The sequence below is a fragment of the Oncorhynchus mykiss genome, chromosome 5 (genome assembly GCF_013265735.2).
Source record: "Oncorhynchus mykiss isolate Arlee chromosome 5, USDA_OmykA_1.1, whole genome shotgun sequence".
Lineage (NCBI taxonomy): Eukaryota > Metazoa > Chordata > Actinopteri > Salmoniformes > Salmonidae > Oncorhynchus > Oncorhynchus mykiss.
This window is the reverse complement of record NC_048569.1, coordinates 1861268-1923672: the sequence shown is the minus strand read 5'-3', so window position 1 is coordinate 1923672 and position 62405 is coordinate 1861268. Positions and strand designations below refer to the sequence as shown.

Below are 62405 nucleotides of genomic sequence, written 5' to 3'. Positions count from 1 at the left end.
TCTATTACCAGACAGCTACCTCCTCCTCTATTACCAGACACGACACCTCCTACTCTATTACCAGACACGACACCTCCTCCTCTATTACCAGACACGCCACCTCCTCTATTACCAGACACGCCATCTCCTCTATTACCAGGCACGCCACCTCCTCCTCTATTACCAGACAGCTACCTCCTCCTCTATTACCAGACACGCCACCTCCTCCTCTATTACCAGACACGTCACCTCCTCCTCTATTACCAGACAGCTACCTCCTCCTCTATTACCAGACACGCCACCTCCTCCTCTATTACCAGACAGCTACCTCCTCCTCTATTACCAGACAGCTACCTCCTCCTCTATTACCAGACAGCTACCTCCTCCTCTATTACCAGACACGCCACCTCCTCCTCTATTACCAGACACGCCACCTCCTCCTCTATTACCAGACACGACACCTCCTCCTCTATTACCAGACACGCCACCTCCTCCTCTATTACCAGGCACGACACCTCCTCCTCTATTACCAGACACGCCACCTCCTCCTCTATTACAAGAAACGCCACCTCCTCCTCTATTACCAGACAGCCACCACCTCCTCTATTACCAGACACGCCACCTCCTCCTCTATTACCAGACACGCCACCTCCTCCTCTATTACCAGACAGCCACCTCCTCCTCTATTACCAGACAGGTACCTCCTCCTCTATTACCAGACACGCCACCTCCTCCTCTATTACCAGACACGCCACCTCCTCTATTACCAGACACGCCACCTCCTCCTCTATGACCAGACACGCCATCTCCTCTATTACCAGGCACGACAGCTACTCCTCTATTACCAGACACGCCACCTCCTCCTCTATTACCAGACACGCCACCTCCTCCTCTATTACCAGACACGCCACCTCCTCCTCTATTACCAGACACGCCTCCTTCTCTATTACCAGACACGCCACCTCCTCCTCTATTACCAGACAGCTACCTCCTCCTCTATTACCAGACAGGCCACCTCCTCCTCTATTACCAGAAACGCCACCTCCTCCTCTATTACCAGACACGCCACCTCCTCCTCTATTACCAGACACAACACCTCCTCCTCTATTACCAGACACGACACCTCCTCCTCTATTACCAGACACGCCACCTCCTCCTCTATTACCAGACACACCACCACCTCCTCTATTACCAGACACGCCACCTCCTCCTCTATTACCAGACAGCAACCTCCTCCTCTATTACCAGACACGCCACCTCCTCCTCTATTACCAGACAGCTACCTCCTCCTATATTACCAGACACGACACCTCCTACTCTATTACCAGACACGACACCTCCTCCTCTATTACCAGACACGCCACCTCCTCTATTACCAGACACGCCATCTCCTCTATTACCAGGCACGCCACCTCCTCCTCTATTACCAGACAGCTACCTCCTCCTCTATTACCAGACACGCCACCTCCTCCTCTATTACCAGACACGTCACCTCCTCCTCTATTACCAGACAGCTACCTCCTCCTCTATTACCAGACACGCCACCTCCTCCTCTATTACCAGACAGCTACCTCCTCCTCTATTACCAGACAGCTACCTCCTCCTCTATTACCAGACAGCTACCTCCTCCTCTATTACCAGACACGCCACCTCCTCCTCTATTACCAGACACGCCACCTCCTCCTCTATTACCAGACACGACACCTCCTCCTCTATTACCTGACACGCCACCTCCTCCTCTATTACCAGGCACGACACCTCCTCCTCTATTACCAGACACGCCACCTCCTCCTCTATTACAAGACACGCCACCTCCTCCTCTATTACCAGACAGCCACCACCTCCTCTATTACCAGACACGCCACCTCCTCCTCTATTACCAGACACGCCACCTCCTCCTCTATTACCAGACAGCCACCTCCTCCTCTATTACCAGACAGGTACCTCCTCCTCTATTACCAGACACGCCACCTCCTCCTCTATTACCAGACACGCCACCTCCTCTATTACCAGACACGCCACCTCCTCCTCTATGACCAGACACGCCATCTCCTCTATTACCAGGCACGACAGCTACTCCTCTATTACCAGACACGCCACCTCCTCCTCTATTACCAGACACGCCACCTCCTCCTCTATTACCAGACACGCCACCTCCTCCTCTATTACCAGACACGCCTCCTTCTCTATTACCAGACACGCCACCTCCTCCTCTATTACCAGACAGCTACCTCCTCCTCTATTACCAGACAGGCCACCTCCTCCTCTATTACCAGACATGCCTCCTCCTCTATTACCAGACACACCACCACCTCCTCTATTACCAGACACGCCACCTCCTCCTCTATTACCAGACACGCCACCTCCTCCTCTATTACCAGACAGCTACCTCCTCCTCTATTACCAGACACGACACCTCCTACTCTATTACCAGACACGACACCTCCTCCTCTATTACCAGACACGCCACCTCCTCTATTACCAGACACACCATCTCCTCTATTACCAGGCACGCCACCTCCTCTTCTATTACCAGACAGCTACCTCCTCCTCTATTACCAGACACGTCACCTCCTCCTCTGTTACCAGACAGCTACCTCCTGCTCTATTACCAGACACGCCACCTCCTCCTCTACTACCAGACACGACACCTCCTCCTCTATTACCAGACACGCCACCTCCTCCTCTATTACCAGACACGCCACCTCCTCCTCTATTACCAGACACTCCACCTCCTCCTCTATTACCAGACACGCCACCTCCTCCTCTATTACCAGACACGACACCTCCTCCTCTATTACCAGACAGCCACCCACTCCTCTATTACCAGACAGCTACCTCCTCCTCGATTACCAGACACGCCACCTCCTCCTCTATTACCAGACACGCCTCCTCCTCTATTACCAGGCACGACAGCTCCTCCTCTATTACCAGACACGCCACCTCCTCCTCTATTACCAGACACGCCACCTCCTCCTCTATTACCAGACAGCTACCTCCTCCTCTATTACCAGACACGACACCTCCTCCTCTATTACCAGACACGACACCTCCTCCTCTATCACCAGACACGACACCTCCTCCTCTATTACCATACACGCCACCTCCTCCTCTACTACCAGACACGACACCTCCTCCTCTATTACCAGACACGACACCTCCTCCTCTATTACCAGACACGCCACCTCCTCCTCTATTACCAGACACGCCACCTCCTCCTCTATTACCAAAGCAAATCCAGCAAACTTGACAACTGTGGGATTCATCGGCGTCAACACGGGCCAGTATCCCTGTGGAACGCTTTCGACACCATGCCCCAACTCAAAATTAGGAAGGTGTTTTTAGTGTTTTCTACACTCAAGATGGTGGCTAGCATGTATTTCTTTGATCAGTGTTTGTAGCTGAAAAGCGGATGTGTGGATTTGTGTCTCCTTTTACCTTTGTTTCATCTGGCTGTGAAAGGGAAAGGGGGTTACCTAGTCAGTTGTACAACTGAATGCATTCAAATGAGCGGTGCGGAGGGGCTGCCATATTTGACATCCACGTCTTCGGCGCCCAGGGAATAGGGGGTTAACTGCCTTACTCAGGGGCAGAAAGACAGATTTTTACCTTGTCAGCTCGGGGAGTCGATCCAGCAACCTTTCGGTTACTGGCCCGACGTTCTAACCACTAGGCTACCTGTTGCCCCAACACATTTGACAATAGGGCAAAATAGCACACAGCGTTTTTAAGGAGACATACAAAACAGGTCTACTGACCCTTCTGAGCTGTACTTTGACATACCTGGGCACCCTACTCTGCACTGGGGCCTGCACTGGGTCATTATCTGATCAAACATCTGCTACTGCTGCTTTCATCATTCCACATTATGCTTTGGGTCTTTTTGGACTACTTGGTTTATCCTACTTTGATTAACTCTTTTGAACTCTCTCGCGGCCCGGTGTAGAGCTTTCCTCCCTCCTGGCTATCCACCGGCCTGTTCTGGAAACTACATCCCTTCCAAGGTGCTTCTCTCCTGGCTATCATACTGGTAACACGGCCTCCGTTGCTGTTTTGATGGGCCCCAGCATTTAATCACATTCAGTAAGTCACCACTCTCTCCTTGCTGTTGTTATGCTGGCGAGTTGTGTGCCTTGGTTGTGTGTTATTGTGGGTCTGGCTGGTTTCTAGTCTGTGGTTGGGTTCTGGCTTGCTGCCTACAACTGTGGTAATCCTAGAAACTGTGTGATTCAATCTAACCAACTGTCACACTTTGACATTAAGCTAATTCCTTACCAAACTACTTTATATGTGTGGATTTTAAGAGACTTTTTCCCAAATGGCATTTACCACTTTCAGCCACCCGGGGAATCTGACTTTTTCCAGATTGGCAGCTACCACCATGCCAAGAGTGTGCAAAGCTGTCATCAAGGCAAAGGGTGGCTAATTTGAAGAATCTAAAATACATTTTTATTTATTTAACAATTTTTTGGTTACTACATGATTCCATATGTGTTATTTCATAGTTTTGATGTCTTCACTATTATTGTACAATGTAGAAAATAGTAAAAATAAAGAAAAAGCCTTGAATGAGTAAAAATACTGAGTATACCCACACACTGAACAAAAATATGCAACCACCTTAACCCTAACCATCACAATAACCTTAAATTAAAAAAAAAAATACTCAGCAATCTACACACAATACCCCATAATGACAAAGTGAAAGTCTATATAAGGTCACATAGTTGACAGTGCATGTCAGAGCAAAAACCAAGTAATGAGGTCGAAGGAATTGTCCATGGAGCAAGTCTGGGTCCAAAAGACTTGTTAACAGCTCCTACCCCAAGCCACAGACTCCTGAACAGATAATCAAATGGCTACCCGGACTATTTCCCCAGCCCACAATATTACGCTGCTGCTACTCTTTATTATCCATGCATAGTCACTTTACCTCTGCCTACAGTACATGTACATATTACCTCGACTAACCGGTGCCCCCGCACATTGACTCTGTACCGGTACCCCCTCCATATAACCTCGCTACTGTTCTTTTATTGTTCCTCCTTAATTATTTGTTATTTTTCAATTTTTCATATTTATTTTTGTAACTTATTTACTTCAATTTATTTGAGTAAATACTTTAACAATTATTTTCTTAAAACTGTATTGTTGGTTAAGGGCTTGTAAGTAAGCATGGTAAAACCTGTTACATTCGGTGCATGTGACAAATAATATTTGATTAGATTGTATTGAAGCACAGCTCTGGGGAAGGGTCCCATGTCCAGAAATCCTTATTCCGCATCTCCTCTTTGGGCTGCTCCTGCCTGTTGACACGCTGCTTGGTCCGTTTGTGGTGGGTGATTCTGTAACGGCTTTCTTCTATCTCCTCCTCGGACGAGGAGGTGTAGCACGGATCGGACCAAAATGCAGCGTGTAGATTGCGATCCATGTTTAATGAACGAACGTAAAACACGAAGCAATAACAAACACTACAAAACAAAGAACTTAACGAAAACCGAAACAGTCTATACTTGTGTAAACTAACACTGAGACAGGAACAACGACACATAGGACAATCACCCACGACAAACTCAAAGAATATGGCTGCCTAAATATGGTTCCCAATCAGAGACAACGATAAACACCTGCCTCTGATTGAGAACCACTCCAGACAGCCATAGACTTTGCTAGATCACCCCACTAGCTACAATCCCGATACATACACACCAAAACCCCAAGACAAAACACACCACAATACAAAAACCCCATGCCACACCCTGGCCTGACCCAATACATGAAGATAAACACAAAATACTTCGACCAGGGTGTGACAAATAATTTTTCCATTAATTGTTAAGACAGATTACTTCACTTAAAATTTACTGTATCACAATTCCAGTGGGTCAGAAGTTTACATACACTAAGTTGACTGTGCCTTAAAACAGTTTGGAAAAATTCCAGAAAATTATATAATGGCTTTAGAAGCTTCTGATAGGCTAATTGACATCAATTGAATCAAAATAAATCAGACAAGACCTCCCCAAAAAAATATAGACCTCCACAAGTCTAATTCATCCTTGGGAGCAATTTCCAAACGCCTGAAGGTACCATGTTCATCTGTACAAAAAATAATATGCCAGTATAAACACCATGGGACCACGCAGCCGTCATTCCGCTCAGGATGGAGATGCGTTCTGTCTCCTAGAGACGAATGTACGTTGGTGCGAAAAGTGCAAATCAATCCCAGAACAACAGCAAAGAACCTTGTGAAGATGCTGGAGGAAATGGGTACAAAAGTATCTATATCCACAGTAAAACGAGTCCTACATCAACATAACCTGAAAGGCTGCTCAGCAAGGAAGAAGCCACAGCTCCAAAACTGCCATGAAAAAGCCAGACTATGGTTTGCCACTGCACATGGTGACAAATATAGTACTTTTGGAGAAATGTCCTCTGGTCTGATGAAACAAAAATATAACTTTTTGGCCATAATGACCATCGTTTTGTTTGGAGGAAAAAGGTGGAGGCTTGCAAGCCGGAGAGCACCATCCCAACCGTGAAGCACGGGGGTGGTAGCATCATGTTCAGGAGGGACTGGTGCACTTCACAAAATAGATCACATCATGAGGAAAGAAATTATGTGGAAATATTGAAGCAACATCTCAAGACATCAGTCAGGAAGTTAAAGCTTTGTCGCAAATGTGTCTTCCGAATGGACAATGACCTCAAGCATACTTCCAAAGTTGTGGCAAAATGGCTTAAGGACAACAAAGTCAAGGTATTGGAGTGGCCATCACATAGCACTTTTTCAGCAGAACTGAAAAAGTGTGTGCGAACAAAAGACGGCCTACAAACCTAACCTGAGTTACACCAGCTCTGTCAGGAGAAATGGGCCAAATTTCACCCAATTTATTGTGGGAAGCTTGTGGAAGGCTACCCAAAACATTTGACCCAAGTTAAACAATTTAAAGGCAATGCTACCAAATTCTAATTGAGTGAATGTAAACCTTCTGGGAATGTGATGAAAGAAATACAATATGAAATTAATAGTTATCTTTTATTCTGACATTTAACATTGTTAAAATAAAGTGATGATACTAACTGACCTAAGACAGGGATTTTTTTTATGTCATTGTGGTATTGTGTGTGATGAGGAGGGAAAAAAACAATTTAATCAATTTTAGAATAAATCTATAAGGGGGAAAAAAGTCAAGGGGTCTGAATACTTTCCGAAGGCACTGTATAGACAGATCAAATCAATGATGACGCAGATAATAGGACAAATAATAATAGTCAATTAACAGGACACTCCAGTGAGAAAGTAAGAAATGAATGAGGACAATAATGAAACATTTAGAAAAACACAGGTAGCAATGGCTGCCCCTATGGGTGTTAGGAAGCTGCCATATTTTGCAGTTAATATGGCACAAAGGTGTTTTTCTCCCAGCAGATATAGGATTTTCTACTTTTCTGTTATGGTTTCAAAATGTTTGCATTTGTTGTCAATTTTGGGAAAGAAAATTGCTTGAGTCTGTATAGTTCTCGCACTTTAGGAGAAAATGCAGCCCCTTCTCGACCTGTCCTCCAGGACACCTACAACACCCGATGTCACAGGATGGCCATAAAGATCATCAAGGACAACAACCACCCGAGCCACTGCCTGTTCACCCCGCTATCATCCAGAAGGCGAGGTCAGTACAGGTGCATCAAAGCTGGGACCGAGAGACTTCTATTTCAAGGCCATCAGACTGTTAAACAGTCATCACTAACATTGAGTGGCTGCTGCCAACATACTGACTCAACTCCAGCCACTTTAATAATAGAAATTGATGTAAAAAATGTATCACTAGTCACTTTATACAATGCCACTTAATATAATGTTTACATACCCTACATTACTCATCTCATACTGTACTCGATACCATCTACTGCATCTTGCCTATGCCGTTCTGTACCATCACTCATTCACATATCTTTAAATATACTTTAACCCTTTACACTTGTGTGTATAAGGAAGTTGTGGAATTGTTAGTTAGATTACTCGTTGGATATTACGGCATTGTCGGAACTAGAAGCACAAGCATTTCGCTACACTCGCATTAACATCTGCTAACCGTGTGTATGTGACAAATAAAATTTGATTTGTCTCTGAGGGCAGTGTTCTCTCTGGGCCTCTACCTGTCTCTGAGGGCAGAGTGTCCCCTCTAGGCCTCGACCTGTCTCTGAGGGCAGAGTGTTCTCTCTGGGCAACCAGGTTTGCCTGTGACGTTCAGTCTACAGTATATAGCCACACTGTGCTCACTAAGTCTGTACCTTGTCAGTGTTTTCCTCAGTTCTATATCAGTCACAGTGGTCAGATAGTCTGTGTTACGCACGCCTCTATGAAGAGGGAACGCAACACCCTGCTATAACTAAACTCTCTGTGAAGTGAAAAAGGTATGGACTGTAGGTGCGAGTAAGAATGACAGACAGAATGTGGTACCGTTTTACAAGGACTTTATTCCTGTACACGGTAATATGGGGAAAAGGGGTTGGACGGAACCAAAGCAAAGAAAGTAAATCTCAAAGCCCCCCCCTCTCCTATCTTACCTGCCTACCCACTACTTACCTAATTTAGCACCACCTGGTGCCCTAACCAAAATACAGGGAGTGGTCCGCCCAGGTCTTACCTAGTGTGCCTAGACAGTGAATATACTACGGGTATATGTATGCCCGCGGGCCTCTTGCCTAAGCACTCCCAAGGTGCCTTCCCCTTCCCCCCTGGGAACAAATGAAACAGAATATTACACAATTTTACAAACAAACTAAGAAACAGAGGACATCAACTAAGCTCTACCTGAGCAACAAACTCACAGAACATACCCACTCTCAGCAATGAACTCCCAGCAAAATCAACCTCTAGCAAAAACTCTCTATCACAAACAATCGCTCAGCAATGACCTCAGCAATGACCTCAGCAATGACCTCAGCAATGACCTCAGCAATGACCTCAGCAAAATCTCTCTAGCAAAATCTCTCTAGCAAAATCTCTCTAGCAAAATCTCTCTAGCAAAATCTCTCTAGCAAAATCTCTCTAGCAAAATCTCTCTCTCCTGAACAGAACACTGGCTTTTATATAGCTTCAGAATGAATGTATAATTGGAGACAGCTGTGTCTTGACGAGGGGGCGTGGTCAGCTCTCCAATTAGCCCTGGAGTCGACCAATCAGCTGCTTGAGGGATTTCAGGAAGCCATTTCCTGAAATAAACACATGCAAATACACAAACTACAACACATAAACTGGGGAACGTAACAGTCTGCCACCATGTACTGTCTGTTTAGAGCCAAATAGCATTGAAGTTTACTTGGATTTGTTGTGGTGTCTTTCCAATATGTGATATTTTTTTTCTTTTTGCTTTGTGATTTGTTTGGGACAAATTTTCTGTGTGCTGAGGTTTTGTTGGGTTGGTAGGGGTTAGTGAACTGAGCTTCAGAACCAGCTGGCTGAGGGGATTACTATTTATTTTTATGGTCACCTCCTGGCAATTGAGGGCTTTGTGATGGTATGAGTGGGAGTCAGTTGTTTTTAAATTATTGTACAATTTGGTTACTTTTTGGGGGGTATTAATCAGAAGAGGGCCTAATTCTGCTCTGCATGCGTTGTTTGGACTTTTTCTCTGAAGAGGCTCTTACAGAATTTTCCTCTTTGTAGTTTTTATAGTATTTCCAGGATTTGACATTGTGTTGTTGGCGACTTCTTCTGTGGGTTTTAATGACGGACTGCAACCCAAAAAGGTGTATTGCCGCCACTAACTGAAAAGGTTGAAACCATAATGGGCAATTCCACATGCAGGGTTTCACTTGGGTTTCTGTCCCATTTGTCAAATTCTTGCTTTGTAATTGGATCCAACCCTTCAAATCAATCAAATGTACTTATAAAGCCCTTTTTACATCAGCCAATGTCACAAAGTGCTATACAAAAACACAGCCTAAAACCCCAAAAAGCAAGCAATGCAGTGGCTAGGAAACCCCCCTAGAAAGGCAGGAAGCTAGGAAGAAACCTAGAGAGGAACCAGGTTCTGATGGGGTGGCCAGTCCTCTTCTGGCTGTGCTGGGTGGGGATTATAACAGAACATGGCCAAGATGTTCAACAGTTTTTGGAAGACCAGCTTCAAATACTACTAATAATCACAGTGGTTGTAGAGGGTGTAACAGGTCAACACCTCAGGAGTAAATGTCAGTTGGCATTCATAGCCAAACATTAAGAGTTCGAGACAGCAGGTGCGGTAGAGAGAGAGTCGAAAACAGCAGGTCCGGGACAAGGTAGCATGTCCGGTGAACAGGTCAGGGTTCCATAGCCGCAGGCAAACTGGAGCAGCAGTATGACCAGGTAGACTGGGGACATCAAGGAGTTATCAGGCCAGGTAGTCCTGAGGCATGATCCCAGGGATCAGGTCCTCTGGGAGGGGAGGGATAGGTGGACTGGGGACATCAAGGAGTCATCAGGCCAGGTAGTCCTGAGGCATGATCCCAGGGCTCAGGTCCTCTGGGAGGGGAGGGATAGGTGGACTGGGGACATCAAGGAGTTATCAGGCCAGGTAGTCCTGAGGCATGATCCCAGGGCTCAGGTCCTCTGGGAGGGGAGGGATAGGTGGACTGGGGACAACAAGGAGTCATCAGGCCAGGTAGTCCTGAGGCGTGGAGCCAGGGCTCAGGTCCTCCGGGAGAGATAGAGAGAATTAGAGGGAGCATACTTCAATTCACACAGGACACCGGATAAGACAGGAGAAGTACTCCAGATATAACAGTCTGACCCTAGCCTCCCGACACAAACTAGTGCAGCATAAATACTGTGCAGCATAAATACTGGAGGCCGAGACAGGAGGGGTCGGGAGACACCTTGAACCATGTACGACGATACCCCCAGACAGTGCCAACCACGCAGGATTTAACCCCATCCACTTTTCCAAAGCACAGACCCTGACCCTACTACCCTGAGACAAGGCAGAGTATAGCTCACCCTTCACTGCCATATAGTGCTCTATTGATTAGAATATTTTGAACCAGATCCTAATTGGTACAATATGTTTAATTTAATAGATAGTTAAATGGCAGAGAAAGCCCTCCTTGGTTTGTCTTTCAGTTCATTCACAGCCAGGTTGGAATTCCCTGTGTAGCTCTTGTTTAGTCCCTATGTGTCTGTGTATTCTATATGAGTGGAGCCCAGTAAAAAGTACAGTTGGGTTAGGGGTTAGGGTTTACATACACCTTAGCCAAATACATTTGAACTTAGTTTTTCACAATTCCTGACATTTAATCCTAGTAAAAAATCCTTGTCTTAGGTCAGATAGATTCACCACTTTATTTTAAGAACGTGATGTCAGAATAATAGTAGAGAGAATTATTTATTTCAGCTTTTATTTCTTTCATCACATTCCCAGAAGGTCAGATGTTTACAGACACTCAATTAGTATTTGGTAGCATTGCCTTTAAATTGTTTAACTTGGGTCAAATGTTTCGAACTGTAGTCTGTTTTTTTTTTACGGCGGTTTTGGAGCAGTGGCTTCTTCCTTGCTCAGTGGCCTTTCAGGTTATGTCAATATAGGACTCGTTTTACTGTGGATATAGATACTTTTGTACTGGTTTCCTCCAGCATCTTTACAAGGCCCTTTGATATTATTCTGGGATTTATTTGCACATTTCGCACCAAAGTACGTACCAAAGTAAGTCGCCTTCCTGAGCAGTATGATGGCCATGGTGTTTATACTTGCATACTATTGTTTGTACAGATGAACGTGGTACCTTCAGGCATTTGGAAATTGCTCCCAAGGATGAACCAGACTTGTGGGGGTCTATAATTGTTTTTCTGAGGTCTTGGCTGATTTCTTTTGATTTTCCCATGATGTCAAGCAAAGAGACACTGAGTTTGAAGGTAGGCTTTGAAATACATCCACAGGTACACCTCCAATTGACTCAAATGATGTCAATTAGCCTATCAGAAGCTTCTAAAGCCATAGCATCATTTTCTGGAAAGGCACAGTCAACTTAGTGTATGTAAACTTCTGACCCACTGGAATTGTGATACAGTGAATTATAAGTGAAATAATCTGTCTGTAAAAAATTACTGGAAAGATTACTTGTGTTATGCAGAAAGTAGATGTCCTAACCGACTTGCCAAAACTACAGTTCGTTAACAAGAAATTTGTGGAGTGGTTGAAAAACTAGTTTTAATGACTCCAACCTAAGTGTATGTAAACTTCTGACTTCAACTGTAGATTGGTTTCTCTGACATCTGGACCTTTTATGGAATATTATAATGTTAGTCTTTTTGAGATTGACTGTCCGGGCCCAGGTTTGACAGACTGCAGACAAACTACTTGTTCCCTCTTCTGTGGGGGCAGCAGTACCAGGTCATCTGACTGCAGGAGACATTGGATTTCTGTGTCATTAAGAGTGAGATCGGGAGCTGTTGACTGCTCATGTTTTTTGGACAATTAATTTAGCTCATTTCATTCACAAAGTTCAGGTATGGAAAGCTCTTAGAGACTCATTTAGAAAGTAATCCCAGGTGAATGTAACATGTTTTGACTCATACAAATGTTAGAATTTTTCTTCCACTTTGACATTCATATGCATATTCATGTAGACTGTTGACAAAAAAGGGCAATTAGATCCATTTGAATCACACTTTTTAACAAGAAAATGTGGGGGAATAAGTAAAGGGGTGTGACTACTTTCTGAAGGCACTGTGTGAGAGACCAGCCCACCCTATTAAAAGAAAGATGGCCCAGCCCAATCTGCCCATGCAGACAGGTATACTATGCTGTATGAAATACTAATAAAGTTAAACATTTTTAGAGTGTAGGACCAAACGTTTAATTATCCCTGCATCAATTGACTGTTTCATCGTCATCACCACCACCATGACAGGCCAGTTCCTGTAGAGCCACATTCCAGAACATTCTCAGTTGAGGAAGTCATCTGGTGACCACATTCCTAGTCAGGCTGTTAGCTTCGAGGAAGCCATAACATAAAACCTATTGATATTACTCACAGTCAGTTAAATGCATCATCGTGATTGGTTCCTTTCTTATTAGGCTAAACTGCCAATATGTTATAACATAAGGAGATTGACACGAAAATGAAAAGGCGGGAAATATATATTTGTTTAATATAATGTGCGTGTATTTTCAAATATCATTAACTAGGATGATATAGCATACATATAGCATACTGAAGCCCAACATTTAGATACAAATATGAAATGAGAGTCGTATAATAGCCTATATCAAATTGGACGAGATTAGAAGCTGTCTAAAGCAGATGCAACAGGTGCTCTTTCAAAGTGAAACCACACCCAATTTATTATCACCGTACCACCTCCCCAGTTTCAGTCGGACAAGTTTTTAAGACAACACTCCAGACTGTCAACTTTAGTTTACTTAGACTGACTAGTGCTGCTGTATCACCTTAACAAGTTAGTAACAGCAGTCCAGAAGCCATGCCGAGCCACGCGGAGCAGTGGATCCGCACTTCGATGCGCACCCCGGGCATTTTTATCTTCGGAATGGTCCTTGCCCCTTGCGGCTGGATCCTAAACCTCACAGCGACAGTGGCTCCCAACTGGAGAACCATCAACACTATCGCCTTACTGCCGGTTGATACGTTCCTACAACAAGGCATCTGGGACATATGCAAGACGTCCAGCTCGTCCCAAGTAAACCAATGTAACCAAAAGGACGAGGCGTACTTCAACAACCAGATTATAGCGGTCGCCCAGGGCTTGATGGTAGCGTCTCTGATATTGACTCTGATTGGGCTGGCCACGGCAACCCCCGGGGTAAGGTGCTGGAAAGACCGCCCGAACTGGACAGTAGCCGGGCTGGGGGGAATGCTCATCTTTCTGTCTGGAGTCTTGACGATCATCCCTATTGCATGGTACACTCACATCTTCAAGGACATCGCCGCATCCAGCACCGACATTCGCGTTGGCTACTGTATTATTTTGGGATACATCGGGGGCATCTTCGAGCTACTGGGCGGCTTGGTCATGTTCATTGGGATATGTCGTTGCTGTGGCGGTAAGAACCGCGGAGAGACGCGAATCTCGGAGACCACAGCACACTTCAGAAACACCAAACCCCCACCGCGCCGCATCGAGGTGCCGAGCATAGCCCGAACCCGGAGTAGCGCTAGCAGCGTCCCCTACTCTAAAGACTCCATGGAAGACGAGGCGGACTTCCCCCGGGCAAAGAGCACCTCGTACGGAGGAAGACGACCCGCTTATGACGTTGATCTGTGAGGACATTATGGTGAAGTGGGCCAGTTGCCATTGATAGGTGTGACATGTATACTATAGCACTACACAGTAACATTACATATCTACCAATAAAATGACATTTACCTCTACATGTAGGCATGTCGTTTTAACCATAAAACTAGACCTAATCTTGTTGTTTGGGTGAATATGATAGAAATATAAATTATTTCACACTTTTGGGAATATGCCTATGATGTGGCCTATGGCATGTTTGTATTTGAAGATGTAACATTATTTACAAATTACAATGCCAGCGCCAAAGAACATGGAATGCAGTGCCTTCGGGAAGTATTCAGACCCCTTGACTTTTTCTACATTTTGTTAGGTTACAACCTTATAACATTTATAAAATTGTTTTTTTTTCCCATCAATCTACACACACTACCCTGTAATGGCAATGCAAAAACAGGCTTTTAGAAATGTTTGCTAATTTATAAAAAATAAATACTACATTTACATAAGTATTCAGACCCTTGACTCAGTTCTTTGTTTAAGCACCTTTGGCAGTAATTACAGCCTCGAGTCTTGGGTATAATGCTATAAGCTTGGTACACCTGTATTTGGGGAGTTTATCCCATTTTTCTCTGCAGATCCTCAAGTTCTGTCAGGTTGGATGGGGAGCGTCTCTGCACATCTATTTCCAGGTCTCTCCAGAGATGTTCCATCGGGTTCAAGTCCGAGCTCTGGCTGGGCCACTCAAGGACATCCAGAGACTTGTCCCGAAGCCACTCCTACGTTGTCTTGCCTGTGTGCTTAGGGTCGTTGTCCTGTTGGAAGTGAACCTTTGCCACAGTCTGAGGTCCTGAGTGCTCTGAAGCAGGTTTTCATCAAGGATCTCTGTACTTTGCTCCGCTCATTTTTCCCTCAATCCTGACTAGTCTCCCAGTCCCTGCCGCTGATAACATCCCCACAGCATGATGCTGCCACCACCATGCTTTACCGTAGGGATGGTGCCAGGTTTCCTCCCAACGTGACGCTTGGCATTCAGGCTAAAGATTTGAATCTTGGTTTCATCAGACCAGAGAATCTTGTTTCTCATGGTCAGAGTCCTTTAGGTGCCTTTTGGCAAACTCCAACTGGGCTGTCATGTGCCTTTTACTGAGGAGTGGCTTCCGTCCGGCCCCTCAACCATAAAGGCCTGATTGGTGGCGTGCTGCAGAGATGATTGTCCTTCTGGAAGGTTCTCCCATCTCCACAGAGAAACTCCAGAGCTCTGTCTGTGACCATCAGACTCTGGCCACCACCCTGACAAAGGCCCTTCTCCCCCGATTGCTCAGCTGGGCAACAAGTTCTAGGAAGAGTGTTGGTAGTTCCAAACATATTCCATTTAAGAATGAGGCCACTGTTCTTGGGGACCTTCAATGCTGCAGAAATGTTTTGGTACCCTTCCCCAAATCTGTGCCTCAACACAATCCTGACTCGGAGCTCAACGGACAATTTCTTCGACCTAATGGCTTGGTTTTTTGCTCTGACATGCACTGTCAATTGTGACAGGTGTGTGCCTTTCCAAATCATGTCCAATCAATTTAATTGACCACAGGTGGACTCCAATCAAGTTTTAGCCATTGACTGGCTGCTGCCAACATACTGACTCATCTCTAGCCACTTTAATAATGACAAATTTATGTAATAAATACATCACTAGCCACTTTAAACAATGCCACTTTATATAATGTTTACATACCCTACATTACTCATCTCATATGTATATACTGTCTACTGCATCTTGCCTATGCTGCACGGCCATCGCTCATTCATTTATTTTTATGTACATATTCTTATTCATTCCTTTACTTGTGTGATAAGGTAGTTGTGAAATTGCTAGGTTAGATTACTTGTTAGATATTACTGCATAGTCGGAACTAGAAGCACAAGCATTTCGCTACACTCGCATTAATATCTGCTAACCATGTGTATGTGACAAATAAAATTTGATTGAGAAACATTTAAAAGATTATCAATGGAAACAGGATGCACCTGAGCTCAATTTCAAGTCTCACAGAAAAGGGTCTGAATACAAGAACAATTCTAAGAACCTGTTTTCGCCTTGTGATTATGGTGATTATGGTGTATATAATGTGTTAGGTCAAGGGGTCTGAATACTATATACACACACACTTAAATATTGGATGGGTCAGGATCTGTGTGCTCAAATCAGTCGACTTAACTGTCTAAATGCACTTTACATTCTATTCCAGGAGGACAGGCTGCTCAGACTCCATGTTACTAACCTAAATGGAAAACATTTTATTAAGGGCTGTTTAGCCTACAAGTTATCCTACTGCTAGGCCTACATGTTATGATTCTACTGTAAGTGATTTTATTTAGGGCTGCTAGGCCTACATGTTCTTACTGTAGGATACAAGGGGTTTTATTAAATCAACTTTTTAGTGTTTTTCTGTTTAATATATTCTATTCATTCCTACTGAGGGTTGACATGTTGAATTAACAGTTAAACGACAGTAGTTTGACTCTACAGACCGAGGTTAAGCTACAAGACAGAATAGTGAAACAGAAATCACAGGTGTCCAATTGAATTGGAGTTGCCAGACATCCGCCAGGGGCTGATTTTGCGATACAGTGTAGCCTACACATTCATATTTTGGGGTGCTTAACATCACCAGCACCACATCTTTATGATATATCTTGTTATAAGTGCAACGTTACAGGTTGGAATGTCAATTCTCAAATTATATTAGGTCTAATATACGTGACAAATGTACCATTTTTTGTTAAATTGGTGTTTTAATTTGTTGATAAAATGTGGGACATGATTGTTTGGTTGCGGGACAAAATGCGGGACATGATTGGTCACGCCAACATCTGCTACCACTGTTCCTTGATTAAATGTCAACAAATGACATGTTTAGTGTTTTTGTAAATAGAAAATGTTATACTTTCCACCGGGGATTGTAACTGGTTCAGGGAACAGAACCGAAAAAGTGATCCAACCGAAAAAGAAAGTGATCCATACTATTCTGGAACAGAACCATTATTTTAAAAGCATGGGAACCAGTTAATAACGTTATTTTACATTCCAGGCATTTGTTTCTAATCCCACAAAAAGAAAAACAAAGCTCCTATGCAAAGCCCTCACTGTCAGTAAAACATATTCCAGTGTCTGCCTGAAAACTTTGACTGAGCATGTTTAGGCTGCCTTCCCCTACCCCTTCTGAAGCAGAGGCTACTGTACTGACAGGACAAGCTTTTTTTAATGTATTTAACCTCTATTTAACCAGGTCGGCCAGTTGAGAACAAGTTCTCATTTACAACTGCGACCTGGCCAAGATAAAGCAAAGCAGTACGACAGAGAGTTACACACGGGATAAACAAATGTTGTCAATAACACAATAGAATAACCTATATATTTTGTGTGCAAATGTAACGGATGTGAAACGGCTAGCTTAGTTAGCGTGGGCGCTAAATAGCGTTTCAATCAGTGATGTCACTTGCTCTGAGACCTTGAAGTAGTAGTTCCCCTTGCTCTGCAAGGGCCGTGGCTTTTGTGGAGCGATGGGTAACGACGCTTCGTAGGTGTCAGTTGTTGATATGTGCAGAAGGTCCCTGGTTCGCGCCCGGGTATGGGCGAGGGGACGGTTTAAAATTATACTGTTACACAAAGGTAATAAGATTAGGGAGGTAAGGCAATAAATAGGCCATAGTGGCAAAATAATTACAATTTAGCAATTAAACACGAGTGATAGATGTGCAAGTAGAGATACTGGGATACAAAAGAGCAAGAGGGTAAGTAATTATATGGAGATGAGGTAGTTGGGTGTGCTATTTAGCAGAGAACTGGAAGGAAAGGCAGCCAAAGGGCGAGTTGGCTTTGGGGCTGACCAGTGAAATATACCTGCTGGAGCGCGTGCGTGCTGCTATGGTGACCAGTGAGCTTTTTACAGTACAAGATTTTTACAGTACAAGATTTTTTACAGTACAAGATTGATTCAGAAGATAGATTTTTAATTAGCTAGACGAGAATGGATTCACTTTTTCAGGGCTAGTTAAGGATACTATAGGCCTAGTTATCACGTTCCCTGTTCGATTTATTAACTACAAAAAAGGTAAGACGTGTTTTTAATGCCGCTGCCCTTCTGGTGCACTTGTCTGTCCATCACACATTTGATCTATCTTAACTGCTCTATCCGCACTGATCGGTGAAGTCATTTAATAGGTTAAATGTGTTTTTTTTTAAGTTTATTTGACAGGTTATAAAAAGGAATATATACTGGTACATTTTTTGTTGTTGCTTCAAACCAGTTCAGAACTTTATTTTGCTGGTCAGAAGAGTTGAACAAAACAATTGTAAAATAATTTGTTCCAAACCCTGCTTTCTACTCTAGGAATGCTAACAAGTTGTTTTGTTGGCCAAGTACATGGATGTCATAAACAGGTAAAAACTAGGCCTAGTGATCTACAGGTTAGTTCTACAAAATGTGATGGGTTTGACAAATGTGATAAACAATCCGTTTAAAAGGATACCACTAGGAGACATTGATCACACAGAAGTAAACAGTGTTTTAATGTGAATTTGCCCAGGTTTAAGCATATCCAAAATTCAGATACAAGAACAAAGCTTAAAAAATACAATGGATAAAATATTTTGTTTGCAATGCTTCTACAATAATTATTCAAGAACATAATAGCATTTTATCCACATGGAATTAACAAGGCGGTTGTATGATCCGAAGGTCCATGACTGGACAGGCTTCCATTATGTTCTCACCAACCTCTAGAGGGAGAGACTGGAGCAGCTTGAAATTAAGACAAAAACTCACTTGAGTTTACAGTTACAAGAGAAAATTATATCAGCGAGGGGACCAGACTTGTATACAGTGTATATTTTCAAACCTTTGTGGCCAATGAAAAGCTCAGTTGGAATTCCTGTCATGTTTTGGAGCAACTGAATGTTGCCATTGCTTAGGTCTATTAATCACTGATGAGTCAGAGATAACACTAAGTCAGGCAACACAAAATCAGTTAACACAAACCACAAGCAACAACCACAAGCAACACAAACCAGTCAGGCAACAATCAGGCAACACAGCCACAAGCAACACAAACCAGTCAACCACAAGCAACACAAACAAGTCAGGCAACAATCAGGCAACAAACCACAAGCAACACAGCCACAAGCAACACAAACAAGTTAGGAAACAGAGTGCATCACCACACTAATCAGTCATAACAGCATGTATCACCATATAAACTAGACAGGCCAGGATACCACAGCATAGTACCACAGCATATGTATTTATATAAGAAGTCCTATTGTATAGTAGTTAACACTAGTAGTACTAGCGCATGTAGTTTATATGAATAGTACTACAGTATATAGTTGGTAATATAAATAGTACTAAAGTTTTTAGTTGCTCGTATTAAAAGTACTACAGTATATAGTTGTTTATATGAATAGTACTTCAGTATACTGTATACAGTAGTCGTGTATATAATTATTTGGTTTATATGAATAGTACTACAATATATAGTTTACATGAAGAGTACTACAGTATATAGTTGTTTATATGACGAGTACTACAGAATATAGTTATTTATATATGTACCAGGGGTGGAGCCAATGAAAAGGCCTAGCTCTGATGTTGGACAATAACATTCACTTTGATCTAAGGCACTCAGCAGCACAATAGGGATAGTCATGCAATCCTAAGTATGCAAGACGAAACCTGTTTTGACGAACACTACAGCCTGTATAAAACAGTGTTTATTTTCAAACCTCAATCCCCAGCGGATGCTTTCTGTTGCCAATGAAAAACACTGTTGGACTGACTGGTTTACCAGCGTTGAAATTCCTGTCATGTTTTGGAGAAAATGTGTTAAATGTTTCCACTCCTTAGGTGTGTCTTTCAATCACTTGTCCTGAGTCAGATAACACTAACAGTCAGGCAACTAACCAGTCAGGCCAGGCTCTAAAGGAGGTAAGCCAGTCAGGCCAGGCTCAAACGGAAGGAAATTGTTGAGAAATTTCATTTTTATGTAACCTTTAATATTGGGGTTTAACTAGGCAAGTCAGTTGAGAACAAATTCTTATTTAAAATGACGGCCTACCCCGGCCAAACCCTAACGACCCTGGGCCAATTGTGCGCCGCCCTATGGGACTCCTAATCATGGTCGGTTGTGATACAGCCTGGAATCGAACCAGGGTCTGTAGTGACACCTTTAGCACTGAGATGCAGTGCCTTAGACTGCTGCACCACTCTGGAGTAACGACTTTTCAAATAAGTCACGTTACGTTCGCTGACAGTTTGTTAGCATAGAACTGTATAGCGTATCATAACAGCAGTTGCTTGTAGGTACCGTATGTTAGCTAGCTACTAATACAAACTTGCCAGTATATTAACTATATGCTATCTTTGCTTAGCTAAGTGGTATAGCCGTTGTGGGTTCTCAATGAAGTCGTAAAACGTCTAGCTAGTAATTTGTTAGCTATGCTAACAAGAAGTTGTATAGCAACAGCATCAACTACAGATAGACAGGTGAAGCGCTAGTACAATCAACTGAAAGGATACCGGTAATTTACAGTATACTAAAAATCAACAAACAGTATATAGTATGTAATATACACTTATTAAGTATGTAGTATACAGTTTGTTAGTATTCGAACACAGCTATCGCCAAAAACAGTCGTCCCACCATATATGTATTTCTATTAGTACCGCAGCATAGTTGTTTATATAAGTAGTGCTATGGTATAGTAGTTAACACTAGCGCATGTAGTTCAAATGAAGAGTACTACAGTATATAATTGTTTATACTGGGGATAAAGCCGGATGAAGGGGATGTGCTCTGATGTTGGACCGTCAACCAAACCTACAAGAAGAGTGTGACAATGACATTAAAATCCCAGAGAACAGACATTCAGTTCACTAGACATGTTAAAGACTTCAGAAACTTTAAAACATTTATACAAATTGTTTTAACTACTGTAAATAACATCATACCAGTTTTTTTCTTAACATGAAATTCATGTTTGTGGCATGAGTTATGGTTCACTTATTGCTAATTATTGTGTGAGAACGTGGTTGAATGTCCTACCTTGATGGTGCTACAGAATGTCTTTCTCTAAACCACTTGAATCCTTGGCTGCAGCTTTCCTATAACGACACAAACATTAGCACAAGTGTTCCAGGTACAGGAGGACCGTTTCACCATACGTTCAGTTGGCTGTATTTATATTTAATGATGATAATAATTCTATAGTTACCACCTTTTGACCTTGACCCTCTGCCTGATGAACGCAATGAGGAAGGAGACGATGAGGATGCCAACGATAAAGGCCACTACCCCCAGGGTGAGCGGAACACCGATTGCCTCATTGACACTCTCATGGCAGAACTCTCCTCTGTACCCCAGGATACACTCACAGGTGGTGGCCTGTCCCTGAACCACACAGTGACCATGTCCTTTACACAGCTGGACAGCACAGGACTGCAGGTCCAGGCCACGCACCACACCATCGTCCAGGTGGAGGGTTACGGTGGGAGAGATAGCCATGACGTCGGCTGAGCCTCAGGTCACACCAGGGTAGCTGGGGATGGAGCAAAGACCTAAAGCCTTAACATACAGTATGTATAGTACCATCTATACCATGTGTTATAAAATGTCTAAAAACTTGTTTTCGCTTTGTCATTTGATTTTGTGTGTAGATAAATGTTTTTATTCAATTTTAGAATAAGGCTGTAACTTAAAATGTGGAAAAAGGGTCTGAATACTTTTCGAACGCACTGTATCCTCATTATGGCTGAGCAAACAGCTAGACTAGAAGACATGCTCTGTAGTTATGGCTGAGCAAACAGCTAGACTACAAGACATATGCTCTGTAGTTATGGCTGAGCAAACAGCTAGACTAGAAGACATGCTCTGTAGTTATGGCTGAGCAAACAGCTAGACTAGAAGACATGCTCTGTAGTTATGGCTGAGCAAACAGCTAGACTAGAAGACATGCTCTGTAGTTATGGCTGAGCAAACAGCTAGACTAGAAGACATGCTCTGTAGTTATGGCTGAGCAAACAGCTAGACTAGAAGACATATGCTCTGTAGTTATGGCTGAGCAAACAGCTAGACTAAAAGACATATGCTCTGTAGTTATGGCTGAGCAAACAGCTAGACTAGAAGACATATGCTCTGTAGTTATGGCTGAGCAAACAGCTAGACTAGAAGACATATGCTCTGTAGTTATGGCTGAGCAAACAGCTAGACTAAAAGACATATGCTCTGTAGTTATGGCTGAGCAAACAGCTAGACTAGAAGACATATGCTCTGTAGTTATGGCTGAGCAAACAGCTAGACTAGAAGACATGCTCTGTAGTTATGGCTGAGCAAACAGCTAGACTAGAAGACATATGCTCTGTAGTTATGGCTGAGCAAACAGCTAGATTAGAAGACATATGCTCTGTAGTTATGGCTGAGCAAACAGCTAGATTAGAAGACATATGCTCTGTAGTTATGGCTGAGCAAACAGCTAGACTAGAAGACATATGCTCTGTAGTTATGGCTGAGCAAACAGCTAGACTAGAAGACATATGCTCTGTAGTTATGGCTGAGCAAACAGCTAGATTAGAAGACAGGTGTGCTTATGGCTGAGCAGAGCTAGATTTGAAGACATATGTACTGTAGTTATGGCCGAGCAGACAGTTAGAAGACAGATACATTTATGGCTGAGCAGAAAGCTAGATATGAAGACAGATGTAGCTAAGGCTGATCAGACATCTAGATTAAAAGACCGATGTAGCCTAGTTATGCTTGAGCAGCTTGGAAGCACCCAGTCAATCAGGTTCAACAGGATCACAGACCTTAAACAATGGCTCCAGGTGAAAAACTGACACCCAAGGCAGGAATGGTGGAGAACATTACATACCAACACATCTCTAAAAAGGTTACTTACTAGTATTAGAGTGTAGAGAAGACTAACCAGTCAGGGCGTAGAAAATGCTTCTTTAAAAGAGGATACCTTGGTTTAATCTGGGATATGCATCTGAATTTACACTGCTTCTATAGAGGTGTTCAGAGAGAGAGAGAAACTTTCCTTTACAAAATAAATCAGGAACAGGAAGGAGACGAGCACCTAACCCAAGCTCTGTGAATAGCTGAAAACAGGAACTATCAGCTCAGCTAGAGCCAACTACCCCTCCCTGCTGGGAGGCAGTCACACAGACACTCACTGAAATGCTGCAGAGGAAACGGACTGCCTGTGTAAAGACAGTCTAATTCTGATCTTCATTTCACTAATTGGTATTTTGACCGCTCTGAAAAAGCTCTGACGTGAAAAGATCTGATTGGTCAAAAGACCAATTAGTCTACAATTATATATAAAAACATTTTTTTTCAATATCAGGAAGCCACAGACACAGGAATGAAGAAAACAAACTCATGCAAATTTATGCTGAAAAACTGAAATTATGTGCAAATGGGCAGTTGAGAGCTAGAGAATTCAATGGTCAATCCGTTTCTGGGCAGTTCCTTCCACTGGTACTTGATACTGCTCTGTTTTGGCCATTGTGTAGAGTGAGACTAGCGTGTGTTGCATGACCTAATATTGCTGTCTAAGGGTCTTATGTTGTCTGATTAATCAGGCTGTTTTACACAAATCAGCAGTGGTGTAAAAGCGTCCAGTTGTCATACTGGAGTAAAGATACCTTCTTAAAAGTAAATTAATCAAGTAAAAGTCACCCAGAAAAATACTACTTGAGTAAAAGTAAAAAAGTATTTGGTTTTAAATATACTTAAGTATATTTTAGCAATTACATTTACTTTTGATATTTAAGTATCACAAGTATAAATGATTTCAAATTCCTTATAATAAGCAAACATCACAATAGAGAGATACTGCTGCACTTCTAACCTCCTGTCCAATGTATGACCATAGAGACAAATACACATATTTCCCTCAGATTACACAGATCCACAAAGAATTCGGAAAAAAAAAAACGATTTTGATAAACTCCCATATCTACTGGGTGAAATTCCACAGTGTGCCATCACAGCAGCAAGATTTGTGACCTGTTGCCACAAGAAAAGGGCAACCAGTGAAGAACAAACACCATTGTAAATACAACCCATATTTATTTTCCCTTGTGTACCCTTAACCATTTGTACATCGTTACAACACTGTATATATACACTTAATGTGACATTTGTAATGTCTTTATTGTTTTGAAACTTCTGTATGTGTAATGTTTACTGTTAATTTTTATTGTTTATTACGTACCTCACTTGCTTTGGAAATGTTAACACATGTATCCCATGCCAATAAAGCCCCATGTGTGTGTGTGTGTGTGTGTGAGAGCGAGTGAGAGAATCGAGTACTTTTGGGCATCAGTGAAAATGTATGGAGTAAAAAGTACTTTTTTTTTTAGGAATGCATTTTAGTAAAAGTTGTCAAAAATAGAAATGGTAAAGTACAGATACCCCCCAAAACAAAGTACTTTACTCCAGTGCAATTCATTGGTTTCATACAGCCTGAACCATTGGAGTGTAAAATAATGGCAATGTTCCTTTCAAGCCAGAATGTTGAATACATTTGATTTAAAACCGACTCTACCGGTTGTCTGTGTGGTTGGTCCTTCAGCTGCTTTTATTAGATGCAAAAAATACACAGGATAGTTTTGTTAACCAGACTTTATTGAGAGATGGTATGTTTGGCATTGCCAGCTGAATGCGAGGAAACTCATTTAAAATGTTCAGTCAGCGGTCAGGTAACTTTCGGCTATTGTTTACATATTATGCAAGTGTTTAAATCATGTGTGTTAGACTGAAAACACACACCGAAATATAAACTGACCGAACCATATACTTAAAGGCACTAAAATAAATGGGGGAACAATACTTTCCTGTAGAGTAAGTTGATATGTAATTGTATTCAACATTCTGTCTTGTATTTATATTTACACAATTTTGCACTGCAAGGTTTCAGACTGTGTACAGTATATGAATTCATTGTGCATTACAGCCTGATTAGTCAGTCAGACAAGGTCTCATGAAGTTATCAGGAACGCGGTCCTAGGCCTTAACTGGTCTGTAACATGATTTAAAAATGTGAATATTTTGCTAGGTTTCCATCCAAAAAGTTGACAGATTTTTATTAAAATATTATAAAACTCAAAGAAAACATGTACATTTTCTGGTTCCAAACTGACTTGATAAAAATCTGTGCATTATGTAGGGCACACAAAGTAATGTTTCACTTAAGTTTATCGACCGAATAAAAAAAATCATAAATTTAACGCGTTTGCATCACATTCAACTGTACGGATAGATTTGTCCCAAATGTTGCGTTAAATAGCCAGTGTGCCTATACTGGTCTTGACACGTGCAGTTTAGCCAAAAGGTAGCAGATACAGTATGGGTAGGCTGTGCGGGTTGTCTCGTCTACATGATATTATTATGGATAAGAGCGAGAATATTTTTATTTGTCAAACAGCAGTCAAGCATCGATCATCATGTCAGCAGAATGCCCTCGATATTCATTGTAAAGGAGCATCTAGATGCACTTTCACTACCCTGTTAAGTTCATAACAAATGATTTAATCTGTTGCCTAATAAACTGCATGGTTTCCTGAGTTGTAGTGGGAGGGCCACACACCATATCAGGTCACTCCAAGTTTACTTCGATAGGATGGTTATAGTATCTATAATTGCGCGTTAAAGCATTTCCACCGCATTTTCTCGCGAAATTAATTTTACCAACACAAAAAGATCACAATGTCGAACAAGAAGATTCTCAGCATTTGATAAATTGTACGGAAACTTCCTGTTTCCATCACAGCGTTTAAAAAAACAAAAACTATGACTTGACTCTTATAACTGGTTGACGTGCGAAATCAGGACCGTGTATTATATACATGTGCTCAGGAGATCGCAAACTTACCGAGTTCAGGGCCAGCTCTTGACCACTTGGTCGTTGACAAAAATAAATATGCACAATCCAAAAATATTTGTAAAAAGCTATTTGAAAGACTTCTGGACTCTTCTCGCTCCCAGACTGCCAACAAATCCTGAGTGCTCACACCTGAGTAATTATCAAGACTTCCTGGAAGAGCACATCACCTAACCTGGTTTCTGCTGCCCCCTGGGGATTTTTATTTATATGATTTAACCTTTATTTAACGAGGCAAAACCCTTGGTCTCATACCTCTCTCAGGCCTGGGAGTTAGAGACAAACTAATGTTAGGTTTCATTGATAGACTTATTTCATCTCTTATATAGGCTCATTTTCCTATGTGACTCTATGCTTATACATGACTCATTCAATATGGCAGCCTGAGCCTCGAGGTTAGAAAAGCGGGTTAGCAACTGGAGGTTTGCCTGTTTGAATCCCAGTGCCGACAGAGGAAAAAAATCTGTCAGGAAGTGAGCCTGCAACCGTAGGGTTGTTGGCGTCAATATCTCAGGTGCCACCTACTGCCTATGTTCCAGTTAGCAAGGAACTTAAAAAACTGCTCGTTGGGTTCTGCAATGTGGCTGCCCTCTGCTCCAGCCTCTCTAACCTAATGTGTGTATTACAGGGGGCTTGGATAAAAGCCTAAATCAAATTTCTGCCGTGGATTTATAATCTGCTAGTAAGTCATGCCCTGTACTAGCCATATTGCCTACATTGTTTAATCTGCCCTTTGGGATAGTTTACATGTTCAGGCTATGAGTTGAGTTGAGTTTATTTTTTATTTTTACAGGGACAGTGCACATTAATCAACGTTTCAGTAAAAGTGCCGGTTTTAGCCAGCCGGCTAATTTTCAACCGCAGTCCCTGGGCAGGTTATTAAAAACAATTACAATATAGACAATAGCAGCATAGAACAAGCAAGACATAGCAACATAGGACAAGCAAGACATAGCATACAGACAGAGCAACATAGGACAAGCAAGACGTAGCATACAGACAGAGCAACATAAAACAAAAAGTAGCAAGACAAAATTCATAAAAGCAACAAAGTGTTTCCACACCTCACAAGCTACAGACAACAGACAACATGGAAAGCGGCAACACACAGCTAGAGACCATGTTCACAAATCTGATTGACCTTTAGCCATGTCTTCAAGCATTTTGTGAAAGTGTGATATGTGGTGCAGTTATGTGTGTCTGATGGCAGTGTATTCCAGACATGGGAAGCTCTCACAGAGAATGCAGATTTACTAAAGGTGCTTTTCCTTAGGGGAACTATACAGTCACCTCTCATGGCAGACCTTGTGGATCTGCTGCCATATGTCTGGGTTTCCTGTTTAACAAAAATATTGAGTGGAGGGGGAGCCAGGCCATTAAGGATCTTGAATACAAGACATGCGTCGGTGTATTGCACAAGATTTTCCCAACTCAAGAGCTCATGCTTTCTAAGGATGTGACAATGATGATGGCTATTGGGCTTCCTATCAAGCACTTTGAGAGACTGTTTGTAGACAGACTGAATAGGTTTTAATGTTGTACAGCAAGCTTGGGCCCAACTAGTCAAGCAGTATGTTAAGTGGGGGAGTATCATAGATTTGAAGTACAGTTTTGCTACCTCTGTAGTCAAACAATTTCGTATAAATCGGAAATTAGCTAGGTTGAATTTGGTTATTTGAATTACCTTTTTCACATGCTTTTTAAAAGAGAGGTTGGAATCAAGTATGATGCCAAGGTACTTAAAATCGGATACCACCTGGAGCTTCTCCCCTGACACAGACATCTGGCTCAGTAGCATCTGTTGCCCTCTTTGTGAAGAACATGCAAACAGTTTTTTTCACATTGAGATGCAAACACGAGTCACTGAGCCATTTTGTAACCTGGACCATTACAGTAGTGAGTTCTTGTGCAGCTTGTTGTTTGCTCTTTGCATGCACATATATCACATGTATCTATGTGGTACCCATTGCTTGCTGCCGGCCTATTGCGTATCACATTCACCCAAGATGGCCGGCATAAGTCATCATGTCTAGCCCTCTACCAATATCCCAGCTTGTTTAATTCTTAGAATGCTACCACTAACTATGGCGTTTATACTATAAAGCAATCCGAAGCCCTTCACATGCTAGGATTCATTATATATACACTACTTATACCCTGTATACCTGTGTAGCTCAGTTGGTAGAGCATGGCGCTTGCAATGCCAGAGTTGTGGGTTTGATTACCAAGGGGAACCAGTATGAAAATGTATGGACTTCACAATTACCTCTTTCTCCCCAATTGGTAGTTACAGTCTTATCCCATCGCTGCAACTCACCTACGGAATCGGGGGAGGCCATGCGTCCTCTGAAACACGACCCTGTTAAGCCGCACTGCTCGCTCAACCCAGAAGCCAGACGTACCAATATGTTGGAGGAAACACGGTCCAACTGGCAACCGAGTCAGCTTGTAGGTGACTGGCCCGCCACAAGGAGTTGCTAGAGTGCGATGAAACAAGGAAATCCTTGCCAGCCAAACCCTCACCTAACCCGGACAACGGTGGACCAATTGTGTGCTGCCTCATGCGTCGCCCGGTCACGGCCGGCTGCAAGACAGCCTGGAAACGACCCCGGGTCTGTACTGACACCTCAATAGTGCTTTTGACCACTGCGCCACTCCGTAGGCCTTGGCTATCCCTTCTAATGTATTGACTAATCTGGAAGTTCGAGTGGCGCCCGAGGGGAGGGCCAACCATGCTATTTTGTTTGTTTTTCCCGTTGTTCGTAACTGGTTTTGTACATAATGTTGCTGCTACCGTCTCTTATGACCGAAAACAGCTTCTGGACATCAGAACTGTGATTGCTCACCTAAAACTGGACGAAGAGTTCTTCAATTAGGCGGACGGGAGGGATATACTACTAGACACCCGTCCAGGCCCAGATCCCCGTGTTTCGCTGGAGAAGGAAACTGAGATTTTGTGGAAAAAGATCAGGGTGCCTTGCGAGGATCAGGCGGCTAATCTGCCGTTGCCTTCCGTCCTGCTAGCTAATGTTAAATCGCTGAAAAATAAATGGGACGAGCTGAAAGCATGTATAACCTACCAACGGGACATTAAAAACTAATATCTTATGTTTCACTGAGTCGTGGCTGAACGATGACATTAAGAACATACAGCTGGAGGGATACATGCCATCAGCAAGACAGAACAGCAGCCTCTGGTAAGACACGGGGCAGGGGTTTAGCACTCGTCGTTGGAAGAAGGTGAGTGTGGTAAGTGAATGCGCTGCGTGGTAAGTGTCCATATTTTTAATAGAACACTGATCAAAAACAACAAAGTGAATGAACAAAACAGTTCTGTCTGGTGCAGATACAAACAAACAGAAAACAATCACCCACGAAACACAGGTGGGAAAAGGCTACCTAAGTATGATTCTCAGAGACAACTGACGACACCTGCCTCTGATTGAGAACCATACCAGGCCAAATGCAAAACACAACATTGAAAAACGAACATAGACAACCCACCCCAACTCACACCCTGACCAACCTAAAACAAAGACATGAGAAAAGAACTAAGGTCAGAACGTGCCAAGGGGCCTATGCATTTATGTCAACAAAAGCTGGTGCACGATATCTAAGGAAGTCTCTAGGTTTTGCTCGCCTGGTAGAGTATCTGTCATCATAGATAATAGAGGTCTGTCATAATATAATAGAGACAGTAGATGTAGTTGGTCTGTCATAATATAATAGAGACAGTAGATCTAGCTGGTCTGTCATAATATAATAGAGACAGTATAAAATTAAGTTAGCCCGGCCAGGGCTCCTGTGCTACCACCGAAGTATACTCCTGGGCTACAATATCCAGACCCCTTCTACAGCCGGTACGGGGCATGGAACCTCGCAGATCCTCTATGACTGGAATACCGACATAATCTGCCCGAGGACTCCAACAGGCCCCTCAGGTGCGACGCCCACTGAAGGCCCATTATGCTATCCAGCTAGGCCTGCTAGCTACCTAGAGCTACTTGGAATCCTACTAATTCCACGACTGTTCTATCGATGTCAACGCACAAAGAGGCAAAAACAGACTTACCCCCATCGCGACGTCCCCCAAAGGCTAACTTTCTAGCCCCTGCTATCTGCTTGCTTGCTAACCCGGTCTGCTAACTTGCCTCCCCGGTCTGCTAACTGCTAGCCATTGCTAACTGCTTGCTTGCTAACCCGGTCTGCTAACTGCTTGCTATCCCGGCCTGCTATCTGCTAGCTTGCCCCGGTCTACTAACTGCTAGCTGCCGGCCCTGGCCTGCTAACTGCTAGCTTACCTGCCCGGTCTGTACTGCTAGCCCATGCTAGCCCATGCTAACTGCTTGCTTGCTAACCAGGCCTGCTAACTGCTAGCTACTAGCTTGCTTTACTCCCGGCCTACTAACTGTTAGCATCGGCCTGCTAACTGTCTGAATCGCCGTGTCCCCAGCCAGCCCATCCACTCACTGGACCCATATGTTCACTTGGCTATGCATGCCTCTCTCTAATATCAATATGCCTCTTCCATTACTGTCCTGGTTAGTGATTACCGTCTTATTTCACTGTAGATCCTCTAGCCCTGCTCAAAGTGCCTTAACCAACCATGTTGTTCCACCTCCTACATATGCGATGACATCACCTTGTTTAAATATCTCTAGAGACTATATCTCTCTCTTCATTACTCAATGCCTAGGTTTACCTCCAATGTGCTCACTTCCTACCTTACCTTTGTCTGTGCACTATGCCTTGAATCTATGCTATTGTGCCCAGATACCTGCTCCTTTTACTCTCTGTTCTGAACATGCTAGACGGCCAGTTCGTGTAGTCTTTAGCCGTACCCCTATCCTACTTCTCCTCTGTTCCTCTGGTGATGTGGAGGTTAATGTAGTAGAGACAGTAGACTAGCTGGTCTGCCATAATATGATTGAGACAGTAAATATAGCTGGTCTGTCATAATATATTAGAGACTGTAGATGTAGCTGGTCTTTCATAATAAAGAAGAGACAGTAGATCTAGATTGTCTGTCATGATATAATTGAGACAGTAGATCTAGCTGTAGTATAATATAGACAGACAGTAGGTCTAGCTGGTCTGTCATAATCTAATTGAGACAGTAGATCTAACTGGTCTGTCGTAAAATATTAGAGACAATAGACATAGCTCGTCCGTCATAACAACATTTATACAGTAGATCTAGATGGTCTGTCATATTATAATAGAGACAGCAGATCCAGCTGGTCTGTCATAATATAATAGAGACAGTAGTTCTAGCTGGCGTGTCATAATATAATAAAGACAGTAGAAGTAGCTGGTCGGTCAATATAAATGTGACAGTATATCTATCATAATATATTAGAGACTGTAGATGTAGTTGGTCTGTCATAATATAGTAGAGACAGTAGATCTAGCTCGTCTGTCAAAATATACTAGAGACAGTAAATCTAGCTGGTCTATCATAATATAATAGAGATTGTAGATCAAGCTGGTCTGTCATAACAACATTGAGAGAGCAGATCTTGCTGGTCTGCGATAATTTAATAGAGACCGTAGCTTTAGCTGGTCTGTCATAATAGAAAAGAGACAGTAGATCTTGCTGGTCTGCCATAATATATTTGAGACAGATCTAGCTGGTATTTAAAAAAATATCTGAGATAGTAGATCTAGTTGGTCTGTCATATTATAATACAGACAGGAAATCTAGCTGGTATGCCGTAATATAAAAGAGACAGTAGATCATGCTCGTCTGCCATAATATTTTTGAGACAGAAGATCTTGCTGGTATGTCATAGTATATTAGAGACAGTCGATCTAGCTGGTCTGTCATAACATAATCGAGATAGTAGATCTTGCTGGTCTGTCATAAAATAGTGAAGACAGTAGATCTAGCTGGTCTGTCATAATATAGTAGAGACAGTAGATCTAGCTAGTCTGCCATAATATAGTAGAGGAAGTAGATCTAACTGGTCTGTCATAAAATATTAGAGACAATAGACATAGCTGGTCTGTCATAGTATAATAAATACAGTAGATGTAGCTTGTCTGTCATAATATAATAGAGACAATAGATCTAGCTGGTCTGTCATAATATAATAGAGACAGTAGTTCTAGCTGGTCTGTCATAATATAATTCAGACAGTAGATGTAGCAGGTCCGTCATGAAATATTGACACAGTAGATCTAGATGGTCTGTCATATTATAATGGAGTCAGTAGATCTAGCTGCTCTGTCATAATATAGTAGAGACAGTAAATCTATCTGGTCTTTAGCAATATATTGGGACAATAGATCTAGCTGGTCTGCCAAAATACAATTGAGGTGGTAGATCTAGATGGTCTGTCATAATATAATTGAGGCAGTAGATCTTGTTGGTCTGTCATAATATAATAGAGACAGTAGATCTAGCTAGTCTGTCATAATATACTAGAGACAGTAAATCTAGCTGGTCTTTCGTAGTATAATAGAGAAGGTAGATCTAGCTGGTCTGTCATAATATAATAAATACAGTAGATGTAGCTGGTCTGTCATAATTTAATAGAGATAATAGATCTAGATGGTCTGTCATAATAGAGTTGAGACAATAGATCTAGCTGGTCTGTCATAATATGAGACAGTAAATCTAGCTGGTCTTTCGTAGTATAATTGAGAGAGTAGATCTAGCTCATTATGACAGACCAGATCGATATACTGTCTCTATTGTATTATGACAGACAAGCTAGATCTACTGTCTCTTTTATATTATGACAGACCAGCTAGATCTACTTTCGCTTTGTCTATGTTATATTATGATAGACCAGCTATTTCCACCCACTCTATTACATTATGACAGAATAGCTAGATCTACTGTTTCTATTATATTATGACAGACCAGCTAGATCTACTGTCTCTATGTCTCTATTATATTATGTCAGACCAGCTAGATCTACTGTCTCTATTATATTATGACAGACCAGCTAGATCTACTGTCTCTATTAATATATGACAGACCAGCTAGTTCTACTGTCTTTAGTATATTATGAAAAAACCAGCTAGATCTACTGTCTCTATTATAATATGACAATCCAGCTCGATCTACTATCTCTATGTCTCTATTATATTACGACAGAGTTCTAGATCTGCTGTCTCTATTTTATAATGACAGACCAGCTGGATCTACTGTCTCTATTATATTATGACAGACCAGCTAGATCTACTGTCTCTATGTCTCTAATATATTATGACAGACCAGCTAGATCTACTGTCTCTATGTCTCTATTGTATTATGGCAGACCAGCTACACATAATGTCTCTATGTCTCTATTATATCATGACAGAGTGCTAGATCTACTGTCTATATTGTATTATGACAGACCAGCTAGATCTACTGTCTCTATTATATTATGACAGACTAGCTAGATCTACTGTCTATTATATTATGACAGACCAGCTAGATCTACTGTCTCTACGTCTCTATTATATTATGACAGACCAGCTAGATCAATGGTCTCTATTGTTTTATGACAGACCAGCTAGATCTACTGTCTCTATTATATTATGACAGACCAGCTAGATCTACTGTCTCTATTATATTATGACAGAGGAGCTAGATCTACTGTCTATAATATATTATGACAGACCAGCTATATCCACCCAATCTATTACATTATGACAGACTAGCTACATCTACTGTCTCTATTATATTATGACAGACCAGCGAAATCTACTGACTATATTATATTATGACAGAGCAGCTAGATCTACTGTCTCTATTATATTATCAAATCAAATCAAATTTATTTTATATAGCCCTTCGTACATCAGCTGATATCTCAAAGTGCTGTACAGAAACCCAGCCTAAAACCCCAAACAGCAAGCAATGCAGGTGAAGAAGCACGGTGGCTAGGAAAAACTCCCTAGAAAGGCCAAAACCTAGGAAGAAACCTAGAGAGGAACCAGGCTATGTGGGGTGGCCAGTCCTCTTCTGGCTGTGCCGGGTGGAGATTATAACAAAACATGGTCAAGATGTTCAAATGTTCATAAATGACCAGCATGGTCGAATAATAATAAGGCAGAATAGTTGAAACTGGAGCAGCAGCACAGTCAGGTGGACTGGGGACAGCAAGGAGTCATCATGTCAGGTATTCCTGGGGCATGGTCCTAGGGCTCAGGTCCTCCGAGAGAGAGAAAGAAAGAAAGAATTAGAGAGAGCATATGTGGGATGGCCAGTCCTCTTCTGGCTGTGCCGGGTGGAGATTATAACAGAACATGGCCAAGATGTTCAAATGTTCATAAATGATCAGCATGGTCGAATAATAATAAGGCAGAACAGTTGAAACTGGAGCAGCAGCACAGCCAGGTGGACTGGGGACAGCAAGGAGTCATCATGTCAGGTAGTCCTGGGGCATGGTCCTAGGGCTCAGGTCCTCCGAGAGAGAGAAAGAGAGAAGGAGAGAATTAGAGAACGCACACTTAGATTCACACAGGACACCGAATAGGACAGGAGAAGTACTCCAGATATAACAAACTGACCCTAGCCCCCCGACACATAAACTACTGCAGCATAAATACTGGAGGCTGAGACAGGAGGGGTCAGGAGACACTGTGGCCCACTCCGAGGACACCCCCGGACAGGGCCAAACAGGAAGGATATAACCCCACCCACTTTGCCAAAGCACAGCCCCCACACCACTAGAGGGATATCTTCAACCACCAACTTACCATCCTGAGACAAGGCTGAGTATAGCCCACAAAGACCTCCGCCACGGCACAACTTAAGGGGGGGGGGGGGGGGGCGCCAACCCAGACAGGATGACCACATCAGTGACTCAACCCACTCAGGTGACGCACCTCCTCCAGGGACGGCATGAGAGAGCCCCAGTAAAGCCAGTGACTCAGCCCCTGTAATAGGGTTAGAGGCAGAGAATCCCAGTGGAAAGAGGGGAACCGGCCAGGCAGAGACAGCAAGGGTGGTTCGTTGCTCCAGAGCCTTTCCGTTCACCCTCCCACTCCTGGGCCAGACTACACTCAATCATATGACCCACTGAAGAGATGAGTCTTCAGTAGAGACTTAAAGGTTGAGACCGAGTTTGCGTCTCTGACATGGGTAGGCAGACCGTTCCATAAAAATGGAGCTCTATAGGAGAAAGCCCTGCCTCCAGCTGTTTGCTTAAAAATTCTAGGGACAATTAGGATAATAATATTATATTATATTATATATTATAATATTATGACACACGAGCTAGATCTACTGTCTCTGTTATAATATGACAGACCAGCTAGATCTACTGTCTCTGTTATAATATGACAGACCAGCTAGTTCTACTGTCTCTAGTATATTGTGACAAACCAGCTAGATCTACGGTCTCTATCATATTATGACAGAGCAGCTAGATCTATGGCTCTATTGTATTATGACAGACCATCTAGATCTACTGTCTCTATTATATTATGACAGACCAGCTAGATCTACTGTCTCTATGATATTATGACAGACCAGCTCAATCTACTGTCTCGATTATATGATGACAGACCAGCTCAATCTACTGTCTCTATTATATTATGACAGACTAGCTAGATCTACTGTCTCTATTATATTATGACTACCCAGCTATATCTACTGTCTCTATTATATTATGACAGAGCAGCTAGATCTACTGTTTCTATTATATTATGACAGACCAGCTAGTTCTACTGTCTAAATTATATAATGACAACCCAGCTATATCTACTGTCTCTATTGTAATATGACAGAACAGCTCGATTTACTGTCTCTATTATATTATGACAGTAGATCGAGCTGGTCTCTCTCTATTAACTTATGGCAGACCAGCTAGATCTACCGTCTCTATCATATTATGACAGACCAGCTATATCTAATGTCTCTATTATATTATGACAGTGCAGCTAAGTCTACTGTCTCTATTATATTATGACAGACCAGCGAGATCTACTGTATTATATTATGACAAAACAGCTAGATCCACTGTCTCTATTACATTATGACAGACCAGCTAAATATAATGTCTCTATTATATTATGACAGACCAGCTAGATCTACTGTCTCTATTATATTATGACAGACCAGCTAGATCCACTGTCTCTATATCTCTATTATATGTCAGACCTGCTCGATATAATGTTTCTATTATATTATGACAGACCAGCTCGATATACTGTCTCTATTATATTTTGACAGACCAGCTAGATCCACTGTCTCTATTGTATTATGACAGACCAGCTGCATTGCTTCTACACCTGCATTGCTTGCTGTTTGGGGGTTTAGGCTGGGTTTCTGTACAGCACTTTGAGATATCAGCTGATGTACGAAGGGCTATATAAATACATTTGATTTGATTTGATTTGATCTACTGTCTCTATGTCTCTATTATATTATGACAGACCAGCTAGATCTACTTTCTCTTTGTCTATGTTATATTATGATAGACCAGCTATATCCACCCACTCTTTTATATTATGACAGAGCAGCTATATCCACCCACTCTATTACATGACAGAATAGCTAGATCTACTGTTTCTATTATATTATGACAGACCAGCTAGATCTACTGTCTCTATTATAATATTACAGACCAGCTAGTTCTACTGTCTCTAGTATATTATGACAAACCAGCTAGATCTACTGTCTCTATTATAATATGACATACCAGCTAGATCTACTGTCTCTATGTCTCTAATATATTATGACAGACCAGCTAGATCTACTGTCTCTATTGTATTATGGCAGACCAGCTACACATACTGTCTCTATGTCTCTATTATATCATGACAGAGTGCTAGATCTACTGTCTATATTGTATTATGACAGACCAGCTAGCTCTACTGTCTCTATTATATTATGACAGACTAGCTAGATCTACTGTCTATTATATTATGACAGACCAGCTAGATCTACTGTCTCTACGTCTCTATTATATTATGACAGACCAGCTAGATCTACTGTCTCGATTATATGATGACAGACCAGCTCGATCTACTGTCTCTATTATATTATGACAGACCAGCTAGATCTACTGTCTCTATTATATTATGACAGAGGAGCTAGATCTACTGTCTATAATATATTATGACAGACCAGCTATATCCACCCAATCTATTACATTATGACAGACTAGCTACATCTACTGTCTCTATTATATTATGACAGACCAGCGAAATCTACTGACTATATTATATTATGACAGAGCAGCTAGATCTACTGTCTCTATTATATTATGACACACGAGCTAGATCTACTGTCTCTGTTATAATATGACAGACCAGCTAGATCTACTGTCTCTGTTATAATATGACAGACCAGCTAGTTCTACTGTCTCTAGTATATTGTGACAAACCAGCTAGATCTACGGTCTCTATCATATTATGACAGAGCAGCTAGATCTATGGCTCTATTGTATTATGACAGACCATCTAGATCTACTGTCTCTATTATATTATGACAGACCAGCTAGATCTACTGTCTCTATGATATTATGACAGACCAGCTCAATCTACTGTCTCGATTATATGATGACAGACCAGCTCAATCTACTGTCTCTATTATATTATGACAGACTAGCTAGATCTACTGTCTCTATTATATTATGACTACCCAGCTATATCTACTGTCTCTATTATATTATGACAGAGCAGCTAGATCTACTGTTTCTATTATATTATGACAGACCAGCTAGTTCTACTGTCTAAATTATATAATGACAACCCAGCTATATCTACTGTCTCTATTGTAATATGACAGAACAGCTCGATTTACTGTCTCTATTATATTATGACAGTAGATCGAGCTGGTCTCTCTCTATTAACTTATGGCAGACCAGCTAGATCTACCGTCTCTATCATATTATGACAGACCAGCTATATCTAATGTCTCTATTATATTATGACAGTGCAGCTAAGTCTACTGTCTCTATTATATTATGACAGACCAGCGAGATCTACTGTATTATATTATGACAAAACAGCTAGATCCACTGTCTCTATTACATTATGACAGACCAGCTAAATATAATGTCTCTATTATATTATGACAGACCAGCTAGATCTACTGTCTCTATTATATTATGACAGACCAGCTAGATCCACTGTCTCTATATCTCTATTATATGTCAGACCTGCTCGATATAATGTTTCTATTATATTATGACAGACCAGCTCGATATACTGTCTCTATTATATTTTGACAGACCAGCTAGATCCACTGTCTCTATTGTATTATGACAGACCAGCTGCATTGCTTCTACACCTGCATTGCTTGCTGTTTGGGGGTTTAGGCTGGGTTTCTGTACAGCACTTTGAGATATCAGCTGATGTACGAAGGGCTATATAAATACATTTGATTTGATTTGATCTACTGTCTCTATGTCTCTATTATATTATGACAGACCAGCTAGATCTACTTTCTCTTTGTCTATGTTATATTATGATAGACCAGCTATATCCACCCACTCTTTTATATTATGACAGAGCAGCTATATCCACCCACTCTATTACATGACAGAATAGCTAGATCTACTGTTTCTATTATATTATGACAGACCAGCTAGATCTACTGTCTCTATTATAATATTACAGACCAGCTAGTTCTACTGTATCTAGTATATTATGACAAACCAGCTAGATCTACTGTCTCTATTATAATATGACAGACCAGCTAGATCTACTGTCTCTATGTCTCTAATATATTATGACAGACCAGCTAGATCTACTGTCTCTATTGTATTATGGCAGACCAGCTACACATACTGTCTCTATGTCTCTATTATATCATGACAGAGTGCTAGATCTACTGTCTATATTGTATTATGACAGACCAGCTAGATCTACTGTCTCTATTATATTATGACAGACTAGCTAGATATACTGTCTCTATTATATTATGACAGACCAGCTAGATCTACTGTCTCGATTATATGATGACAGACCAGCTAGATCTACTGTCTCGATTATATGATGACAGACCAGCTCGATCTACTGTCTCTATTATATTATGACAGACCAGCTAGATCTACTGTCTCTATTATATTATGACAGAGGAGCTAGATCTACTGTCTATAATATATTATGACAGACCAGCTATATCCACCCAATCTATTACATTATGACAGACTAGCTACATCTACTGTCTCTATTATATTATGACAGACCAGCGAAATCTACTGACTATATTATATTATGACAGAGCAGCTAGATCTACTGTCTCTATTATATTATGACACACGAGCTAGATCTACTGTCTCTGTTATAATATGACAGACCAGCTAGATCTACTGTCTCTGTTATAATATGACAGACCAGCTAGTTCTACTGTCTCTAGTATATTGTGACAAACCAGCTAGATCTACGGTCTCTATCATATTATGACAGAGCAGCTAGATCTATGGCTCTATTGTATTATGACAGACCATCTAGATCTACTGTCTCTATTATATTATGACAGACCAGCTAGATCTACTGTCTATGATATTATGACAGACCAGCTCAATCTACTGTCTCGATTATATGATGACAGACCAGCTCAATCTACTGTCTCTATTATATTATGACAGACTAGCTAGATCTACTGTCTCTATTATATTATGACTACCCAGCTATATCTACTGTCTCTATTATATTATGACAGAGCAGCTAGATCTACTGTTTCTATTATATTATGACAGACCAGCTAGTTCTACTGTCTAAATTATATAATGACAACCCAGCTATATCTACTGTCTCTATTGTAATATGACAGAACAGCTCGATTTACTGTCTCTATTATATTATGACAGTAGATCGAGCTGGTCTCTCTCTATTAACTTATGGCAGACCAGCTAGATCTACCGTCTCTATCATATTATGACAGACCAGCTATATCTAATGTCTCTATTATATTATGACAGTGCAGCTAAGTCTACTGTCTCTATTATATTATGACAGACCAGCGAGATCTACTGTATTATATTATGACAAAACAGCTAGATCCACTGTCTCTATTACATTATGACAGACCAGCTAAATATAATGTCTCTATTATATTATGACAGACCAGCTAGATCCACTGTCTCTATATCTCTATTATATGTCAGACCTGCTCGATATAATGTTTCTATTATATTATGACAGACCAGCTCGATATACTGTCTCTATTATATTTTGACAGACCAGCTAGATCCACTGTCTCTATTGTATTATGACAGACCAGCTGCATTGCTTCTACACCTGCATTGCTTGCTGTTTGGGGGTTTAGGCTGGGTTTCTGTACAGCACTTTGAGATATCAGCTGATGTACGAAGGGCTATATAAATACATTTGATTTGATTTGATTTGATCTACTGTCTCTATGTCTCTATTATATTATGACAGACCAGCTAGATCTACTTTCTCTTTGTCTATGTTATATTATGATAGACCAGCTATATCCACCCACTCTTTTATATTATGACAGAGCAGCTATATCCACCCACTCTATTACATGACAGAATAGCTAGATCTACTGTTTCTATTATATTATGACAGACCAGCTAGATCTACTGTCTCTATTATAATATTACGGACCAGCTAGTTCTACTGTCTCTAGTATATTATGACAAACCAGCTAGATCTACTGTCTCTATTATAATATGACAGACCAGCTAGATCTACTGTCTCTATGTCTCTGATATATTATGACAGACCAGCTAGATCTACTGTCTCTATTGTATTATGGCAGACCAGCTACACATACTGTCTCTATGTCTCTATTATATCATGACAGAGTGCTAGATCTACTGTCTATATTGTATTATGACAGACCAGCTAGCTCTACTGTCTCTATTATATTATGACAGACTAGCTAGATCTACTGTCTATTATATTATGACAGACCAGCTAGATCTACTGTCTCTACGTCTCTATTATATTATGACAGACCAGCTAGATCAAGGGTCTCTATTGTTTTATGACAGACCAGCTAGATCTACTGTCTCTATTATATTATGACAGACTAGCTAGATATACTGTCTCTATTATATTATGACAGACAAGCTAGATCTACTGTCTCGATTATATTATGACAGACCAGCTAGATCTACTGTCTCGATTATATGATGACAGACCAGCTCGATCTACTGTCTCTATTATATTATGACAGACCAGCTAGATCTACTGTCTCTATTATATTATGACAGAGGAGCTAGATCTACTGTCTATAATATATTATGACAGACCAGCTATATCCACCCAATCTATTACATTATGACAGACTAGCTACATCTACTGTCTCTATTATATTATGTCAGACCAGCTAGATCTACTGTCTCTATTATATTATGACAGACCAGCTAGATCTACGGTCTCTAAGTCTCTATTATATTGTGACAGACTAGCTAGATCTACTGTCTCTATTATATAATGACAGAGCAGCTAGATCTACTGTCTCTATTATAATATGACAGACCAGCTAGTTCTACTGTCTCTAGTATATTATGACAAACCAGCTAGATCTACTGTCTCTATTATATTATGACAGACCAGCTAGATCTACTGTCTATGTCTCTAATATATTATGACAGACCAGCTAGATCTACTGTCTCTATTGTATTATGACAGACCAGCTAGATCTACCGTCTCTATTATATTATGACAGAGCAGCTAGATCTACTGTCTCTATTATATTATGACAGACCAGCTAGATCTACTGTCTCTATGTCTCTATTATATTATGACAGACCAGCTAGATCAATGGTCTCTATTGTATTATGACAGACCAGCTACATATACTGTCTCTATGTCTCTAATATATTATGACAGACCAGCTAGATCTACTGTCTCTATTGTATTACGACAGACTAGCTAGATATACTGTCTCTATTATATTATGACAGACCAGCTAGATCTACCTTCTCTATTATATTATGACAGAGGAGCTAGATCTACTGTCTATAATATATTATGACAGACATGCTATATCCACCCAATCTATTACATTATGACAGACTAGCTACATCTACTGTCTCTATTATATTATGACAGACCAGCGAAATCTACTGATTATATTATGACAGACCAGCTAGATCTACTGTCTCTATTATATTATGACAAACCAGCTAGATCTACGGTGTCTATTATATTATGACAGAGCAGCTAGATCTATGGCTCTATTGTATTATTACAGACCAACTAGATCTGTCTCTATTATATTATGACAGACCAGCTAGATCTACTGTCTCTATGATATTATGACAGACCAGCTAGATCTACTGTCTCTATGATATTATGACAGACCAGCTAGATCTACTGTCTCGATTATATGATGACAGACCAGCTCAATCTACTGTCTCGATTATATGATGACAGACCAGCTCGATTTACTGTCTCTATTATATTATGGCAGACCAGCTAGATCTACTGTCTCTATTATATAATGACAGAACATCTAGATCTGCTCTGTCTATTATATTATGACAAACCAGCTAGATCTACTGTCTCTATGCATCTATTATAATATGACAAAACAGCTAGATCCACTGTCTATTACATTATGACAGACCAGCTATATATACTGTCTATTATATTATGACAGACCAGCTAGATCTGCTGACTCTATTATATTATGAAAGTGCAGCTAGATCTACGGTTTATATTCTATTATGACAGATCAGCTAGATCTACTGTCTCTATTCTATTATGACAGACCAGCTAGATCTACTGTCTCTTAAATTATGGCAGACCAGCTAGATCTATTGTCTCTATTATATTATAACAGACCAGCTAGAACTAATGTCTCTATTATATTATGACAGACCAGCTAGATCTACTGTCTATTATATTATGAGAGTGGAACTAGATGTACTGTCTCTATTATAGTATGACAGACCAGCTAGATCTAATGTCTCTATTATATTATGTCAGACCAGCTAGATCTACTGTCTCTATTATATTTTGACAGACCAGCTTCATCTACTATCTCTATTATATTATGACAGACCAGCTAGATCTACTGTCTCTATCATATTATGACAGACCAGCTAGATCTATTGTCTCTGTCATATTAAGACAGACCAGCTAAATATAATGTCTCTATTATATTATGACAGACCAGCTAGATCTACTGTCTATAGTATATTATGACAGACCAGCTAGATCTATTGTCTCTGTCATATTAAGACAGACCAGCTAAATATAATGTCTATTATATTATGACAGACCAGCTAGATCCACTGTCTCTATGTTTCTATTATATTATGTCAGACCAGCTCGATATACTGTCTCTATTATATTATGACAGACCAGCTAGTTCTACTGTCTCTATGTCTCTGTTATATTATGTCAGACCAGCTCGATATACTGTCTCTAGTATATTATGACAGACCAGCTAGATCTACTGTCTCTATTATATTATGACAGACCAGCTAGATCTGTTGTCGCTATTATATTATGACAGACCAGCTAGATCTACTGTCTCTATGTCTCTATTATATTATGTCAGACCAGCTAGATCTACTGTCTCTATTATATAATGACAGACCAGCTAGATCTGCTGTCTCTATGCATCTATTATATTATGACAGACCAGCTAGATCTACTGTCTCTATTATATTATGACAGACCAGCTAGATCTACTGTCTCTATTATATTATGACAGACCAGCTAGATCTAATGTCTCTATTATATTATGTCAGACCAGCTAGATCTACCGTCTCTATTATATTATGACAGAACAGCTCGATTTACTGTCTCTATTATATTATGACAGACCAGCTCGATCTACTCTCTCTATTAACTTATGGCAGACCAGCTAGATCTACTGTCTCTATTATATTATGACAGACCAGCTAGATCTAATGTCTCTATTATATTATGTCAGACCAGCTAGATCTACTGTCTCTATTAAAATATGAAAGACCAGCTCGATTTACTGTCTCTATTATATTATGACAGACCTGCTAGATCTACTGTCTCTAGTATATTATGACAGACCAGCTAGATCTATTGTCTCTGTCATATTAAGACAGACCAGCTAAATATAATGTCTATTATATTATGACAGACCAGCTAGATCCACTGTCTCTATGTCTCTATTATATTATGTCAGACCAGCTCGATATACTGTCTCTATTATATTATGACAGACCAGCTAGATCTACTGTCTCTATTATATTATGACAGACCAGCTAGATCTGCTGTCGCTATTATATTATGACAGACCAGCTAGATCTACTGTCTCTATGTCTCTATTATATTATGTCAGACCAGCTAGATCTACTGTCTCTATTATATAATGACAGACCAGCTAGATCTACTGTCTCTATGTATCTATTATATTATGACAGACCAGCTAGATCTACTGTCTCTATTATATTATGACAGACCAGCTAGATCTACTGTCTCTATTATATTATGACAGAACAGCTCGATTTACTGTCTCTATTATATTATGACAGACCAGCTAGATCTACTGTCTCTATTATATTATGACAGACCAGCTAGATCTACTGTCTCTATTATATAATGACAGACCAGCTAGATCTACTGTCTCTAAGTATCTATTATATTATGACAGACCAGCTAGATCTACTGTCTCTATTATATTATGACAGACCAGCTAGATATACTGTCTCTATTATATTATGACAGACCAGCTCGATCTACTCTCTCTATTAACTTATGGCAGACCAGCTAGATCTACTGTCTCTATTATATTATGACAGACCAGCTAGATCTACTGTCTCTATTATATTATGTCAGACCAGCTAGATATACTGTCTCTATTAAAATATGACAGTAAATCGAGCTGGTCTGTCTCTATTATATTATGACAGACCAGCTAGATCTACTGTCTCTAATATAATATGACAGACCAGCTAGATCTACTGTCTCTATTATATTATGACAGACCAGCTAGATCTGCTGTCGCTATTATATTATGACAGACCAGCTAGATCTACTGTCTCTATGTCTCTATTATATTATGTCAGACCAGCTAGATCTACTGTCTCTATTATATAATGACAGACCAGCTAGATCTACTGTCTATAATATATTATGACAGACAGGCTAGATCTACTGTCTCTATTATATTATGACAGAGGAGCTAGATCTACTGTCTATAATATATTATGACAGACAGGCTATATCCACCCAATCTATTACATTATGACAGACTAGCTATATCTACTGTCTCTATTATATTATGACAGACCAGCGAAATCTACTGACTATATTATATTATGACAGAGCAGCTAGATCTACTGTCTCTATTATATTATGACACACCAGCTAGATCTACTGTCTCTGTTATGACAAACCAGCTAGATCTACGGTGTCTATTATATTATGACAGAGCAGCTAGATCTATGGCTCTATTGTATTATTACAGACCAACTAGATCTACTGTCTCGATTATATGATGACAGACCAGCTCAATCTACTGTCTCTATTATATTATGACAGACTAGCTAGATCTACTGTCTCTATTATATTATGACTACCCAGCTATATCTACTGTCTCTATTATATTATGACAGACCAGCTAGTTCTACTGTCTAAATGATATAATGACAACCCAGCTATATCTACTGTCTCAATTATAATATGACAGACCAGCTCGATTTACTGTCTCTATTATATTATGGCAGACCAGCTAGATCTACTGTCTCTATTATATAATGACAGAACATCTAGATCTGCTCTGTCTATTATATTATGACAAACCAGCTAGATCTACTGTCTCTATGCATCTATTATATTATGACAGGGCAGCTAGATCTACTGTCTCTATTATATTATGACAGACCAGCTAGATCTACTGTCTCTATGCATCTATTATATTATGACAGGGCAGCTAGATCTACTGTCTCTATTATATTATGGCAGACCAGCTAGATCTACTGTCTCTATTATATAATGACAGAACATCTAGATCTGCTCTGTCTATTATATTATGACAAACCAGCTAGATCTACTGTCTCTATGCATCTATTATATTATGACAGGGCAGCTAGATCTACTGTCTCTATTATATTATGGCAGACCAGCTAGATCTACTGTCTCTATTATATAATGACAGAACATCTAGATCTGCTCTGTCTATTATATTATGACAAACCAGCTAGATCTACTGTCTCTATGCATCTATTATATTATGACAGGGCAGCTAGATCTACTGTCTCTAGTATATTATGACAGACCAGCTAGATCTATTGTCTCTATGTCTCTATTATATTGTGTCAGACCAGCTAGATCTACTGTCTCTATTATATAATGACAGACCAGCTAGATCTACTGTCTCTATTATATAATGACAGACCAGCTAGATCTACTGTCTCTATGTATCTATTATATTATGACAGACCAGCTAGATCTACTGTCTCTATTATATTATGACAGACCAGCTAGATCTACTGTCTCTATGCATCTATTATATTATGACAGACCAGCTAAATATAATGTCTCTATTATATTATGACAGACCAGCTAGATCTACTGTCTCTATGTCTCTATTATATTGTGTCAGACCAGCTAGATCTACTGTCTCTATTATATAATGACAGACCAGCTAGATCTACTGTCTCTATGTATCTATTATATTATGACAGACCAGCTAGATCTACTGTCTCTATTATATTATGACAGACCAGCTAGATCTACTGTCTCTATTATATTATGACTAGCCAGCTATATCTACTGTCTCTATTATATTATGACAGACCAGCTAGTTCTACTGTCTAAATGATATAATGACAACCCAGCTATATCTACTTTCTCAATTATAATATGACAGACCAGCTCGATTTACTGTCTCTATTATATTATGGCAGACCAGCTAGATCTACTGTCTCTATTATATAATGACAGAACATCTAGATCTGCTCTGTATATTATATTATGACAAACCAGCTAGATCTACTGTCTCTATGCATCTATTATATTATGACAGGGCAGCTAGATCTACTGTCTCTATTATATTATGACAGACCAGCTAGATCTACTGTCTCTATGCATCTATTATATTATGACAGGGCAGCTAGATCTACTGTCTCTATTATATTATGGCAGACCAGCTAGATCTACTGTCTCTATTATATAATGACAGAACATCTAGATCTGCTCTGTCTATTATATTATGACAAACCAGCTAGATCTACTGTCTCTATGCATCTATTATATTATGACAGGGCAGCTAGATCTACTGTCTCTATTATATTATGGCAGACCAGCTAGATCTACTGTCTCTATTATATAATGACAGAACATCTAGATCTGCTCTGTCTATTATATTATGACAAACCAGCTAGATCTACTGTCTCTATGCATCTATTATATTATGACAGGGCAGCTAGATCTACTGTCTCTAGTATATTATGACAGACCAGCTAGATCTATTGTCTCTGTCATATTAAGACAGACCAGCTAAATATAATGTCTCTATTATATTATGACAGAGGAGCTAGATCTACTGTCTATAATATATTATGACAGACAGGCTAGATCTACTGTCTCTATTATATTATGACAGAGGAGCTAGATCTACTGTCTATAATATATTATGACAGACAGGCTATATCCACCCAATCTATTACATTATGACAGACTAGCTACATCTACTGTCTCTATTATATTATGACAGACCAGCGAAATCTACTGACTATATTATATTATGACAGAGCAGCTAGATCTACTGTCTCTATTATATTATTACACACCAGCTAGATCTACTGTCTCTGTTATAATATGACAAACCAGCTAGATCTACGGTGTCTATTATATTATGACAGAGCAGCTAGATCTATGGCTCTATTGTATTATTACAGACAAACTAGATTTACTGTCTCTATTATATTATGAAAGACCGGCTAGATCTACTGTCTATAATATAATATGACAAACCAGCTAGATCTACTGTCTCGATTATATGATGACAGACCAGCTCAATCTACTGTCTCTATTATATTATGACAGACTAGCTAGATCTACTGTCTCTATTATATTATGACTACCCAGCTATATCTACTGTCTCTATTATATTATGACAGACCAGCTAGTTCTACTGTCTAAATGATATAATGACAACCCAGCTATATCTACTGTCTCTATTATAATATGACAGACCAGCTAGATCTACTGTCTCTATTATATAATGACAGACCAGCTAGATCTACTGTCTCTATGTATCTATTATATTATGACAGACCAGCTAGATCTACTGTCTCTATTATATTATGACAGACCAGCTAGATCTACTGTCTCTATTATATTATGACAGAACAGCTCGATTTACTGTCTCTATTATATTATGACAGACCAGCTAGATCTACTGTCTCTATGTCTCTATTATATTATGTCATACCAGCTAGATCTACTGTCTCTATTATATAATGACAGACCAGCTAGATCTACTGTCTCTATGTATCTATTATATTATGACAGACCAGCTAGATCTACTGTCTCTATTATATTATGACAGACCAGCTAGATCTACTGTCTCTATTATATTATGACAGAACAGCTCGATCTACTCTCTCTATTAACTTATGGCAGACCAGCTAGATCTACTGTCTCTATTATATTATGACAGACCAGCTAGATCTACTGTCTCTATTATATAATGACAGACCAGCTAGATCTACTGTCTCTAAGTATCTATTATATTATGACAGACCAGCTAGATCTACTGTCTCTATTATATTATGACAGACCAGCTAGATATACTGTCTCTATTATATTATGACAGACCAGCTCGATCTACTCTCTCTATTAACTTATGGCAGACCAGCTAGATCTACTGTCTCTATTATATTATGACAGACCAGCTAGATCTACTGTCTCTATTATATTATGTCAGACCAGCTAGATATACTGTCTCTATTAAAATATGACAGTAAATCGAGCTGGTCTGTCTCTATTATATTATGACAGACCAGCTAGATCTACTGTCTCTAATATAATATGACAGACCAGCTAGATCTACTGTCTCTATTATATTATGACAGACCAGCTAGATCTGCTGTCGCTATTATATTATGACAGACCAGCTAGATCTACTGTCTCTATGTCTCTATTATATTATGTCAGACCAGCTAGATCTACTGTCTCTATTATATAATGACAGACCAGCTAGATCTACTGTCTATAATATATTATGACAGACAGGCTAGATCTACTGTCTCTATTATATTATGACAGAGGAGCTAGATCTACTGTCTATAATATATTATGACAGACAGGCTATATCCACCCAATCTATTACATTATGACAGACTAGCTATATCTACTGTCTCTATTATATTATGACAGACCAGCGAAATCTACTGACTATATTATATTATGACAGAGCAGCTAGATCTACTGTCTCTATTATATTATGACACACCAGCTAGATCTACTGTCTCTGTTATGACAAACCAGCTAGATCTACGGTGTCTATTATATTATGACAGAGCAGCTAGATCTATGGCTCTATTGTATTATTACAGACCAACTAGATCTACTGTCTCGATTATATGATGACAGACCAGCTCAATCTACTGTCTCTATTATATTATGACAGACTAGCTAGATCTACTGTCTCTATTATATTATGACTACCCAGCTATATCTACTGTCTCTATTATATTATGACAGACCAGCTAGTTCTACTGTCTAAATGATATAATGACAACCCAGCTATATCTACTGTCTCAATTATAATATGACAGACCAGCTCGATTTACTGTCTCTATTATATTATGGCAGACCAGCTAGATCTACTGTCTCTATTATATAATGACAGAACATCCAGATCTGCTCCTTCTATTATATTATGACAAACCAGCTAGATCTACTGTCTCTATGCATCTATTATATTATGACAGGGCAGCTAGATCTACTGTCTCTATTATATTATGACAGACCAGCTAGATCTACTGTCTCTATGCATCTATTATATTATGACAGGGCAGCTAGATCTACTGTCTCTATTATATTATGGCAGACCAGCTAGATCTACTGTCTCTATTATATAATGACAGAACATCTAGATCTGCTCTGTCTATTATATTATGACAAACCAGCTAGATCTACTGTCTCTATGCATCTATTATATTATGACAGGGCAGCTAGATCTACTGTCTCTATTATATTATGGCAGACCAGCTAGATCTACTGTCTCTATTATATAATGACAGAACATCTAGATCTGCTCTGTCTATAATATTATGACAAACCAGCTAGATCTACTGTCTCTATGCATCTATTATATTATGACAGGGCAGCTAGATCTACTGTCTTTAGTATATTATGACAGACCAGCTAGATCTATTGTCTCTATGTCTCTATTATATTGTGTCAGACCAGCTAGATCTACTGTCTCTATTATATAATGACAGACCAGCTAGATCTACTGTCTCTATTATATAATGACAGACCAGCTAGATCTACTGTCTCTATGTATCTATTATATTATGACAGACCAGCTAGATCTACTGTCTCTATTATATTATGACAGACCAGCTAGATCTACTGTCTCTATGCATCTATTATATTATGACAGACCAGCTAAATATAATGTCTCTATTATATTATGACAGACCAGCTAGATCTACTGTCTCTATGTCTCTATTATATTGTGTCAGACCAGCTAGATCTACTGTCTCTATTATATAATGACAGACCAGCTAGATCTACTGTCTCTATGTATCTATTATATTATGACAGACCAGCTAGATCTACTGTCTCTATTATATTATGACAGACCAGCTAGATCTACTGTCTCTATTATATTATGACTAGCCAGCTATATCTACTGTCTCTATTATATTATGACAGACCAGCTAGTTCTACTGTCTAAATGATATAATGACAACCCAGCTATATCTACTGTCTCAATTATAATATGACAGACCAGCTCGATTTACTGTCTCTATTATATTATGGCAGACCAGCTAGATCTACTGTCTCTATTATATAATGACAGAACATCTAGATCTGCTCTGTATATTATATTATGACAAACCAGCTAGATCTACTGTCTCTATGCATCTATTATATTATGACAGGGCAGCTAGATCTATTGTCTCTATTATATTATGACAGACCAGCTAGATCTACTGTCTCTATGCATCTATTATATTATGATAGGGCAGCTAGATCTACTGTCTCTATTATATTATGGCAGACCAGCTAGATCTACTGTCTCTATTATATAATGACAGAACATCTAGATCTGCTCTGTCTATTATATTATGACAAACCAGCTAGATCTACTGTCTCTATGCATCTATTATATTATGACAGGGCAGCTAGATCTACTGTCTCTATTATATTATGGCAGACCAGCTAGATCTACTGTCTCTATTATATAATGACAGAACATCTAGATCTGCTCTGTCTATTATATTATGACAAACCAGCTAGATCTACTGTCTCTATGCATCTATTATATTATGACAGGGCAGCTAGATCTACTGTCTCTAGTATATTATGACAGACCAGCTAGATCTATTGTCTCTGTCATATTAAGACAGACCAGCTAAATATAATGTCTCTATTATATTATGACAGAGGAGCTAGATCTACTGTCTATAATATATTATGACAGACAGGCTATATCCACCCAATCTATTACATTATGACAGACTAGCTACATCTACTGTCTCTATTATATTATGACAGACCAGCGAAATCTACTGACTATATTATATTATGACAGAGCAGCTAGATCTACTGTCTCTATTATATTATTACACACCAGCTAGATCTACTGTCTCTGTTATAATATGACAAACCAGCTAGATCTACGGTGTCTATTATATTATGACAGAGCAGCTAGATCTATGGCTCTATTGTATTATTACAGACAAACTAGATCTACTGTCTCTATTATATTATGACACACCAGCTAGATCTACTGTCTCTGTTATAATATGACAAACCAGCTAGATCTACGGTGTCTATTATATTATGACAGAGCAGCTAGATCTATGGCTCTATTGTATTATTACAGACAAACTAGATTTACTGTCTCTATTATATTATGAAAGACCGGCTAGATCTACTGTCTATAATATAATATGACAAACCAGCTAGATCTACTGTCTCGATTATATGATGACAGACCAGCTCAATCTACTGTCTCTATTATATTATGACAGACTAGCTAGATCTACTGTCTCTATTATATTATGACTACCCAGCTATATCTACCATCTCTATTATATTATGACAGACCAGCTAGTTCTACTGTCTAAATGATATAATGACAACCCAGCTATATCTACTGTCTCTATTATAATATGACAGACCAGCTAGATCTACTGTCTCTATTATATAATGACAGACCAGCTAGATCTACTGTCTCTATGTATCTATTATATTATGACAGACCAGCTAGATCTACTGTCTCTATTATATTATGACAGACCAGCTAGATCTACTGTCTCTATTATATTATGACAGAACAGCTCGATTTACTGTCTCTATTATATTATGACAGACCAGCTAGATCTACTGTCTCTATGTCTCTATTATATTATGTCATACCAGCTAGATCTACTGTCTCTATTATATAATGACAGACCAGCTAGATCTACTGTCTCTATGTATCTATTATATTATGACAGACCAGCTAGATCTACTGTCTCTATTATATTATGACAGACCAGCTAGATCTACTGTCTCTATTATATTATGACAGAACAGCTCGATCTACTCTCTCTATTAACTTATGGCAGACCAGCTAGATCTACTGTCTCTATTATATTATGACAGACCAGCTAGATCTACTGTCTCTATTATATAATGACAGACCAGCTAGATCTACTGTCTCTAAGTATCTATTATATTATGACAGACCAGCTAGATCTACTGTCTCTATTATATTATGACAGACCAGCTAGATATACTGTCTCTATTATATTATGACAGACCAGCTCGATCTACTCTCTCTATTAACTTATGGCAGACCAGCTAGATCTACTGTCTCTATTATATTATGACAGACCAGCTAGATCTACTGTCTCTATTATATTATGTCAGACCAGCTAGATATACTGTCTCTATTAAAATATGACAGTAAATCGAGCTGGTCTGTCTCTATTATATTATGACAGACCAGCTAGATCTACTGTCTCTAATATAATATGACAGACCAGCTAGATCTACTGTCTCTATTATATTATGACAGACCAGCTAGATCTGCTGTCGCTATTATATTATGACAGACCAGCTAGATCTACTGTCTCTATCTCTCTATTATATTATGTCAGACCAGCTAGATCTACTGTCTCTATTATATAATGACAGACCAGCTAGATCTACTGTCTATAATATATTATGACAGACAGGCTAGATCTACTGTCTCTATTATATTATGACAGAGGAGCTAGATCTACTGTCTATAATATATTATGACAGACAGGCTATATCCACCCAATCTATTACATTATGACAGACTAGCTATATCTACTGTCTCTATTATATTATGACAGACCAGCGAAATCTACTGACTATATTATATTATGACAGAGCAGCTAGATCTACTGTCTCTATTATATTATGACACACCAGCTAGATCTACTGTCTCTGTTATGACAAACCAGCTAGATCTACGGTGTCTATTATATTATGACAGAGCAGCTAGATCTACTGTCTCTATTATATAATGACAGACCAGCTAGATCTACTGTCTCTAAGTATCTATTATATTATGACAGACCAGCTAGATCTACTGTCTCTATTATATTATGACAGACCAGCTAGATATACTGTCTCTATTATATTATGACAGACCAGCTCGATCTACTCTCTCTATTAACTTATGGCAGACCAGCTAGATCTACTGTCTCTATTATATTATGACAGACCAGCTAGATCTACTGTCTCTATTATATTATGTCAGACCAGCTAGATATACTGTCTCTATTAAAATATGACAGTAAATCGAGCTGGTCTGTCTCTATTATATTATGACAGACCAGCTAGATCTACTGTCTCTAATATAATATGACAGACCAGCTAGATCTACTGTCTCTATTATATTATGACAGACCAGCTAGATCTGCTGTCGCTATTATATTATGACAGACCAGCTAGATCTACTGTCTCTATGTCTCTATTATATTATGTCAGACCAGCTAGATCTACTGTCTCTATTATATAATGACAGACCAGCTAGATCTACTGTCTATAATATATTATGACAGACAGGCTAGATCTACTGTCTCTATTATATTATGACAGAGGAGCTAGATCTACTGTCTATAATATATTATGACAGACAGGCTATATCCACCCAATCTATTACATTATGACAGACTAGCTATATCTACTGTCTCTATTATATTATGACAGACCAGCGAAATCTACTGACTATATTATATTATGACAGAGCAGCTAGATCTACTGTCTCTATTATATTATGACACACCAGCTAGATCTACTGTCTCTATTATATTATGACAGACCAGCGAAATCTACTGACTATATTATATTATGACAGAGCAGCTAGATCTACTGTCTCTATTATATTATGACAAACCAGCTAGATCTACGGTGTCTATTATATTATGACAGAGCAGCTAGATCTATGGCTCTATTGTATTATTACAGACCAACTAGATCTACTGTCTCGATTATATGATGACAGACCAGCTCAATCTACTGTCTCTATTATATTATGACAGACTAGCTAGATCTACTGTCTATTATATTATGACTAGCCAGCTATATCTACTGTCTCTATTATATTATGACAGACCAGCTAGTTCTACTGTCTAAATGATATAATGACAACCCAGCTATATCTACTGTCTCAATTATAATATGACAGACCAGCTCGATTTACTGTCTCTATTATATTATGGCAGACCAGCTAGATCTACTGTCTCTATTATATAATGACAGAACATCTAGATCTGCTCTGTCTATTATATTATGACAAACCAGCTAGATCTACTGTCTCTATGCATCTATTATATTATGACAGGGCAGCTAGATCTACTGTCTCTATTATATTATGACAGACCAGCTAGATCTACTGTCTCTATGCATCTATTATATTATGACAGGGCAGCTAGATCTACTGTCTCTATTATATTATGGCAGACCAGCTAGATCTACTGTCTCTATTATATAATGACAGAACATCTAGATCTGCTCTGTCTATTATATTATGACAAACCAGCTAGATCTACTGTCTCTATGCATCTATTATATTATGACAGGGCAGCTAGATCTACTGTCTCTATTATATTATGGCAGACCAGCTAGATCTACTGTCTCTATTATATAATGACAGAACATCTAGATCTGCTCTGTCTATTATATTATGACAAACCAGCTAGATCTACTGTCTCTATGCATCTATTATATTATGACAGGGCAGCTAGATCTACTGTCTCTAGTATATTATGACAGACCAGCTAGATCTATTGTCTCTGTCATATTAAGACAGACCATGTCTCTATTATATTATGACAGAGGAGCTAGATCTACTGTCTATAATATATTATGACAGACAGGCTAGATCTACTGTCTCTATTATATTATGACAGAGGAGCTAGATCTACTGTCTATAATATATTATGACAGACAGGCTATATCCACCCAATCTATTACATTATGACAGACTAGCTACATCTACTGTCTCTATTATATTATGACAGACCAGCGAAATCTTCTGACTATATTATATTATGACAGAGCAGCTAGATCTACTGTCTCTATTATATTATGACACACCAGCTAGATCTACTGTCTCTGTTATAATATGACAAACCAGCTAGATCTACGGTGTCTATTATATTATGACAGAGCAGCTAGATCTATGGCTCTATTGTATTATTACAGACAAACTAGATCTACTGTCTCTATTATATTATGACACACCAGCTAGATCTACTGTCTCTGTTATAATATGACAAACCAGCTAGATCTACGGTGTCTATTATATTATGACAGAGCAGCTAGATCTATGGCTCTATTGTATTATTACAGACAAACTAGATTTACTGTCTCTATTATATTATGAAAGACCAGCTAGATCTACTGTCTATAATATAATATGACAAACCAGCTAGATCTACTGTCTCGATTATATGATGACAGACCAGCTCAATCTACTGTCTCTATTATATTATGACAGACTAGCTAGATCTACTGTCTCTATTATATTATGATTACCCAGCTATATCTACTGTCTCTATTATATTATGACAGACCAGCTAGTTCTACTGTCTAAATGATATAATGACAACCCAGCTATATCTACTGTCTCTATTATAATATGACAGACCAGCTCGATTTACTGTCTCTATTATATTATGGCAGACCAGCTAGATCTACTGTCTCTATTATATAATGACAGAACATCTAGATCTGCTCTGTCTATTATATTATGACAAACCAGCTAGATCTACTGTCTCTATGCATCTATTATATTATGACAGGGCAGCTAGATCTACTGTCTCTATTATATTATGACAGACCAGCTAGATCTACTGTCTCTATGCATCTATTATATTATGACAGGGCAGCTAGATCTACTGTCTCTATTATATTATGGCAGACCAGCTAGATCTACTGTCTCTATTATATAATGACAGAACATCTAGATCTGCTCTGTCTATTATATTATGACAAACCAGCTAGATCTACTGTCTCTATGCATCTATTATATTATGACAGGGCAGCTAGATCTACTGTCTCTATTATATTATGGCAGACCAGCTAGATCTACTGTCTCTATTATATAATGACAGAACATCTAGATCTGCTCTGTCTATTATATTATGACAAACCAGCTAGATCTACTGTCTCTATGCATCTATTATATTATGACAGGGCAGCTAGATCTACTGTCTCTAGTATATTATGACAGACCAGCTAGATCTATTGTCTCTATGTCTCTATTATATTGTGTCAGACCAGCTAGATCTACTGTCTCTATTATATAATGACAGACCAGCTAGATCTACTGTCTCTATGTATCTATTATATTATGACAGACCAGCTAGATCTACTGTCTCTATTATATTATGACAGACCAGCTAGATCTACTGTCTCTATGCATCTATTATATTATGACAGACCAGCTAAATATAATGTCTCTATTATATTATGACAGACCAGCTAGATCTACTGTCTCTATGTCTCTATTATATTGTGTCAGACCAGCTAGATCTACTGTCTCTATTATATAATGACAGACCAGCTAGATCTACTGTCTCTATGTATCTATTATATTATGACAGACCAGCTAGATCTACTGTCTCTATTATATTATGACAGACCAGCTAGATCTACTGTCTCTATTATATTATGACTAGCCAGCTATATCTACTGTCTCTATTATATTATGACAGACCAGCTAGTTCTGCTGTCTAAATGATATAATGACAACCCAGCTATATCTACTGTCTCAATTATAATATGACAGACCAGCTCGATTTACTGTCTCTATTATATTATGGCAGACCAGCTAGATCTACTGTCTCTATTATATAATGACAGAACATCTAGATCTGCTCTGTCTATTATATTATGACAAACCAGCTAGATCTACTGTCTCTATGCATCTATTATATTATGACAGGGCAGCTAGATCTACTGTCTCTATTATATTATGACAGACCAGCTAGATCTACTGTCTCTATGCATCTATTATATTATGACAGGGCAGCTAGATCTACTGTCTCTATTATATTATGGCAGACCAGCTAGATCTACTGTCTCTATTATATAATGACAGAACATCTAGATCTGCTCTGTCTATTATATTATGACAAACCAGCTAGATCTACTGTCTCTATGCATCTATTATATTATGACAGGGCAGCTAGATCTACTGTCTAGTATATTATGACAGACCAGCTAGATCTATTGTCTCTGTCATATTAAGACAGACCATGTCTCTATTATATTATGACAGAGGAGCTAGATCTACTGTCTATAATATATTATGACAGACAGGCTAGATCTACTGTCTCTATTATATTATGACAGAGGAGCTAGATCTACTGTCTATAATATATTATGACAGACAGGCTATATCCACCCAATCTATTACATTATGACAGACTAGCTACATCTACTGTCTCTATTATATTATGACAGACCAGCGAAATCTACTGACTATATTATATTATGACAGAGCAGCTAGATCTACTGTCTCTATTATATTATGACACACCAGCTAGATCTACTGTCTCTGTTATAATATGACAAACCAGCTAGATCTACGGTGTCTATTATATTATGACAGAGCAGCTAGATCTATGGCTCTATTGTATTATTACAGACAAACTAGATCTACTGTCTCTATTATATTATGACACACCAGCTAGATCTACTGTCTCTGTTATAATATGACAAACCAGCTAGATCTACGGTGTCTATTATATTATGACAGAGCAGCTAGATCTATGGCTCTATTGTATTATTACAGACAAACTAGATTTACTGTCTCTATTATATTATGAAAGACCAGCTAGATCTACTGTCTATAATATAATATGACAAACCAGCTAGATCTACTGTCTCGATTATATGATGACAGACCAGCTCAATCTACTGTCTCTATTATATTATGACAGACTAGCTAGATCTACTGTCTCTATTATATTATGACTACCCAGCTATATCTACTGTCTCTATTATATTATGACAGACCAGCTAGTTCTACTGTCTAAATGATATAATGACAACCCAGCTATATCTACTGTCTCTATTATAATATGACAGACCAGCTCGATTTACTGTCTCTATTATATTATGGCAGACCAGCTAGATCTACTGTCTCTATTATATAATGACAGAACATCTAGATCTGCTCTGTCTATTATATTATGACAAACCAGCTAGATCTACTGTCTCTATGCATCTATTATATTATGACAGGGCAGCTAGATCTACTGTCTCTAGTATATTATGACAGACCAGCTAGATCTACTATCTCTATGCATCTATTATATTATGACAGGGCAGCTAGATCTACTGTCTCTAGTATATTATGACAGACCAGCTAGATCCACTGTCTCTATGCATCTATTATATTATGACAGGGCAGCTAGATCTACTGTCTCTATTATATTATGGCAGACCAGCTAGATCTACTGTCTCTATTATATAATGACAGAACATCTAGATCTGCTCTGTCTATTATATTATGACAAACCAGCTAGATCTACTGTCTCTATGCATCTATTATATTATGACAGGGCAGCTAGATCTACTGTCTCTATTATATTATGGCAGACCAGCTAGATCTACTGTCTCTATTATATAATGACAGAACATCTAGATCTGCTCTGTCTATTATATTATGACAAACCAGCTAGATCTACTGTCTCTATGCATCTATTATATTATGACAGGGCAGCTATATCTACTGTCTCTATTATATTATGACAGACCAGCTAGATCTACTGTCTCTATGCATCTATTATATTATGACAGGGCAGCTAGATCTACTGTCTCTATTATATTATGGCAGACCAGCTAGATCTACTGTCTCTATTATATAATGACAGAACATCTAGATCTGCTCTGTCTATTATATTATGACAAACCAGCTAGATCTACTGTCTCTATGCATCTATTATATTATGACAGGGCAGCTAGATCTACTGTCTCTATTATATTATGGCAGACCAGCTAGATCAACTGTCTCTATTATATAATGACAGAACATCTAGATCTGCTCTGTCTATTATATTATGACAAACCAGCTAGATCTACTGTCTCTATGCATCTATTATATTATGACAGGGCAGCTAGATCTACTGTCTCTAGTATATTATGACAGACCAGCTAGATCTATTGTCTCTATGTCTCTATTATATTGTGTCAGACCAGCTAGATCTACTGTCTCTATTATATAATGACAGACCAGCTAGATCTACTGTCTCTATGTATCTATTATATTATGACAGACCAGCTAGATCTACTGTCTCTATTATATTATGACAGACCAGCTAGATCTACTGTCTCTATGCATCTATTATATTATGACAGACCAGCTAAATATAATGTCTCTATTATATTATGACAGACCAGCTAGATCTACTGTCTCTATGTCTCTATTATATTGTGTCAGACCAGCTAGATCTACTGTCTCTATTATATAATGACAGACCAGCTAGATCTACTGTCTCTATGTATCTATTATATTATGACAGACCAGCTAGATCTACTGTCTCTATTATATTATGACAGACCAGCTAGATCTACTGTCTCTATTATATTATGACAGACCAGCTAGATCTGCTGTCGCTATTATATTATGACAGACCAGCTAGATCTACTGTCTCTATGTTTCTATTATATTATGTCAGACCAGCTAGATCTACTGTCTCTAATATATAATGACAGACCAGCTAGATCTACTGTCTCTATGTATCTATTATATTATGACAGACCAGCTAGATCTAATGTCTCTATTATATTATGTCAGACCAGCTAGATCTACTGTCTCTATTATATTATGACAGACCAGCTCGATCTACTCTCTCTATTAACTTATGGCAGACAAGCTAGATCTACTGTCTCTATTAAAATATGACAGACCAGCTCGATTTACTGTCTCTATTATATTATGAAAGACCAGCTAGATCTACTGTCTATAATATAATATGACAAACCAGCTAGATCTACTGTCTCTATTATAATATGACAGACCAGCTAGATCTACTGTCTCTATTATATTATGACAGACCAGCTAGATCAACGTCTCTATTATATTATGAGAGTGCAGCTAGATCTACGGTCTCTATTCTATTACGACGGATCAGCTAGATCTACTGGATCTATTATCTTATGACAGACCAGCTAGATCTACTGTCTATATTAAATTATGACAGAACAGCTCGATTTACTGTCTCTATTATATTATGACAGACCAGCTAGATCCACTGTCTATTACATTATGACAGACCAGCTAGGTCAACTGTCTCTATTACATTGTGACAGACAAGCTATATATACTGTCTCTATTAAATGATGACAGACCAGCTAGATCTACTGTCTCTATGTCTCTATTATATTATGTCAGACCAGCTAGATCTACTGTCTCTATTATATAATGACAGACCAGCTAGATCAACGTCTCTATTATATTATGAGAGTGCAGCTAGATCTACGGTCTCTATTCTATTACGACGGATCAGCTAGATCTACTGGATCTATTATCTTATGACAGACCAGCTAGATCTACTGTCTATATTAAATTATGACAGAACAGCTCGATTTACTGTCTCTATTATATTATGACAGACCAGCTAGATCCACTGTCTATTACATTATGACAGACCAGCTAGGTCAACTGTCTCTATTACATTGTGACAGACAAGCTATATATACTGTCTCTATTAAATGATGACAGACCAGCTAGATCAACTGTCTCTATGTCTCTATTATATTATGTCAGACCAGCTAGATCTACTGTCTCTATTATATTATGACAGAGCAGCTAGATATACTGTCTCTATTATATTATGACAGACCAGCAAGATCTACTGTCTCTATTATATAATGACAGACCATCTACATCTTCTGTCTCTATTATATTATGTCAGTCCAGCTAGATCTACTGTCTCTATTATATTATGACAGACCAGCTAGATCTACTGTCTCGATTATATTTTGACAGACCAGCATCATCTACTATCTCTATTATATTATGACAAACCAGCTAGATCTATTGTCTCTATGATATTATGACAGACCAGCTAGATCTACTGTCTCGATTATATGATGACAGACCAGCTCAATCTACTGTCTCTATTATATTATGACATACTAGCTAGATATACGGTCTCTATTATATTATGACAGAGCAGCTAGATCTACTGTTTCTATTGTATTATGACAGACCAGCTAGTTCTACTGTCCAAATTATATAATGACAAACCAGCTATATCTACTGTCTCTATTATATTATGACAGACCAGCTCGATCTACTCTATTAACTTATGGCAGACCATCTAGATCTACTGTCTCTATTATATTATGACAGACCAGCTAGATCTAATGTCTCTATTATATTATGACAGACCAGCTAGATATATTGTCTCTATTATATTATGACAGACCAGCTAGATCTACTGTCTCTAGTATATTATGACAGACCAGCTAGATCCACTGTCTCTATCATATTATTACAGACCAGCTAGATCTACTGTCTCTATGTCTCTATTTTATTATGTCAGACCAGCTCGATATACTGTCTCTATTATATTATGACAGACCAGCTAGATCTACTGTCTCTATTATATTATGACAGACCAGCTAGATCTGCTGTCGCTATTATATTATGACAGACCAGCTAGA

At 39.4% G+C, this 62405-nt stretch overlaps 1 protein-coding gene and 1 long non-coding RNA gene across 4 annotated transcripts; one reads left to right on the top strand and one right to left on the bottom strand.

The window, feature by feature from the left end:
- Positions 1-13325: 13325 nt before the first annotated feature.
- Positions 13326-14724, top strand: LOC110523086 (claudin-23). The gene has a single exon (XM_021601501.2). The coding sequence runs from the start codon at positions 13442-13444 to the stop codon at positions 14240-14242; it is 801 nt and encodes a 266-aa protein (XP_021457176.2). The 5' UTR covers positions 13326-13441; the 3' UTR covers positions 14243-14724.
- Positions 14725-18758: 4034 nt separating this feature from the next.
- LOC110523096 lies at positions 18759-26315 on the bottom strand. Of its 3 annotated transcripts, XR_002473398.2 has the most exons (5): positions 26145-26315; positions 23163-23269; positions 21486-21806; positions 21314-21372; positions 18759-21088 (listed from the first exon to the last, which is right to left on the bottom strand). It is a non-coding gene; the product is annotated as an uncharacterized LOC110523096 (long non-coding RNA). The 3 variants fall into 3 exon arrangements; XR_002473397.2 differs by lacking the exon at positions 23163-23269 and having other exon boundaries at positions 26145-26312; XR_002473396.2 differs by lacking the exon at positions 26145-26315 and having other exon boundaries at positions 23163-23396.
- Between the last annotated feature and the right edge of the window lie 36090 nt (positions 26316-62405).

Coding starts and splice junctions, on each gene's coding strand:
- LOC110523086 (XM_021601501.2), top strand. CDS start 13,442: ATGCCGAGCCACGCGGAGCAGTGGATCCGCACTTCGATGCGCACCCCG.